The sequence below is a fragment of the Littorina saxatilis genome, linkage group LG5, assembly GCF_037325665.1.
Source record: "Littorina saxatilis isolate snail1 linkage group LG5, US_GU_Lsax_2.0, whole genome shotgun sequence".
Taxonomy (NCBI): domain Eukaryota; kingdom Metazoa; phylum Mollusca; class Gastropoda; order Littorinimorpha; family Littorinidae; genus Littorina; species Littorina saxatilis.
This window is the reverse complement of record NC_090249.1, coordinates 54,692,746-54,753,693: the sequence shown is the minus strand read 5'-3', so window position 1 is coordinate 54,753,693 and position 60,948 is coordinate 54,692,746. Positions and strand designations below refer to the sequence as shown.

The following is a 60,948-nucleotide window of genomic DNA, read 5'->3' as shown; positions in this document are numbered from 1 at the left end:
TTCATAATGAGAGACTAAAATGATTAGGGAGATAAATTTCAATAAAAAGTTTATTCACACACACACACACACACACACACACACACACACACACACACACACACACACACACACACAGACAGTTACAATAGCAAACAAAGGAACAAAAAATCAATAAACTCATAGACACACATAATAACACTCAACAAAAAGAGAGTTATCACAAATAGCTGTGCTCCGTTCTTTCTTTATTTGGTGTTTAACGTCGTTTTCAACCACGAAGGTTATATCGCGACGGGGAAAGGGGGGGAGAGGGGATAGAGCCACTTGTCAATTGTTTCTTGTTCACAAAAGCACTAATCCAAAATTTGCTCCAGGGGCTTGCAACGTAGTACAATATATTACCTTACTGGGAGAATGTAAGTTTCCAGTACAAAGGACTTAACATTTCTTACATACTGCTTGACTAAAATCTGTACAAAAATTGACTATATTCTATACAAGAAACACTTAACAAGGGTAAAAGGAGAATCCGTTAGTCGCCTCTTACGACATGCTGGGGAGCATCGGGTAAATTCTTCCCCCTAACCCGCGGGGGGGGGGGGGGGGGGGGGGGTGTGCTCCGTTCTCTCATAGAACAAGGCAGAGCCTTTCTAGTAGTCACAGTTACATATTTAGTCAACCTCAAAAGACCATGTCAAGGTGATACAAGTTACAAATAATTTGTGAATAAAAGTCAAGGATAGCAGGGTTTAAACGTATGCACTGAACGTGACCAACACGCACAGACAAAGAAAACGAAGCAGAAAAACAACAACAAAAAGAGGCAAACAAAGACCTAACAACCAAGCACTGAAAAAAAAAGGAAAATAATTAAATGATAATACCAGATGACCCATGATGAGTTTTTCTCTCGAAAGATCATACCGAACAGTTTGGTATTTTTCTTCTCAAGGAAACTAGGTAAGGGTCAGTGATCACAAGAAATGGATAGCTCAAATAATAATAATAATATTGCCACTGGATTTCAGTAATGTGCTCAATAAACAAAAATGGCACATTTTCTTACCTAAACACTTACACTCACTGTTGTGTATGCCCTATTCCTAATGAACATTTTCTTTCCTGGTGGTTATTCTCTACGCATAGATTTTATCAGAAACTTCACAAAAAAACAGAGAAGAAAACTAAGCTAAACTCAACATCAACTACTAACCAGTTAGAACACTGGAACTTGCAGTATATGTATTGAGTTTACAAAAAACAAAACAAAAAAAAAGACAGAGGGAGTGTGTTTCATTTTGCTCGGGATACCTTCAAAGCTTGGTATGTTGGGAACTAAATTTGACTACAAAATAGAATATTTTCTCCTCTTTCCTTTAATTTTGATTAAAACACAATGTACTCAACTGTTGCCACTGCGTAGTGACTTATCTGGCTCTACAAAAAAAAACAGGGCCAAATTCAACGGTTGAGAAAAACATAATTGCAAGAGGTCCTATATAGAGCATCTTTGGTTCATTCAAGTCTGTACAGATGTTATCTCACTTTACAGAAAAATAAAATAATAAAGCAGCACTATGTATCCACTCAGTGGACATATATGTATAAACTGCAAAACTTCTTTGTGTGAAGCTCACAATATATCAAGGGGAGTGTAAATATGCAAATTACAACAAAAATAATGCCGCAAGACTAGACTTTAGTAAGCCTTGTTCTGTGTTTCAATTAAACACTTGTGAAGTCAACGTTGAAAGTGAATGAAGACAAATGAATTACACTTATGATGAATAAGCTGAAAAACTAAACTGACAACATAACCCACCCCAAGCAAAACCTGCCACCTTTCAAATCACAGAACAGCTCTCTCAGCGTCAATGAAACACATCATCCTCCAAAATACATTTAACATCCAACTTATTTTAACACAAAGTCCAACCATTCTTTTTTCAGAATTTTGCTCACACATATCTACATATTTATATGGCAATGTCAAACGAGATGTACAATTCCAATGCAGATGATGATGATGAAGATGGTGATGACGACGACGACAAGATGATGATGTGAACGAAGTTCAACACAATGTAATACTGATGATAATGAACTGAGGCAAAGGGACCAATGCCACCTTTGAATAATGTCCATTGGAAACGTAACTGGCCAAAATCAAGCAATCGTTAGTATTGCGCAGGATTCGATTTCATGAGCTTAGAATGGGGGCAGGAAGCTGTGATGATTCCATACTGACACCATTTGCCGCGCAATTGGGGTTCTGCTTGGAGCTGATGGAGTCTTTCAGCTGGTTGGTCACCTTTTCGCGATCCACCTGGAGGGAAACAAACACTGACTTGAGCAAGGTCATCTCACAAGCCACAATTTCTTTTTAAATCTCAAACAAACAGTCAGTTACAAGTTCTCTACTATCTCCCATCCTCATGCTGTGAAATCAATTGCATTCCATTTCTCCCCTCAGGATCTTTATGTCATTCTTTGTCCATTACACACGATTGTTTTCTTTACTATTCATCCTCATCAACCTTTCATTCTTCTTTCCTCTTCTACCTTCTCTTTCTACTCTCTTCTACCTTCTCTTTCTACTCTTCTACCTTCTCTTTCTACTCTCTTCTACCTTCTCTTTCTACTCTCTTCTACCTTCTCTTTCTACTCTCTTCTACCTTCTCTTTCTACTCTCTTCTACCTTCTCTTTCTACTATCTTCTACCTTCTCTTTCTACTCTCTTCTACCTTCTCTTTCTACTCTCTTCTACCTTCTCTCTTCTCTTTCTACTCTCTTCTACCTTCTCTCTTCTCTTTCTACTCTCTTCTACCTTCTCTCTTCTCTTTCTACTCTCTTCTACCTTCTCTCTTCTCTTTCTACTCTCTTCTACCTTCTCTTTCTACTCTCTTCTACCTTCTTTCTTCTCTTTCTACTCTCTTCTACCTTCTCTCTTCTCTTTCTACTCTCTTCTACCTTCTCTCTTCTCTTTCTACTCTCTTCTACCTTCTCTCTTCTCTTTCTACTCTCTTCTACCTTCTCTTTCTACTCTCTTCTACCTTCTCTCTTCTCTTTCTACTCTCTTCTACCTTCTCTCTTCTCTTTCTACTCTCTTCTACCTTCTCTCTTCTCTTTCTACTCTCTTCTACCTTCTCTTTCTACTCTCTTCTACCTTCTCTCTTCTCTTTCTACTCTCTTCTACCTTCTCTTTCTACTCTTCTCTCTCTACTCTCTTCTACCTTCTCTTTCTACTCTCTTCTACCTTCTCTTTCTACTCTCTTCTACCTTCTCTTTCTACCCTCTTCTACCTTCTCTTTCTACTCTCTTCTACCTTCTCTTTCTACTCTTCTACCTTCTCTTTCTACTCTCTTCTACCTTCTCTTTCTACTCTCTTCTACCTTCTCTTTCTACTCTCTTCTACCTTCTCTTTCTACTCTCTTCTACCTTCTCTTTCTACTCTCTTCTACCTTCTCTTTCTACTCTTCTACCTTCTCTCTTCTCTTTCTACTCTCTTCTACCTTCTCTCTCTACTCTCTTCTACCTTCTCTTTCTACTCTCTTCTACCTTCTCTCTTCTCTTTCTACTCTCTTCTACCTTCTCTCTTCTCTTTCTACTCTCTTCTACCTTCTCTTTCTACTCTCTTCTACCTTCTCTCTTCTCTTTCTACTCTCTTCTACCTTCTCTTTCTACCCTCTTCTACCTTCTCTTTCTACTCTCTTCTACCTTCTCTTTCTACTCTCTTCTACCTTCTCTCTCTACTCTCTTCTACCTTCTCTTTCTACTCTCTTCTACCTTCTCTTTCTACTCTCTTCTACCTTCTCTTTCTACTCTCTTCTACCTTCTCTTTCTACCCTCTTCTACCTTCTCTTTCTACTCTCTTCTACCTTCTCTTTCTACTCTTCTACCTTCTCTCTTCTCTTTCTACTCTCTTCTACCTTCTCTCTCTACTCTCTTCTACCTTCTCTTTCTACTCTCTTCTACATTCTCTTTCTACTCTCTTCTACCTTCTCTTTCTACTCTCTTCTACCTTCTCTTTCTACTCTCTTCTACCTTCTCTTTCTACTCTCTTCTACCTTCTCTTTCTACTCTCTTCTACCTTCTCTCTTCTCTTTCTACCCTCTTCTACCTTCTCTTTCTACTCTCTTCTACCTTCTCTTTCTACTCTTCTACCTTCTCTTTCTACTCTCTTCTACCTTCTCTCTCTACTCTCTTCTACCTTCTCTTTCTACTCTCTTCTACCTTCTCTTTCTACTCTCTTCTACCTTCTCTTTCTACTCTTCTACCTTCTCTTTCTACTCTCTTCTACCTTCTCTTTCTACTCTCTTCTACCTTCTCTTTCTACTCTCTTCTACCTTCTCTCTTCTCTTTCTACTCTCTTCTACCTTCTCTCTTCTCTTTCTACTCTCTTCTACCTTCTCTCTTCTCTTTCTACTCTCTTCTACCTTCTCTCTTCTCTTTCTACTCTCTTCTACCTTCTCTTTCTACTCTCTTCTACCTTCTCTCTTCTCTTTCTACTCTCTTCTACCTTCTCTCTTCTCTTTCTACTCTCTTCTACCTTCTCTCTTCTCTTTCTACTCTCTTCTACCTTCTCTTTCTACTCTCTTCTACCTTCTCTCTTCTCTTTCTACTCTCTTCTACCTTCTCTCTTCTCTTTCTACTCTCTTCTACCTTCTCTCTTCTCTTTCTACTCTCTTCTACCTTCTCTTTCTACTCTCTTCTACCTTCTCTCTTCTCTTTCTACTCTCTTCTACCTTCTCTTTCTACTCTTCTCTCTCTACTCTCTTCTACCTTCTCTTTCTACTCTCTTCTACCTTCTCTTTCTACTCTCTTCTACCTTCTCTTTCTACCCTCTTCTACCTTCTCTTTCTACTCTCTTCTACCTTCTCTTTCTACTCTTCTACCTTCTCTTTCTACTCTCTTCTACCTTCTCTTTCTACTCTCTTCTACCTTCTCTTTCTACTCTCTTCTACCTTCTCTTTCTACTCTTCTACCTTCTCTCTTCTCTTTCTACTCTCTTCTACCTTCTCTCTCTACTCTCTTCTACCTTCTCTTTCTACTCTCTTCTACCTTCTCTCTTCTCTTTCTACTCTCTTCTACCTTCTCTCTTCTCTTTCTACTCTCTTCTACCTTCTCTTTCTACTCTCTTCTACCTTCTCTCTTCTCTTTCTACTCTCTTCTACCTTCTCTTTCTACTCTTCTACCTTCTCTTTCTACTCTCTTCTACCTTCTCTTTCTACTCTCTTCTACCTTCTCTTTCTACTCTCTTCTACCTTCTCTTTCTACCCTCTTCTACCTTCTCTCTCTACTCTCTTCTACCTTCTCTTTCTACTCTCTTCTACCTTCTCTTTCTACTCTCTTCTACCTTCTCTTTCTACTCTCTTCTACCTTCTCTTTCTACTCTCTTCTACCTTCTCTTTCTACTCTCTTCTACCTTCTCTTTCTATCCTCTTCTACCTTCTCTTTCTACTCTCTTCTACCTTCTCTTTCTACTCTCTTCTACCTTCTCTTTCTACTCTCTTCTACCTTCTCTCTCTACTCTCTTCTACCTTCTCTTTCTACTCTCTTCTACCTTCTCTTTCTACTCTCTTCTACCTTCTCTTTCTACTCTCTTCTACCTTCTCTTTCTACTCTCTTCTACCTTCTCTTTTCTACCTTCTCTTTCTACTCTCTTCTACCTTCTCTTTCTACTCTCTTCTACCTTCTCTTTCTACTCTCTTCTACCTTCTCTTTCTACTCTCTTCTACCTTCTCTTTCTACTATCTTCTACCTTCTCTTTCTACTCTCTCCTACCTTCTCTCTCTACTCTCTTCTACCTTCTCTTTCTACTCTCTTCTACCTTCTCTTTCTACCCTCTTCTAAATTCTCTCTATACTCTCTTCTACCTTCTCTTTCTACTCTCTTCTACCTTCTCTTTCTACCCTCTTCTACCTTCTCTTTCTACTCTCTTCTACCTTCTCTTTCTACTCTCTTCTACCTTCTCTTTCTACCCTCTTCTACCTTATCTTTCTACTCTCTTCTACCTTCTCTTTCTACTCTCTTCTACCTTCTCTTTCTACCCTCTTCTACCTTCTCTTTCTACTCTTCTACCTTCTCTCTCTACTCTCTTCTACCTTCTCTTTCTACTCTCTTCTACCTTCTCTTTCTACTCTCTTCTACCTTCTCTTTCTACTCTCTTCTACCTTCTCTTTCTACCCTCTTCTACCTTCTCTTTCTACTCTCTTCTACCTTCTCTTTCTACTCTTCTACCTTCTCTTTCTACTCTCTTCTACCTTCTCTTTCTACTCTTCTCTCTTCTACCTTCTCTTTCTACCCTCTTCTACCTTCTCTTTCTACTCTCTTCTACCTTCTCTTTCTACCTTCTCTTTCTACTCTCTTCTACCTTCTCTTTCTACTCTTCTACCTTCTCTTTCTACTCTCTTCTACCTTCTCTCTCTACTCTCTTCTACCTTCTCTTTCTACTCTCTTCTACCTTCTCTTTCTACTCTCTTCTACCTTCTCTTTCTACCCTCTTCTACCTTCTCTTTCTACCCTCTTCTACCTTCTCTTTCTACTCTTCTACCTTCTCTTTCTACTCTCTTCTACCTTCTCTCTCTACTCTCTTCTACCTTCTCTTTCTACTCTCTTCTACCTTCTCTTTCTACTCTCTTCTACCTTCTCTTTCTACTCTCTTCTACCTTCTCTTTCTACTCTCTTCTACCTTCTCTTTCTACTCTCTTCTACCTTCTCTTTCTACCCTCTTCTACCTTCTCTTTCTACCCTCTTCTACCTTCTCTTTCTACTCTCTTCTACCTTCTCTTTCTACTCTCTTCTACCTCATTACCATTTTGAAAACTTCAATGATTACCAAAAGATTTACATTTTACATTCTCTCTAGCCCTGTAACATCACTATGCCACTTCTCTCTAGCCCTGTAACATCACTATGCCACTACTCCGTGGCCCTGTAACATCACTATGCCACCACTCTCTAGTCCTGTAACATCACTATGCCACTACTCTCTAGCCCTGTAACATCAGTACGCCACTGACCTCATTGATAAAGCCCAGTTGGATGAGCTCCTCTGCCAGAAAGGACGGGGTCAGTTCTTCAGTCAGCTCGGCCTGCAGCTGTCTATTCATCTTGTCATCCATTCGACACTGCACCACGATGAACGGGTTCTTGCCGTCTTCGGCTGCAGGCTGAATGTAGCTGGTCACGTTCAGGAGCATTCTGGTTTCTTGGTCGTAGGGCTCGGGCGTGTCTGATTTCACCGACTCGGCCAGTTCCGGTGTGATTGCGCGGGGTCGCGTCGGAGGTGTCATCATTGCGAAGGCTGTCAGGGGGTAGATGCCATTCCTGAGGATAATAATTATCATTATTATAAAGCATTAATTAGCATCATTGCTTACGATTTCTCTCTCTGATACAATGATTCTCTATGACACTGTTGAAATCCCACAGAAAAGCGGCTTCTCAGTCCCAGATCAAGGGATAATCTCCCCTAAAATTACCACTGGCACTGACCTCTAGTTATGTGTATTTTTAATAATGCTCTTTAACCAGTTACTACAGCATGTACACTTAGTTAATGCATGGGTGGGAGCCCAAAATGTTGCCAGGACTGAACATTTTGGAAGGCTGGGGTCCAGGGGCCGCAAAGGCTTCGGCGGGGTTCAGGGGCAGCGCCCTTGCTCGGGGGTCTAAGGGGGCAGCGCCCCCCAGCCGAAAATGAATTTTAGCATTTTAGGGAGGGTTTTGGTGGCCTCTCCCGACTTGTCAATTTTAGAACAAACAAGCTTTTTGGAGATGCATAATATATACATCTTGTAAACTTGAAGGTTTTTGTAACTGACCAGCTGAAAATTAATTTTAGCATTTCATGAGGGGGCTATTTGAGCTTCTGCTGGCTTTAAAACTGATAACAGCAAACAAACAACAACAAATGGGGGAGGGAAGGGGGCAGGGGGGGGGGGGGGGAGAATGCACAAAATCAAAAACCTCTATACTTGAAGATGTTTGGTTGTATCACTCTTTCTAGGAGGTCTACAAAAACAAGTGGTAAACACATTTCAAGAAGGTCTTTTAGAAGCTCATATAAGCTTAAACAAAATCTTAAAATTGGAGATGCACAAAAGTAAAAAATCTTGTAAACTTGAAGGTTTTTGTAACTAACCAGCTGAAAGTGAATTTTTAGCAATTCAAGAGTTGCTACTTAAGCCTCTCCTGGCTTTAAAACTGATAACAGCACACACTTTTTTTTTGGGGGGGGGCAGTGGGGGGGGGGGGGGGGGGGGGGGGAATTAATGCACAAAATCAAAAACCTCTATACTTGAAGGTGTTTGGTTGCATCACTCTTGCTAGGGGGTCTAAACAAACAAGTGGTAAACACATTTCAAAAAGGGCTTTAGAAGCGGCTTAAACAAAAATTGGAGATGCACATAATTAAAAAATCTTGTAAACTTGAAGGTATTTGATTTCATCACCTACTTTTGTCTTTGTTTAAAACAAATGTTTACTGCATTAAAGGAAAATCGCCATGCAAACAAAGCAAACACAGAAAATAACAGTCACCTCCCTTGTACTACACATCTTTACTTGTAGCTTATGATTTTATCACCGCAGGTGGTATATTCTCAAATAATTGTTGAACCATAGCTTGAACCAAATGAGAAACAAGTTTCAAGTCAGTTTGTTTCAATTAAACACCTTCAAAAGGGCTAACCGCTCAGGTTATAAAAGAAGGTTTAGACAAAAACAGAAACCACCAGAGTTATATCCCTTGCTAATGCTATACACAGTCTTCTGATGCTGCTTTTCAATTCATCATTTCAGGAGTTATATTCTAAAATTATTGTTGAATCATAGCTTGAATTAACAAGAAGGGCAAAGCCCATACGACTCACATGCTTACATAGCAATGACATCATACACTAAGAACTGCTTTACACATTTTTCCTACCAAAATACATGTGACCTTGACCCAAGGTCAAGGTCATCCAAGGTCATGCAACACAAAGCTGTTAATTCAAGACATAGGAAGTACAATGGTGCTTATTGGCTCTTTCTACCATGAGATATGGTCACTTTTAGTGGTTCACTACCTTATTTTGGTCACATTTCATAAGGGTCAAAGTGACCTTGACCTTGATCATATGTGACCAAATGTGTCTCATGATGAAAGCATAACATGTGCCCCACATAAATTTTAAGTTTGAAACAGTTATCTTCCATAGTTCAGGGTCAAGGTCACTTCAAAATATGTATACAATCCAACTTTGAAGAGCTCCTGTGACCTTGACCTTGAAGCAAGGTAAACCAAACTGGTATCAAAAGATGGGGCTTACTTTGCCCTATATATCATATATAGGTGAGGTATTGAATCTCAAAAACTTCAGAGAAAATGGGAAAAATGTGAAAAATAGCTGTTTTTTAGGCAACATTTATGGCCCCTGCGACCTTGACCTTGAAGCAAGGTCAAGATGCTATGTATGTTTTTGGGGGCCTTGTCATCATACACCATCTTGCCAAATTTGGTACTGATAGACTGAATAGCGTCCAAGAAATATCCAACGTTAAAGTTTTCCGGACGGACGTCCGGACGGGCGGACGGACGGACGGACGTCCGGACGGACGGACGGACGACTCGGGTGAGTACATAGACTCACTTTTGCTTCGCATGTGAGTCAAAAAAGAAATATGTTTAAATTAAGTGTGTTTCACTTGCAAACTTTCTAAAGGACTCAAGGTGTTATCAGTCATCTGCACTTATAGCATAGCAGAATAACCGAGGTCTTTTACGTGCCACTGTGTTAACACGGGGGAGGAAGATGGATACCGTCTCTGGGTCTGCACATAAGGTTGACCTGTGTCCATCCTGGCCCGGATTCGAACCAGCGACCTTTCGATCACAAGTCCAGTGCTCTACCACCTGAGCTACTCGTGCTCCTCTAAGGTAGGTAAAAAAAAAAAAAAAAAAAAAAAAAAAAATCCACAATTCTTCCTGGGACGGAAATCCGTCAGGGACGGAAGAAATCCCATCCCTGTTAATGTGATATTTTCATTGGACTTTAAAGGAGGCTTACTTGACATCTTCCAAGAACTTCTCAACTTCAAGGGCAGGCACCTGAGAGCATCTGAAATGTACAAACACACAAATATTGTCAGCACAGTCCCGAATTAACCTTGTAGACGTCACGTACTGAAGGAAGAGCGAACGTTTGAGATTCACTCAGAAGGACCCGGAACTCACACAGTGCTAATTCATGTTATTGCCAACATTTCCACAAAAACAAATGTTAAAAAAAGGATAATAATTCCTTGTATCTCTCCTCGAGGAAAAGAAATAGAACATCTGAACGTCTCTTTATGAGGCAAACACTCTTTTTACAATGATCATGAAAAACCCTGCTGGGAAAATCATCCCCCTGCTGATTCTCCTAAGTTTTCTTGGCTACACACAAAATTAACATACATAAGAAAAAACCACATGAAAGCTCTTGTAAATTATGACTTTCCTGGGCAGAAAAAGAACAATAACATTGACATGTACATCCAGTTCAATCACTGTAAAAGTACAATGTCCAAATACTCACTTCCACTCGATTGGTTGTCCCCCTTTGGACTGAATGATCGCCATCACTTTGCTTGGGTCCCACTTGCTCAGGTAGTTCTCGTCTGTCAGATTCTCTTGTTGGTCTAACACCAAGAAAAGGGCTTCAACAATCACTATAGTTGGCTTAAAGGCATAGAAAGCTGATGACTATTCACGCTAATTGCTTTACCCACAGCTGGAGACATGCTAAATTAAGTTCCCTGCAAGATATTGTGGTCTAGGACCCCTTAAATGTTGAGATATTTGAATTTTTATTTTGATCTAGATCGTCCTATTTATAGATTTGCCAACAGAGGTAACGTTGACGCAAGGGAAATAACTCCGCGTCTTTGTTGACATCCTCACTTTTTCAGAGGCTAGAACAAGCTGTAATGCATGTATATGGTCCGCGCATTGCGACATATCGTCATTATATGGCCTTATGATGCATTTGACATCGATTGTGGGCAAACTACACATCGTAAACACGGGAGCGAGTTAGTAAGCCTTTAAACAATTTGTTTTCAAAATACATGACATGAAACAAGGCAGCTAGGACAAGAACTCAAGTAAAAGCTTATTTTACCTGACCAAGACAATACAACGTTACACAAATCTTCATGATGGTGGACATGACAATAATAAACCAGAAGAAGAAACTGTGGGGGTGGGGGGATGGGGAACTAAATAAAAACAGAGGAATCTACAGAGAAAAAAAGGGGGAAGACCATACAGCTAGGCAACCAAATGTTCACCGTAGTTCAAGCAAAAGGGAGTGGCATTTATGATAGGAAACTACCTGGAAGATTACTTGGTATAATTCTGCGGCTGTTACAATTCTGCCCTTCTGAGTCTGATTTCAAAGAAAAATTCCAAGATAACATTTACTGCTAAATGCAGGCTAGGAAGCATGGGTAAATGTCTGAAGCCCCAACTAGCTCCATGATAAGGATCCTTATTTAGTATTCAATAGAATGTTGTGGTTAATATTTGCAATGGGTTGTCAACACAACCATGCTTTCATCACAGACAAAGATGTGCATCACACCACACTGCATATCAAGAGCAAATACTTGAAACCTCACTTCTCAATGCACAAGACTTGATAGCTGACAGAAACAACTGATTATGGATACAGTGGAACCCCCCTTTTAAGACCCCCCAATTTAAGACTCCCTCCCTTTTAGGACCTTGTTTTCTGACTTTGTGTTCATGACCTCTGTAACAACCAAGTAGACTTACAGGTGTTGCTTTTGATGAACCTATGAGCTGCGAGAAGTTTGAGAGAGTGGACTTCAAACAGCACCGGATTGAACAGTAATTCTCTGGCCGTGGGCCTTTTGTTGGGGTCTTTCTGGATGCACAACCGCAGGAAATCCTGAAAAAAATATAATATGATAATTAATAGCCGAAAGAACCATACCCTAAAATGCAACTGCTGGGTTGTAAGGCAGAAAAAGACCAAAACACTTTATGAAATGTTAACACGGAAGGTGATGTACATTTCATATGAATACAGCACAGTAATGCTGCCATTTGGCAGACAACGCCTGACTTTGAGAACACTGGAAACATTAAACGCAAAATTGAAAGAAACACCAAAATCACATTTTACACATCTTAATCATTAAGATACTGAGTTACATGAAAAACCTCACCAGGTTAGACAAATGTATTCTGCGCAGAACAATCAAAAACGTATTCTGTGCAGAACAATCAAAAACGTATTCTGTGCAGAACAATCAAAAACGTATTCTGTGCAGAACAATCAAAAACGTATTCTGGGCAGAACAATCAAAAACGTATTCTGTGCAGAACAATCAAAAATGTATTCTGTGCAGAACGATCAAAAATACTTTTCCTGAATTCTCATATCAAAATGCTTAATGTTTGCCTGTTTCTGAAGTATAGGAAACAAGGCTTTGTTGTTGTGGAGGGTTTGCTGTGAACAAATTACTATAGCACTCACCCTTTGAAGAGGATTTTCCAGAACGTTGAGTGTGTCTTGAATATCTTCGTCTGTCACAACCTTCCCATCACCGTTACCCTGGATACCCAGCGCTGCCATCTGGTACAAAATGAAACGAGCAATGTCACAATGTATGTAAAACAGAGTGTCATCTCAACTACTATCCCGTAAGATTCTGCTTTTGAAGTCACCATTATATGGGCGCAATGGCCTAGTGGACAAGACGCCGGCCTCCTTAGCGGAAGGTTTGTGGGTTCAAATCCCGGCCACGCCTGGTGGGATAAGGCCAGGGTGGAGATTTTTCCAATCTCCCAGGTCAACTTATGTGCAGACCTGTTAATGCCTTATTCAGGCATGGGAATTGAAAAAAGTAAAAAAGGCTGAAAATGTGTAAGTAATATCAAAGTCGACGGCGCAAAGCGCCTAACCTTACTAGGGGGTTCCGGGGGCATGCCCCCCCCCCCCCCCCCCCGAAAAAAATGTTCTCCAAAGAACCCAAAATGTGCAATTTGGTGTCATCTGAGCTCCAAGTTTGCCATTAAATTCCGTTTTGAGAACCATTTTTGCCTCCCCCATTCATTTTTTCGGCGGACACTTTTGCTTTTTCGGCGGAACAAAAAAAAATTTGGCAGGAATTTGCCTTTCGGCGGACTATTCCCATGCCTGCTTATTTCCCTTTGTGTGTGCATGCAAGCACAAGACCAAGTGGGAGCCGTGGGACAAGAAAATCTTGGACTTCTTGTATCTAGAAAGAAATTAATATGTAAGCGCCTAGGGCTATATCTAGATTAGGCGCATACAAATGATCACAATAATAATCTTCAGATGTTCTTGTTCAGTCAAACTGTTCCTCAGGCAAGTTTTCTAGAGGTATAAGTTGTTTCCACCAAGATGGATAGAAAGAAAAAATGAACTACAGGCAAATCCAGCTAACTCACAAACGGTTAAGTCAAAAATTCGCTTAGCACACAAAGAAATTCTGGTCCGGAATTATCCCTCTTTATCTATGTGTACAAAGTACCCTGAGCTCGAAATGGGATTTCTCTTACGTAAGTCGAAAGACGGATAGCACACAACAGAAAGTCAGTCCCAAAGACAAAGTTTACTCTATATTTACTACAGCAACTCGAAACTTGGTGTCTCACACTAGCGCATTGTGTAACCTTATTCCCTTCTTCTCTACACGGACGCCACAGTCGGCACGCAATAAAGTATGAACTGAAGTTAGGAGGGGGCGAGGAGTAAGGAGGGGGCGAGGAGTAAGGAGAATTATCCAACTCCAAGAAAACATTCTGAAAAAAGGTGGGGAAGTGGTGACAAGGCAGTGAACGCACTCACCATGCACTGACATCATACGAAAGCAGCCACACAAACACAGCACAGAGGCAGGTGTGCAGATGCTTTGTGAGAATAAGCGTTGAAAACCAGTTTGAATAAAAAAACAGCAGATAGAGCCGCATGTCATAATCATTCTTCTTGTCTGGCTTTATTGACTGCATGCCGATCTTGTGGCAGTGACTTTTCATTCTTCAGTCGGACTGTACACAAACCGCTCTCACTCTCCCTCACTGACTACCCTAAGCCCTGACAACTGATCCTTGGAAATTGTTTGGAAGAGTACACCTCTCTATTTCTCTCCAATGCTCTTCCTGCTGACTTCAGTGACACCGGACACCCCACTGAGTTTAGCCAGCTACCCCCCCCCCCCCTCTCTCTCTCTCTCTCTCTCCCCCCAGCCATGTACTGTTTGGTGCTGTGGCCAGAGAGGTGTCACCGGCTAATTGAGGCCAGCTGCACTGTTCTGTGTCTAACTTTTGACAAAGCAACATAACTGAAGGGTTCACAGATTAGGTAACCGACTCACTGGTCAAGGCTGCAGGGAAACAAGAGTATCTTGTCAATGAAAGAGGTTACACACAGATACGCGATGCTGAGAACGGAGGCCGATTTTTCACTCTCTTTCTCGGAGGGCCTTCATCATTGCAGGGACTGCTGTAAAGAAATGCTTGCTCAGAAACTAACTCTTTTTGCATTGAAACATGCACCAGAACTGGTGGACACCATCGACAATGTCAAACATGAAATCGAAGCAGTTTGCTTGAGGAAACGGTCGTCAGCAACTCAAACTTCTCTGTTTTCTTTTTTTAAGAAAATCTGAGGTGACTTTCTTTGTGGCCCCGCCCCCTCCCTCTGTAAGGACCCCCCTCCATAAGGACCGATTTTTGTCAACATTTTCAAGGTCGCTAGAGAGGGGTTCCACTGTACTATGACCAAGTCGAAATTTCGGATAGGACACAATAACAATTCGGTCCCTTCAATTTCGTCTTATCCGGATTTGCCTGTATATGAAATATATGCAAACTTTCAATCTAAAATTGCCTTATGACCTGCAAAAGGCATTCATCTGCAGTAAGCATTACCACTAAGGTTATACAGACTTCTATAGAATGTACAAAGGTATAAAGAGTATATACTGTACCTCAAGTGCACACATTCCAAAGGCGTAGATGTCAACTTTGATAGTGACAGGATTAGAGCCTGAAACAGAAAAATTCTTTGCAAACATCGTTTTAATACTCCTAATAATAGGGAGAAGAAAACAAAATACAAAGACACTACTGTACTGAACTTCTACTCTAGCATGAACCTCTGCCCTAACAAGTGACACATTTAAAATCATATCTTAAATACAGACTTGGGAACCCTTGTTTTGCACTAAGAGTATTCTCAGACAAACTGGGTGTATTTTCAGAAAAATGAGCATACTTCACACAGCATTTGAACATCGATGATTCAAAAATGCTTTGCATGCGTCAGTCACACTGTTAATTAAGTTTACCAATACATTTAAAAACAAATGCTTCTTTCAATGTTTACTGACAAAAACTGTAATCAATTAGCTTCGGGATGCGCTTTTGAAGAAAAGTAGTCTAGGAAATGTTCTCGTCGTATTTTTTTCAACTGACCATGCTGAACGTATTCTAGACAATTAAGCGTACAAAAAAAAACAAAAAACGTATGGGTTCCCAGGTCTGTAAATACCTTGCAAAACACAAAACAAACAGTGCCAGACATACACCAGAAGACCTGGTTTCCCTCATACTACAAACTGAACCCAAAATATTCTTGAAACAAAGAACAATTGTAAAACTAATGCTAGCTCGCCATCATACACAATAATTTAAGAAGACTATCACACTATTTCTCACTACTTTAAAAAGCAAAGATCATGACCACATTATCGCATAACTCTCTGATACAGTACACACACTATCTAAGATTTTTTTTATTAACCTCAAGCTACATCCTAAACCTTAACCAGCAAAGTATCCACAGGCCAACATTGCCAGCTCCAATAGTCAAATATGCTGTTATGTTAAACAGTAATATACTTTGAGAACCCCTTACAGTTACACATCTTTCCCTCTTACCTCCATATTCAGGTGCGATGCAGTGCATGTTCTTGATGTTTTCCCGGCAGGTTTTCACGTGTAAATGGATGGCATCAGGGGCAACTGAAAACGTAGGAAAAAAGACAACTGTGTCAAAATGAGTCCTGGATATCACTCTTCACAACTGGAACCATTTTTGTGTCTGGTTCCAGAACAAAAACAATGAAATAAGCAAAGTGCTTCCTTTTAAGTATACTGCAGACAAACCAAATTGAGAAGCACAAACAGGCAATTTTGCCATCAGCTTGAATGTTAATTTTACCAAATGTTATTTTACCGAATGTTAATTTTACTGACGTAACCATGCTTCTTAACAGTTACCAGCTTTTCAGTGCACAGTTTAAAAGCCTGTTATTGTTGAGAAGTTGAACATTCTACTGCTAGGGTTTGAATTTGGATGATGTTGAATACTTGCAAGAGTCCACACTGACAACAGACACTTAATTGTAAAAGTGCCCACCATTTATTTGATTGACAACAGACACTTCATTGTAAAGGTGCCCACCATTTATTTGATTGACAAAAGAGTAGGTTTAGATTCACACCTGTGTCAAAATGTCTCCCATCAACAATCCAGATTACTGGAAAAAGGTTTCATCATTAGGCAACGTGTTTACCATAACACACAAAATATGCCACCGATTTCTGGCAAACAAATGAATGAATAAATAATTTGATAGATGGGTTTACTGATAGGGGAAGCAAGACGTGCATCTGAAACAAACTACAATAACATTAACACAATTATACCAGTCGACTTATAATGAAAGTTAATGAAACACTGGTCAAGCAGACCATGAACATAGAACAATAACTGCATGTCCAAGTCAGACATATTGATTCTGAACAGTTCTGACAACATTGTGATTCAAGTAAAAAAAAAAAAAATCACCATCAAGTGACACAGTCAATTCCTGTTCTAAATAAATCTTTATTTTTCCATTCAAACTATATCAACACTTCCATCAAAAAGTCTTTAATCCATACCTTAACTGGTAGGATTTACAGAAACTTGAAAAAGCTTTCGATCAACTAATCAACTTTCTCTTGCTAAATGAACCCCAAAGTCTCGTGATCATGCAAAATTACTCTTCCAAAATGCAAAATATGTGCCAAAAATTGAAGAGGAAGATGTAATACTGATATGCTTCTTGGTAAATCGTGGGAATGGAAGCTGCAGCCCAAAACAATGCAATATTCTGTCAGCAGTTAACTGATTTGGACTCAAAAGTCTTCTGAATGCAGGAAATGCAGACCACAATAGGCTACTGCTTTCATGTACTTGATTTGATTTGACAAAGAATTTGTTTTATTAGCAAGAGCTGGCAAGGGATGCAACTGGCTAGGCCGAGATTGAAGAAGGGAGGTAATAAAAGAGGGAAGCGATGGCTGGGGCTTTGAATGAACGAGGAGTGAATGTAAAAATTGTTGCAAACGAGCTAGCCTCATAGCCCCAAACCCTTTGACGCGATATTTGCTGGCAAAATGAAACTGGCAAGGGTACCAGCAAGGGGAACGTATTAACACATAACACTGGCGTAAGCAGAATACAGATCACAAAACATGATCATACGAATTCCAAGCTGTAAAATCTCTAACAATATATACAGAAAGCTTTGTTTAAAGGCCCACAGCAAGATTACATGATGATTCATAATTTTGGTCTTGAAATTCATGACTAGCTGCAGGGAACTTTTTTTTATTAAAAAAGGATTGATGCTTAGGTAACCGTTGGTGGTCATACACATCAAATAACTCTGAACAGATATCTACCCCGCCACCAGTTGTAAAATTACACAATGCAAACTTTTCCACATGTATGAAAAAAAGGCAAAGTACACACAGTGTTGACTAACAATGGTACTGAGATATATACTGCAGTGATTCAAGAGTAGCTGCACTTTCACAATCATCCACCTAAAACCCCACAAATCAAGACAACATCAGTACATCTTATCTCACAAAGCGTGAAGCTTTTTCACGAACAGCTCACCATCGCAGAAATGACAAAGAGGTGCCACAACAAAGGCTGACTAAACAGTATGATCTATGGAAGCTTAACAAGTCGCGCAAGGGGAAATTACTACATTTAGTCAAGCTGTGGAACTCACAGAATGAAACTGAACGCACTGCATTTTTTCACAATGACCGTAGTCCGCCGCTCATGCAAAAGGCAGTGAAATTGACGGGCCTGTTTAGTGCGGTAGTGGTTGCGCTGTGCTGCATAGCACGCTTTTCTGTACCTCTCTTCGTTTTAACTTTCTGAGCGTGTTTTTAATCCAAACATCATAATTCATATCTATATGTTTTTGGAATCAGGAACTGACAAGGATTAAGATGAAATTGTTTTTAAATCGATTTCGGAAATTTAATTTTAATCATAATTTTTATTTATATTTTTAATTTTCAGAGCTTGTTTTTAATCCGAATATAACATATTTATATGTTTTGGAATCAGAAAATAATGAAGAATAAGATTAACGTAATTGTGGATCGTTTTATAAAAAAATAATTTTAATTACAATTTTCAGATATTTAATGACCAAATTCATTAATTAATTTTTAAGCCTCCAAGCTGAAATGCAATAACAAAGTCCGGCCTTCGTCGAAGATTGCTTGGCCAAAATTTCAATCAATTTAATTGAAAAATGAGGGTGTGACAGTGCCGCCTCAACTTTTACAAAAAGCAGGATATGACGTCATCAACGACATTTATCCAAAAAATGTAACAAAAAGTCACTTTGTTTTTGTTTTTAACCAGTGCAGATGTTTTTACACTGACATCAATCAAGAGAACAAATACATTGTACCAAAAGCAGAACTTTGCTACTGGACCGGTGTACGGAAGTGACAAAATTGAAGAGACACCCAAAAAAAAATATGTGAACAGACAGACAGGCGCAAGAATAAACCCCAAAAGGGAACACACACAAACACAACCTTACACCTTCTATGATTACGTTTACGACTGTTGGTTTTTGTCATGAATTATTATTATGAGGCGCGAACCTGTCAAGAATAGAATGGGCAACCGAGACTACTCGCGCATTACACGACGTAGCCAAGTGACGTATTCATGTGACGTATCCAAGTGTACTGACGTAAACTAAAATCGTTTCACGAGAGGGTCGTTTTCCGCAAGTCCACGGAACGAAGAACGCTTGGAAGAAAAGCCGTTCCCCTTCTTTGAAGGTAAGTGACTGTGATTATTGCATCGACAATCGTTCCACGGGATCTGGGCGGAGATGAGTGTATCGTGTCAGTCATTTACATTGTGTTGTTGTCAAGTTGTGTACGTTTTGAATGTGCGCTGTTGCCAAATCCCCATTTTTCCGAAACGCAGTAATAGAATGAGAACGATAATAAAATATGAACAAACCAAGTCTTTTAGACAGGCTGTGTAGGTAACACATATGGCCCTTTGATCTGTTTCAGGAACCCACGGTCCAATTGATTCATTCATCTTCCTCTTCCTCATGTTGCCGAAATTGTGGAGAGAGATGTAACCAGACTACTACTGCTATTAACTTGATGATGGTGTCTTGAGAAGAAGAGTGATGACCCAAACCAGGAGCGCGGTCTTCAAGACCAGTCAAGTGCTGCACGTCATCTCGAGTACCTTTTCAATGACATCGAGCTAAGTCAAAACTTCATAAACATTATGTGTATTCCTTTTGTTTTGATGTCCTCCAAGGGAAAGTTCTGAAGAACGTTTGCGGCAGCGGAGTCACGTTAGATTACCATGACAGAATTGAAATCCAGCAGCAATAGACATTTGATCAGAGTGTGCTGTGATGCAAGTAACATGACCTAGCTTGAACAGTGTGTGATACATTTAGTACGATACTGATATTTAGCAAAAATATAGACTAACCTGATTAATGTGTGCTGCATTGCAAGAATCTTATTAACACTATCCATGTATTAAATTATGTAAACCAATGTTGACCTTTCTCCGCTACTTCGAGAGCATGGGAAAGAGTGAAGGAAAGTAAAGTCAAGGCAGTACCTGTTTCTTTAGCTAATACGAAAAGGCGGCGTGTTTTCCTTCCATAAACTTCCTTTGGAAGGCGCACGCAGAAAGAAACAGGCTGACGAAAACTGACTTGTGACATATGGGGGCTTCGTCCGGGATTTTGTAACTCGTAATTTCAATTTGGCTTCCCCAAACAAATTTTCTTCAAACAAATTCCCTATTCGTTTTTCGTTTGTGTGTTCGTCCGTTCATGTTCATCATCGTATAAATCAACTTTTGTATTTATTCATGTTTATAGTTAGTTCATCATTTAACGATAACAGAGTCTGACGTGTGTGCTTCAGCACACGGGAATAATCCAAATGAAGAGTGACGCAAGGCTTTGACGTCACTATAATAATTCACGTAAAGCACTAATGTTATAGTAGTTTAGTTCCCCCTATTTGGCTGTGCTAAACAAAAAGCTATAACAGAAGACAGTGGACTAACACCCTGTCAAGCCATCCTGTGTCCCTTAGTCGACAAAATTTATAATATTGTTGGTCGCCGTGGGAGGTTGGTGGGCGAATTGGGTTATATACGAGGGATAGCACTCATCTTCGTCCAGAAGGACCGTGGAAGTGAAGTTGATTCTGCAGACAGTCACACTTCACAACGCCAAGAGTAAGGGTTAGGAAATTTAGATTATTGTCTATACAGCAGTAGATAATTGAAGAATCTTATTTCGACTTACTGTGCGATAGAATCGAGTTGATATTGATATAGGCGAAAGGTCCACGTTGATGGAGCGCCGATGAGATATTAAAATGAAGTTCACTCGATAGAACGGTATATTGTTTGACATATACCAGAAGAACCATAAATTCTAGTGTTAGGTATCCGTGGTTATAAAAGGATATTAGAATGGTTCAGAGAAATCGTGTCATTGGGACACGTAACGTTTACTGAGGTAACGTTGAACGTTCATGAATTCAAGTAGCAAAGTGAGCTTCACTAAAGTAACACTTCATTCTATAGTGGGGGAGTTTTCTCTCTCTAGTAAATAGTGTGTGAAAAGCAGTTTAGTCAAATCGGTTTTTCAACCGAGCATCACGTATTTGCAGTTTGATTCAGTGAATATCTGTGTGTGAGTTAACGTAAAGGATATGCAAACATCCAAACACCCGAGTACTAGGGCGCATATAGCAAGAATGAACGCTGACCCGCAGAACCAGAATACGGCCGAGGCCGTAGTTTCAGATGTTGAAGGGGGTGACACATATGTCAACACCCAAGGAGAATCGAGCGATAATGATTCTCAGACGTTAGGCGCGCGGGTAACGACTTATGTATCCGCTGCGAGTAATGAACGTGCAGGTCCGATCCACCCTGTAAAATCCGGATTAGAGTGGACTCGCGAACTTTTGGCGATAGGACGAGAGTTAGGACTCGAAGGCAAAGACTTGCGTGAGTTTGTAGCTGAAGAACGCGCACGAGAGGAACGTGAACGTGAACGTGAAGTTCTCGAACGTGAACGTGAACGTGAAGTTCTCGAACGCGCACGTGAACGAGAAGCCGATCGCGCGTTTCAGCTAGAACAGTTGAGGATACAAACGGAAGCACGCCGAGACAACGCCAACAATAACGCGTCGAGGCGTCGTGGGGATGACGACTTTATCCCAAAAATCCCTTTTCTTGATGACAAAGACGACATCGAGAGTTGGTTTGCACAATTTGAACATTATGCAACCGACTGTCATCTCGACGACGAACGCAAAGCTACGAGAATGGTGTATTTCCTGAAAGGAAAGGCGAGAACCATTTATGCAAAACTCAGTTTCGAAGACGCGCGCAACTACAACACTTTGAAGAATGCGTTGTATGATGGATTTCAACTGACAGCAGATCAATATCGGAAGAAATTCCGTCAGCTGAAGCGAAACCCATCTGACACGTACAAAGAACATGTCACCAAACTTGAGCGCATCCTCGATAAATGGATCGAGTTAGCCAAGTGCGATGAACATGTGGCAGATCTGAAGGATCTAGTTCTCAGAGAACAATTAGAGAACACCTTCCCTGCCGAAGTGATGTTGCACGTACTTGATCGGAAACCTAAGTCTGCGAAAGAAATGGGCGAAATTGCCACGGAGTACGAACAATCACGTTCGAACATCAGGCCACGGCAATCTCACCAAAACCATTCTAGCGGCAGCGCGTTTTCGAACACGAAAAGTTCGAATGTCGTCAAAAGTGACGCGAAAGAGAAATCGTCACAGAAAGAACATAAATACGTGAGCGATGATGAAAAGCAAAGACTGAAAGCCACAGGCTGTTGTTTTTTTTGCAGAGGCAAAGGACACATGTCACGATTTTTGTCCCAATAAGGGAGAAGGCGCTCACGCAGTTCATGTTCGAAATGAATTTGATGAACAAGAAATCCCCGTACATCTTGACAAGCTGTGCAAGTCGTGCGAAAAGAAGGATTTCAAAGAGGAAGTGTTCATCAAGTTAGACGGCCGAATCGTAAAAGCATTACGCGATTCCGGGTGCTCAGGTATTATGGTCAGTGCCGACCTTATACCTGAAGAAAGGTACTTGGCAAAGAAAAAAGAAACTACTCTCGCAGAGAAGAAAACACGGAAATTGTGTCCCACGGCTGTGGCCCACATTGACTGTCCGTATTTTGATGCCAAAACCGAAGTGGTCATACTCGATGATCCCATTTATCCTGTCCTCATAGGTAAATGGTATGGTGTAGGCCAGAACAAGAAGAAGACCCCTTTGTTTCCAGTACGTGACCCGAGTTGGTATCAAGGTGAGACCAACGCGGCGGTCAGTACACGGAAGCAAGAGAAGAGAAAAAAAAAACGGAATGAGAAACCTGTGCCGGGAACTAGTCATGATGACAGAAATACACACAAGATGTATTCCCCGCAAGATCTCAAGAAGGCTCAGAATGATGATGAAACACTGGCAAAAGTACGCCAAATGGCTGTTTCAGGAGAATCATTCCACGATGTGAAATATGTATACAAGAAAGAAATCTTGTACAGGACAACCCTCGACAAAACCGGGAGTGAATCTAGTAAAGTCGTTGTTCCCAAAGAAATGAGAAGCAAAGTGCTTTCTTTTGGGCACGACCACCCGATGACAGGTCATCTCGGGCAGAAGAAAACCACTGATAGAATCAGGTGTGAGTTCTGGTGGCCAGGTTTGGTCGGAGACATAAAACGTTATTGTCTCTCGTGTGACACATGCCAAAGAACAGCGCCAAAAGGCAGAACCAAGAAAGCACCTCAAGACAGTCTGGGGTTCTCACCCTTTGAAATGCAGTATGGCAAGACCATCAGAGGTCCCATGCAGGATCTGCGTCGGGCATGGACTGATGAATCGGTCGAAGGTGAACAGAAGACGACAGCAGAATACGTTGTCGACCTCAGAAACAGAATTGACGAAAAAAAAAAAGAAGAAGCAGAAGAACACATCGCCGTAGTCATCGAGGAAGATGATACGATGAACGATGATATCTTCCGAATAGACACTCAGAAGATGATTCCTCTGCTGGAAACTACTCGTACAGAAGATGTCACAAGCGTGAACTTCTGTAAAGAATTGAGTAGAGAAAGAACAAAAGAGGCGAAAGCGATCTGTAGTACATTCTCCAAGAATATGACTGATGTACCGATTACTACCAACATGGAGAAGTGCAGAATCGAACTTTCAGAGAAGAAACCTGTGTTTGTTCAACCGAGACCCATACCTCATGCGATGGCGAAAACGGTTGTAGACGAGATCGACGAGATGTTGAAGCTCAGGGTCATTGAACCGGCAAACTCACCGTACAATGCTCAAATCGTTTTTGTAAAGAAGAAAGGAGGTAAGAAATACCGGGTTGTGACAACCATAGAGCAAATTAATTAAGTCGCGCTTCATATAGTGACTAAATTTGGGAAATTCATTCTCAAGAAAGGGGCTGTCATGAATTATTATTATGAGGCGCGAACCTGTCAAGAATAGAATGGGCAACCGAGACTACTCGCGCATTACACGACGTAGCCAAGTGACGTATTCATGTGACGTATCCAAGTGTACTGACGTAAACTAAAATCGTTTCATGAGAGGGTCGTTTTCCGCAAGTCCACGGAACGAAGAACGCTTGGAAGAAAAGCCGTTCCCCTTCTTTGAAGGTAAGTGACTGTGATTATTGCATCGACAATCGTTCCACGGGATCTGGGCGGAGATGAGTGTATCGTGTCAGTCATTTACATTGTGTTGTTGTCAAGTTGTGTACGTTTTGAATGTGCGCTGTTGCCAAATCCCCATTTTTCCGAAACGCAGTAATGGGTCACTCTCCTGGAAACTGGTCAGTCGGGACAGCGTACAAAAACATTTAAATAAACAACAACATAATTACTTTCCTTTATTTTTATGTGTTTTGTTGTCTTCAGTGTTATTTGGAGCAACAGTGTGAACAAGAACTAAAGCGTTTGTAAATTCTGTGATTTGCTTTGCACTGCAGAAGTTCTGAAATCGCCACTTTTTTCCATTCGAAAGTGTGACATGCTATCTCTGCACATACACATGCCTCAAATTTACCCATTTGATAACACATTTTTCTACAATTGTTGCAAATTCCTGTGTATGAATTTGATTTCACCCGCCCGATGCGCCCAAACGATCTTTTGATAATAACTTGGTTGCATTTGACCATGTAGAAACAATCGTCTCGCACGTCACGCCTGGTGTCCTATTTTTAGCTTCAACGCCATGCCCAAACATAACTTGTGCATACTGTTTCAGGGGATGGATAATTCTACTCTGACATAGTAAAATATTCGATGTCGTTAATCGCGATTGAATGAGATTCAAGTTGAGTCTGTAAAGCAAGTTTAATGAGATGTTCTGATAGATCTGCAAGTGGTGTCCGAAAATTTGCGATACGTGTGAGCACATTGCAGAACTATTTTCTGGCAAACTTGCGATCTTTCAACCCATTCGCGCATGAATATAAGGGAGTCCCTGTGGGGGTTACACGGTGCAAACGTGTTTTCGTACAATCGAGCACGCGGTTAGACGCAGGAAAACTTTGTTGTTGCGGTGTCCGCGCCAAAGTTGACGACAGACGTGCGAGACGGTACATGATACCACAACCTTTGAGGTAAGTTTGAGCTTTACGACGGCTCTATTTTTACTATTTTGCGTGTAGAACTTACACCACTAATATGATTTTGTCATGTTTACAAACTGAATTCGAAAAAAAATGCCTTTCTGTCAGAAAAACGCAACCAAGTGGCAAATTCATGGGTAGAGTAGATCTAGGTACAGTCCAACGTGAAAAGAAGTTTTCGTTTTTTATGATTGTTTTGCGCCTCTTGTTAGTTTATTTTCTATTTTTTTAAATGAAGATTAGATCATGTGGTTCAGGTTCATTTGTTTTGTTGAGAATCTCAAGAAATAACGTTTGAATCTCTCATCATAGCCAGAGCTGTCTCGTTCGTATAGCAGACGCCATTGCTGCTTTCCGCATGCGGTGTCAGCGATGCGTGCGGGGCAGAAATTATAACAGATACTGGCATTTTCATTTGCACTGGAGCAGATTTTACACAGCGTGTAGTCATTTTTACATTTAGTCAAGTTTTGACTAAATTTTTTAACATAGAGGGGGAATCGAGACGAGGGTTGTGGTGTATAGGTGTGTGTGTGTCTGTGCGTGTGTGTGTGTAGAGCGATTCAGAGTAAACCACTGGACCGATCTTTATGAAATTTTACATGAGAGTTCCTGGGCATGATATCCCCAGATGGTTTTTTTTCTTTTTTGGATAAATGTCTTTGATGATGTCATATCCGGCTTTTTGTAAAAGTTGAAGCGGCACTGTCACACCCTCATTTTTCAATCAAATTGATTGAAATTTTGGCAAAGCAATCTTCGACGAAGGCCGGACTTTGTGTTGCATTTCAGCTTGGAGGCTTAAAAATATGATTAATGACTTTGGTCATTAAAAATCTGAATTGTAATTAAAATTTTATTTTTTTATAAAACGATCCAAAACTACGTTCATTTTATTCTTCATCATTTTCTGATCCAAAAACATATAAATATGTTATATTCGGATTAAAAACAAGCTCTGAAAATTAAAAATATAAACATTATGATTAAAATTAAATTTCGGAAATCGATTTAAAAACAATTCCATCTTATTCCTTGTCGGTTCCTGATTCCAAAAACATATAGATATGATATGTTTGGATTAAAAACACGCTTAGAAAGTTCAAACAAAGAGAGGCACAGAAAAGTGTGCTATGCAGCACAGCGAAACCACTACCGCCCTAAACAGGCTCGTCAGTTTCACTGCGGTCATTGTTAAAAAATGCAGTGCGTTCAGTTTCATTCTGTGAGTTCCACAGCTTGACTAAATGTAGTAATTTCGCCTTACGCGACTTGTTGTTTCTTTGTGTTACGAGGATGTGTTCAGGACAGAACCACTCTGATTTCCAATGTGTGTATCTTGGGATCTTGACGGTTGTAACATGCACTGTTATGTACCTCAATGTGCGATGTAAAGCTGTGGTAGCAATTAAAATATCTGACTCCAACTGTTGCATACTTTTTTTTCAGATGCCAGGATGCTGCTAATGCTCCTATCCTTTCTGCCAGTCCAGTCAATGCTGATCCAGGAGCAGATCAGAGAGACCGGTACGTTTCTACTGTAAATAATTGTTTTAACATGTTTTTCATTAATCTTAATCTTATTATACTGGAATGACTTTGCTTGCATGCAGTCATTTTTTTTAATTTTCTGTATCCATACTAATTTGTGCAGACATTCCCAGCAAAGTCTTTCCATGGCATGGTAAGTGCAGGTTACATATGGAATCAATTACATTTATACATGTATTTCAAGTACCAAATTACCCCTAGTTGGTATGAATGGAGAGCTTCAGTTGTCTGCTTTTCTGAGGTAGACATTTCCAAGTTTATTGGTGTCACTTGCTCCTTGTATTTTTAATTCATGATGTAAACCTTTTCAGTTACTATTTTTAATTTTTCTATTTTAAGAAAGGTTCGTTTGTCTGTCCACAGATTGACACACTGGATGGGAATGGGGTGGTTGTCCGTTTACTTAGGAAACAAGGATCATCGTTTGTGTGGCCTGCTGTGGAGGAGATATTTTTTGTGAAGTTTGAGGAAGTAGTTGAGGTGCTGCCTGTCCCAACTCTTGACAGACGTGGCAGACACACATTTCAATAAAAAGTTGTTTCGTTTTGACTGAAATAAACCCATGGTTAACTGATATTGGTGTCTGTTTGTTTGCGGTGTCCATGGTTACACGCGAGACGTTCTGTGTCATTTGATGAATATCTGCATGTATTACCAAGATTTTTCAAAGTATGTCCATAGTCCTGTTTAAGTATTCATGGAGATTCTTTAAATCATACAATTTTGCAGATAGCAATTTCTGATCACTTGCTGGAAAGGTTTTCTGTGAATGAGGAAATTGTTGATCTGGCGTCCTCATAGTAATCCCCCCATTATGTAAGTGTATGGTATATTTTGAAACTTCTGGTACTTCTATGAAGCAATTTCTATTGTATCTCATTGGAAATTGCATGATAATCACTTGTATTTTTTATGATAAGAGTAAAAATGTGCCTCTAATGGTGTCCTGTGTTTCACGCGAGACGAGGCAACCTTCAACACATTATCTTAAATTACAACATTTCCAAAAGTTTATCTTGCTTTTCAAAACCTTGTGTTGGAAAGTTGAGATGTTAAACAAACCAAACACACCAAAATATTTCAATTTTGACTAACTTTATTTTTGGGCACTCAAGTCACACATCTGACCAGTTTTCAGGAGAGTGACCCTAATAGAATGAGAACGATAATAAAATATGAACAAACCAAGTCTTTTAGACAGGCTGTGTAGGTAACACATATGGCCCTTTGATCTGTTTCAGGAACCCACGGTCCAATTGATTCATTCATCTTCCTCTTCCTCATGTTGCCGAAATTGTGGAGAGAGATGTAACCAGACTACTACTGCTATTAACTTGATGATGGTGTCTTGAGAAGAAGAGTGATGACCCAAACCAGGAGCGCGGTCTTCAAGACCAGTCAAGTGCTGCACGTCATCTCGAGTACCTTTTCAATGACATCGAGCTAAGTCAAAACTTCATAAACATTATGTGTATTCCTTTTGTTTTGATGTCCTCCAAGGGAAAGTTCTGAAGAACGTTTGCGGCAGCGGAGTCACGTTAGATTACCATGACAGAATTGAAATCCAGCAGCAATAGACATTTGATCAGAGTGTGCTGTGATGCAAGTAACATGACCTAGCTTGAACAGTGTGTGATACATTTAGTACGATACTGATATTTAGCAAAAATATAGACTAACCTGATTAATGTGTGCTGCATTGCAAGAATCTTATTAACACTATCCATGTATTAAATTATGTAAACCAATGTTGACCTTTCTCCGCTACTTCGAGAGCATGGGAAAGAGTGAAGGAAAGTAAAGTCAAGGCAGTACCTGTTTCTTTAGCTAATACGAAAAGGCGGCGTGTTTTCCTTCCATAAACTTCCTTTGGAAGGCGCACGCAGAAAGAAACAGGCTGACGAAAACTGACTTGTGACAGTTTTATTATTTCTTGAAATGACAAACAGCACTCCGGACAGCACTAAGCAAGTGCCTGCAGTGAATGTTACTCTGCATCAGTGCCTGTCTACAATGACAAACAGCACTGGATTCAATGCTTATTTCATTACTGGACACAGTTCATTAGTCTTGTCAACAAACAAACAAACAAATAACATAGAGAACCATGAAACAACATCATAATCCTTCCTGCACCAGTAGTAACACTAAGGCTGGCCAACAGTCAAATACTTTATAAAAAACGCTGGCGCTGGACCCGAGTACTCTTCAGACTGGCTCGCTCCCCCAGTATGAAAGTTTTTGTCTTGTGCACGTGGATTTAAAAAAAAAAAAAAATATTTATTTTACACAATTAAAAAAATTATTAGAGTAAAATAAAACATTAAAACGTTCATAATAAACAAAAGTAAACAAGAATTACAAAAAATTTAAAAAAATAAAAAAATAGACCGCCCATGCCGAGAATCGAACTTGGATCACTTTGGCATTATTTATTTATTTTACACAATTAAAAAAATTATTAGAGTAAAATAAAACATTAAAACGTTCATAATAAACAATAGTAAACAAGAATTAAAAAAAAATAAAAAATAGACCGCCCATGCCGGGAATCGAACCCGGATCCCTTTGGCCACCAAGCCACCACCTTGAATCACTGACACAGTGTCCCTGTCACTCTCTCTCGTGCTCTGTCTCTCTTTCAGTCTCACCGAGACCAAACCTGCACTGTAGTTTCTTTGCCGAGACCAAATTAATCCCAACCCGCTGGCTGGCTTGCAAATCGTCTTGCATGCGATACGCATGCTTTTCATGACGCACGCGTTCGGCTGTTCTATCAGCTCAATGGCTGGCTGTCGCTCCGATTGAATTCGTCCAACCGTCAAGAACTTTTGTGTTTTTTGGGGCATTTAGGTCCCAGGTAACATTATGAAGTTTTAATATGATCAATCGGACCTATTATCAAGTTAGTGTATCAACTTTTGAACGAACTGAGCCCAGTAGTTTCCCAGCAATAAGCTGTTAAGTCGAGACAGACAGACACACACACAGACACACAATTAAAATCTGCTGGACCCTCCTACTGCGTACTCGGGGATAATAATAAAGTGTATTTATGTAAGAATACAGTATCTACATGCAAACTGAGTAGGCAAAAAATGCTCTGGTCTGCTTCCATGCCACAGATCAAGAAAAAAAAAGGAAGAAAAGAATAGAGCATAAATGGATACAGAAAACTATTCCAATGTTTACACAGCCTGCAATGGATGATACTGATCAGCTGCCATTCCACGTTGAAGGTCACCACTCACCTAGACATATGGAAGGAGCTGCAATGTCCACTGGCAGTGTTAAGTACAAGGAAGGATATTTAAAGCAAAAAAACCCCACTCGGTACAAACAAGTGTTGCAAAACCTGTTATCAGTGTCCACATTTATAAGGGTGTTACAAGAGATAGGAAATACGTCCATTCCTCTCCAGGCCTTTATTGAGCCAAGAAAGTGGATATAAATATGGTAGTGGTACTATCATATGAAGAAAGCATTGGGAACAGCAAAACATGTCCTTAAGTAGTTGCAGTCCTGAGTTTCAAACCAGGAAAACAAACATTTCTATTTGGTATGACATTCGAGGTAATGCTTTACATCATCAAAAATTCAGCGCATACGCAAAAACATCTAAGGGTCATGGTGTATACAAGACGGTCATGGAGAGAAGTGTTGTAAGAGTTTCACAAGAGTACTCAAACGAACCTTATTCTTTCTTGAAAAAGTAGAAGTGATCAAGGTAAAAGAAGGGAGATAGCAAACCATATTTACAGTCGCAAGTTCCAATGCTCACAGTGCTTTGCTTGTGCATACTCACTTCAGCGGTAACAGATCATCAAACCTTCTTGACTTAGTGTGTCTCTATAATAATATAAAACTACAAAACAGCAAGCACTGGTGGAAAACCCATACATCTGAACCGAAAAATACATTTGGCTGCAGAGAATGTTATAACCGTGGTGTGCTACTGTGGGTGACAATACCACTTTATTCAGTTAAACTGAAAAGGAGCGGGGATACACCAACATTCAAGCCTGGTATTGATTGGACGAAATCACAAGCAGATCATCATACAAGCCTTCAACCACAATTACGTTCAGTCGACGCGCAGTGATACATATTCCCCTTGAACTTTCCTGCAAACAGACGGGGGGCATCCCGGACTAAAAATAGAATATGGGATTGTGCGAAAGCTGTTCAAGGGCACTAACGCACAATATTCGATTTTCAGTACTCGACTCAAAATGTTTGAAATGAATTCAAATGTCTGAATAAAATACAAGATTAAAGAGTTTAGAAAAGAAAAAAAAATTGAAACATTGAGAAAAAAGTTGTTAAATAATCTCGCCATTTACGGGATTCGAACCCGACACTGCCAGGTCAGTGGGCTACTCCCGCCGCTAGCGTTCTACCAATGAGCCAACCCAGAACACAATTCTCTGGGGTGAAAATAGAAAGTCGACCTACAAACATACACGAGAGTTCTCGAGCATGTGTCCACTTGTCGGTTTCTGAGTTTCTTTTTCTCACCATAATTAAACCACAAATACTGCATGATTTACACCCAAAACCAACTCGCTTTAATTTTCAGCCAGGAGACTGAACCAATCAACAGTACAGTAGAACCTCTATCTTAAGACCTCCCAACATCTGAAAAAACATGTTAGTCTTAAGTGTTAAACAGGTGAAGTGAGCAATGCTAGGAAGAGGAAATGTCAGAAAATCAAGTCTCAGATGAAGAAGTCATAAAATGGAGTGTCTTGAAACAAAGGTTTTATTGCACAGTCACACCCGCCCTGGCGACCACCCCTCCATCATAACTACCTGTCTATTTTCAACACACCAAAGAATCTTCAACAAGCATTCTCTCTCTCTATCTAATTCACCTTTGCATAGCAACCACCTGTCTCTAACAACCCCTTCAGGTTGGTCCTTATAGACAGGTTGGACTGTATCACCAAGCAAGCAGTGAAGTAGCACTTCAAATTCAACCTGGTAAAACAACTCTACAGTGCGAAGGAAGGACTACTGTTGATGTGGCACTCACATGGGTAACGTACAGAAACGAGAGGGCTTGACTGAGTACAAGGAGTGAACGTAACGCACCTGATCCAATCTTGATGAGACCGTTGTGCTGGATGAAGATGGTGTCGCAGGCCAGGTTGCCGTGGATGATGGGGGGATCACAGGAATGGAGGTAGCTGTGACCGGAGAAAATGTTGCTTTTGTAATTATTTGTATATATATCTCTCCCCCCCCCCCCCCCCCAAAAAAAAAGTCCTATTAATATTTATTATTACGAATGTTGCTTTTATGTTAGCAGACACACATAAAATTTCTGTCATGACAGGACCAGGAAAAGTGTTTACAGTGGAACCCCCCTTTTAGACCCCCCCCCCCCCCCCCCCGGCAGGGATGTAGCTCAGTTGGTAGCGCGCTGTATTTGTATCCAGTTGGCCGCTGTCAGCGTGAGTTTGTCCCCACGTTCGGCGAGAGATTTATTTCTCAGAGTCAACTTTGTGTGCAGACTCTCCTGGTGTCCGAACACCCCCGTGTGTATACGCAAGCACAAGACCAAGTGCGCACGAAAAAGATCCTGTAATCCATGTCAGAGTTCGGTGGGTTATAGAAACACGAAAATACCCAGCATGCTTCCTCCGAAAACGGCGTATGGCTGCCCAAATGGCAGGGTATAAAACGGTCATACACGTAAAATTCCACTCGTGCAAAAAAACACGAGTGTACGTGGGAGTTTCAGCCCACGAACGTAGAAGAAGAAGAAGACCCCCCCCCCCCCCCCCCCTCCTTTCAAAGACCCTGTTTTCTCAGATTTGTTTGTTCATAACATCTGTAAATTTACCCCCATTTTAAGACTCCCTCCTTTTAAAGACCATGTTTTCTCAGATTTTTAGAGGTCTTCAAAAGAGTGAAGGGGGGGGGGGGGGGGGGGGGGGGGGGGGGGGGGTGTGTGTGTGTGTTTTCAATATTCCAAAAATGTTCAATATATTTTGCCGGTTACAAAACACACCTGGGAAGACACAGTGACAACCCCCCCCCCCCCCCCCCCCCTCCAAAGTTTGAGAAAATCATGCAGGTCTTAAAAAGAAGGGAGTCTTAAAATGGAGGCAAATTTACAGAGGTAATGAACAGAACATCTGAAAAAGCAAGGAGAAACTCTTAAATAAGCAGGTCTTACAAAGAGAAAGGGGTGGGGGGGGGCACTGTTATATTCGGATTAAAAACAAGCTCTGAAAATTAAAAATATAAAAATTATGTTTAAAATTAAATTTCCGAAATCGATTTAAAAACAATTTCATCTTATTCCTTGTCCGTTCCTGATTCCAAAAACATATAGACATGATATGTTTGGATTAAAAACACAATTAGAGAGTTAAAAAGAATAGAGATATAGAAAAGCGGGCTATCCTCCTCAGCGCAACCGCTACCGCGCTTTTCTGTATTGTTAATTTCACTGCCTTTGCCACGAGCGGTGGACAGACGATGCTACGAGTGTACGGTCTTGCTGAAAAAATGCTTTGCATTCAGTTTCATTCTGTGAGTTCGACTGAGCTTGACTAAATGTTGCATTTTCGCCTTACGCGACTTTTTACATTTAGTCAAGTTTTGACTAAATGTTTTAACATAGAGGGGGGAATCGAGACGAGGGTCGTGGTGTATGTGTGTCTGTCTGTGTGTGTGTGTAGAGCGATTCAGACTAAACTACTGGACCGATCTTTATGAAATTTGACATGAGAGTTCCTGGGTATGATACCCTCAGACGTTTTTTTCATTTTTTTGATAAATGTCTTTGATGACGTCATATCCGGCTTTTCGTGAAAGTTGAGGCGGCACTGTCACGCTCTCATTTTTCAACCAAATTGGTTGAAATTTTGGTCAAGTAATCTCCGACGAAGCCCGGACTTCGGTATTGCATTTCAGCTTGGTGGCTTAAAAATTAATTAATGACTTTGGTCATTAAAAATCTGAAAATTGTAACAAAATTATTTTTTTTATAAAACGATCCAAATTTATGTTCATCTTATTCTCCATCATTTTCTGATTCCAAAAACATATAAATATGTTATATTTGGATTAAAAACAAGCTCTGAAAATTAAAAATATAAAAATTATGATCAAAATTAAATTTTCAAAATCAATTTAAAAACACTTTCATCTTATTCCTTGTCGTTCCTGATTCCAAAAACATATAGATATGATATGTTTGGATTAAAAATACGTTCAGAGAGTTAAAAAGAATAGAGATATAGAAAAGCTCAACCGCTACCGCGCTTTTCTGTATTGTTAATTTCACTGCCTTTGCCACGAGCGGTGGACAGACGATGCTACGAGTGTACTGTCTTGCTGAAAAAATGCTTTGCGTTCAGTTTCATTGTGTGAGTTCGACTGAGCTTGACTAAATGTTGTATTTTCGCCTTACGCGACTTGTTTCTTCTTACCTCAGTGCGGAAAGGATCTGGGTGCACCATCTTTTCCAGGCCTGAAACACACAGAAAAGAAACCTGTCATAGTGACAGCATATCCCTGCAAATTGCAGAAAAAAGAAGTTTCAGTAACATTACTGCATTATACTGTGAACGTCCATTTTTCAAGATAAAAGCTAAACTCAATTATACAGCAAACCAGTATCCTTGAAACCAGCTTCACAAGCTCTTTTCTGTAATCAACTTGTAATCAAAAAGGTTTTTTCTCTCTCTCTCAAAAATTCCGCTCAATCGCAGGATAGAACTTCAACCGTGATACCATGGTCTGATAACATATCTATTCAAAATACACAGCTACAAATGTAAAACTAACAATGTTTACTCATAAAGGTCTGTGAAACAACAGAAGTATTAAAACATTCACAACTTCATTAATTAGATTTTGATTACAAGAAGAATTTAAAAAATTAAAAAAAGTCTGAATTTTGGAACGTTGGCAGTCTCTTGTTTTTGGATTTATTTTAACAGAAGTATTAATTTTGGCCATTTCTGCAACTTGGGCATTGTTGACTGAAGCCTCTGATTGGAGTCACACAAGGTCACACGAGGTCAAAGTTGGACCAAAATGTAAACAAACTTAACGTTGCACACCGACTCCCACTTCAAGTTAACAATTTTTTCTAAAAGTTCAAGGAAATATCCGAGACAGCATAATGTAAAACAGATGAAAAGTAATGGAATACAGTCTTGGGATGCACATAGCAATAATTTTAATCTCAGTCACTGCTTTTGCAGAAATGGCCACAAATAAGAATGTGTGTGTGTGTGTGTGTGTGTGTGTGTGTGTGTGTGTGTGTGTGTGTGTGTGTGTGTGTGTGTGTGTGTGTGTGTGTGTGTGTGAAGAAATACAGAAAAACTGAGACAATTATTATGAAGACAATAAACACACCAGTGTTAGAAAGGACATAACAGCAGAATAAATCACAGCCCACAATCAATTGAAAGAAGCACTATTTACCACTGGAATTCATGTACATGTACAGTGGTTTTGTTTCACAAGATAGTTTTGGTTTCATGATGCTCATAAAACACCATCAAAGATGGCTATTCTTTTGATCTGTACAAAATGATGTTGTAACTGTAAGCATCCCTAAAATGTAGACTCAAATGTTGGGAGTGCTTGTACAAATCATAAAGGTACCTATCACGCGCAATCTTCTGTTAACTCATTGTCTCCCAGGTACGGAAATATCCGTACCCACTCATATGGCTTTTAATCTGACCAGGAACGGATATATCCGCTCAGACTGTTAGCTTCAGTCGCTTCTTGTAACGTCGATCTAACGTCCGCATTCCAGCGTGTTGATACAGTTTCTACACAGTTACTACAATTCTGAGTGACCTGCTGCAGCACAGCTTGTCTCGGCTAAAAAAAAGCTTGGTCAACATAGGTGGGGTAGAAAGTGTTAAAAAAAAAATGCCTTATAGAAAACAAGAACTTTAAGGCTGAGGTTTTGGACTAACCCTAACCCTAATGTCTGTTTCTCATGACAAGGCCCCCAAAATTAGGGTCAGTAAGTCAGTCACTTTTTTTGTTTCCGTTTTAAGTATTGAAGTTTGCTTTTTTTTCTTCTTCTCAGGCACATGTGGCTCTTTGTTGGTCAAAACTCATTTGAGTTAAAAGTCAGTAAAATCCATATTTTTAATTTTTAACTTTTTTAAGGGTCCCAAAGAAGGGAAAAAGAAGGGTCAATCGGGGAATCAGAAACATTGAATTATTGTTATTGGCCTTGTTGGAAGTCAGGTGGGAAGAGGGTCAATCGGGGAATCAGAAACATTGAATTATTGTTATTGGCCTTGTTGGAAGTCAGGTGGGAAGAGGGTCAATCGGGGAATCAGAAACATTGAATTATTGTTATTGGCCTTGTTGGAAGTCAGGTGGGGATAGAGGTGTAGTAAATGAACACCAGCAACGCCAAACAATATATGGGTTATTCTTCAGAGCTCCAGGTACCCTTTTGTGACATGCATTTTTAGTCCTTTTAAATGACTATTATGTATACGAAATGGCAACTAAATGTCTTTTCTTTACTTTTGTCATTAATTAAACATATATTGTCTAAGCCGCCATTTTGGAAAGTTTTCTGGCGATTTGCACCATTAAAAAGTTCAAGGGACATTCGCTGTACTGTAATTTAGAAACACGTGCAACGATTTGCTCATAACTGCTCCGAAACTATGCCAAATAATTAAATGAAATTTAAACAGCGAGCGGTTTGCCGTGTCCAGGTCTCCTGTCAGAAGTCTGGACTTCCGGTAGTCATTATTATTTATTTAGTTAAGTTTTCATAGATACCCGTTTGTCAAAGCAGATCAAGACCGTTGGATTGAGGAAGTCAAATGTACAGCATAGCTTACACATGCAAATTCCGTGCTATACAGGGCTAAAACGTTTTGAATAACAGACACAACAAAATGCACGTTGGAGAATATTACGGTCTGCTATGACTATCAAACACAGCATTCAGATTTGAAAAATAGAACGCTCAAACACTAATTCAAAGACCGTCTCCGTGTGTGTTGTCATCTATTCAACCCCCAAAACAAACTATAGATTGTCATCATTTTCACGAGTTTTCATTCACAAACACCTGGGAAATAAATCTCATGTTCCCCATGCAATAAATCGAGGTGGTGAATGGGTTTGAGCTTTCAGGTGAAACGTGGATTGTCAAAGTAAAAGCCAATCAGGCTGGTTATTTGATGTGTGGAACCATCGCGGTTTTGGATTTGTGTTTCCGAGGACAACGATTGTAAGCATTCACTCTCAAAGACCCAATCAATGTTGATAATTACCGCGGCGACTCATGGTCAATTTGCAACTTATCTGTAATTGCAAAATCCACAACGAAAAGTCAAAAACACTTAAAAGAAAAGAAATATGCTCAACACTTACTGAACTCGCACGTATGATCGCAGCTCTGTACATTTTCAGACTGGAAGAAAAGCGTCAACAAGCTACGTTTGACGTCACATACAAGTTTGACGTGTTATCTCGTGCTACTGTGACGATGCTTTGTGGCATGGAGTTGGATTCTAAAAATTCGTCTCCCTGTGGGTTATTGTGCATTTTGTTGCACAACCAAAATGATGACAAAAACGATGTTTGGTGGCTTGTTGTCAGACCAGCATTTTGTTGTTGGTCCTCGGGGAGCATATCGCCTTTTGTCTCATATTTATCAACTGCGCCCTTTGGCCTTGGTAGATAACGATGAAACAAAAGACGATATGGTCCCCTTGGACCAACAAAAAATCTGGTTTGTCAACAAGACACCCAACAACTTATAATGTTACAGACATGCAACAAACACAAAGCATACATTTTTGTCTTACTTTTTTTTTTAAATGTTAGTGGTGAAATCCATGTCACACCATGCAGGCCAAGGATGTATTTGGAACCTCCAGTTATTAATGAAATAAATTTGTATGGTTCAAATGTATCAGTAAAATAAACAAATATCACCTTGGTAACATGGTTTCCACTGGTACACAGGTCTGGAGAATAACCTTTATACCAAAAGTTAACCAACTAACCACCCTCTCTCCTAACTAAAGATGAGTTCTGATGGATGTCTGAGGCAGACACAGAATCTGGTTAGTTCACAAACATCTTGGTTACAGACTGGATTGTATTTTCCACAACAAGCTACATCATTTATCCATATGATCATTAGTTTTAAGTTATTAGTTAATATCTAATATTTGTTATAGACCGGGTTCCATCCAATGTGTTTGTCAAAATGATACCTGAATTTTCTGGCATCGATGATTCTTCCCTGCATCGATACTGTTCTGTCTGGTGAGCTGCTATTCATTCAAAACAGCCCACCAAAAATAAGCAACACAGAAAGAAACAAGAAATGCATGAAAAACAACTGTATAGAAAGCAAGTGGGTAAGTCGACAGGCAAGAAATAAAGAACACTAGCAATAGTACACAACAATGGTCACTAAGGTCAAGAAACTGATGGATGACAGATATTACCATGACAATGTTAACTCTGAGGAAAACAGGCAAAAGGAAGCAGAGAATCAACGACCATTTCAGAAAGACAATGCTTTACCTTCAGTTGGAATGTTTTGTTGTTCTTTTTTGTGAGTTTAAGGAATTGTTTCAGAGAGCCTGATGACATGTACTCTGTGATGAAAATTACCTGCAAAAAACAACAATTTAAAACTGAAACAATGGAGAACATGTACAGGAATACTAACAGCTATCAACATCAGCATGCACTGCACCATAGTTTCTATAATACATCACTTCATTTGTATGAAATATCCTGGTATTTGATATTAGATGCAACATTGGGATAAACCTATAAAGTTCTATTGTTCCTTCATTGCTGATGGTGTTTAATGACAATGGTGTAGTGGAACATCACCCCCCCCCCCCCCCATCCTTTCTAAGACCCCCCCCCCCCCCCATCCTTTCTAAGACCCCCCCCCCCCCCCCATTGAAGACTCCCGCACATTTAAGACATTGTTGGTTTTCTTCTCTTCATATCCTCTGTAAATGTGAGTGACAGAGCTATTTCTCAAATATGATATTGACACAGAGGGGCAGGCGTCATTTGACTTACTCTGGGTTTCTCTCCTTTGGTGTCTGTCCAGTACTGGTGAAAGTTGATGATGTTGGGATGCTCCAGCTGAATCAAGTTGTCAAACACCTGTCGGATCTTGTCCTGTCAACAAACAAAACACACTCAACTTTCGTATTGCAACATATATCTATGAATACACGCATGCAGGAAAAATCCAGAAAAAAGGGCAGCACTGTACTGTATGGCAGCTCCATTTCACCGGAGAGAAAGCCAGCACCTCGCATTTCCATGAGGGGAATCTCACAGGACTATACAGTATACAATCTTTATCTTATTTCAACAAAACGGCGGAAGATTCTCTTGCCTGATAGTTTCAACCAGAAACTTTGATGGTAATTGGAAAATTAAATGGTCTCCAATCTTTATTTATTATTTATTAAGGAGATTTCTATAGCGCATAACTAAAAGCACTATGCGCTTTAACCTGTTCATGGATGCAGTTATGACCTCAACCTACTAATAAGTTCTTACTCTTAGAAGTTAGACTTGTTTTTTTTCTCCTCTCCTTGTTAAAAATGCAAAAGGGGACGGGGTGGGGACAGGGGGGGGGGGTAGGGGAATACCTGTGTTCCTGTGTTATTGGAGAGTACAATGACAAATCACCTGTTGCTTCCACCACTTCAGATCTATTATATGAACAACCTTTGTTCATCGTTTTTGTTAATTATATGAACAACCTTTGTTCATCGTTTCTGTTAATTAGGCAAAAAAAAAAATTGTCTGTTTAGGGTAACATGACCAAAAAAAGTAGGGTCGGTAGGTAGGTAGGTTTTTTTTTTTTTTTTTTTTTTTTTTGTGTGTGTGTGTAAATGCTATGTTGGCTGAACATTCACTTCTTATATTTGATGAATACATGTTTCAAAACTAACGTATAAATAAAACAGAGAGAAAGGGAGAGAAAGAAACGCCAAATGTCTCTTTTTAGCATTTTTACCTCTTTTTTTTTCTTTTTTTTTTTTGAAATCAAAAAAAAGTTTTTGGGTCGGCGCCAAATCGATAGGGTCGGTCGGGTTACCCTAAACAGACAATTTTTTTTTTTGGCCTTATACAGCACTCCAAGAATGACCCCATCTACAATAACCTCCTTGTTTCACTGAACGAACAGGTAATTATGCAATGAGATAAACCAACACAAATATAAAAAAAACAATTAAAAAACCCACTACCTGTCAATTACGCGCAGAGCAAAAAATTACATTTCCTTTTTCAGTTCTACCTTAGTTTGTGGGGGGAAAACAACCGCACAGAAATAAAACATGCACACAAGTATAAAAAAAAAAGAAGAAGGAGAAGAAGACGAAAGTTGTTAAGTGATGCCTTAAAGAACTCAGGCCTTTTCTCATTTGGTCTACGAGTCAAAAACTGAATCCCTGCTAAATCCATCATAGGTAAGCACTACTATCCAAAACATCAAAGAAGTCAATACTAAGTACATAACGGCCTAAAACCGTAGAAAGGTTTTCCATTACACTTTGACAAAACTGAAAGAAACTATGGATCTACACAAGATACATACGGCTCGATCCCATGTAAAACTGTGTGCATGTCTAGGTTAAGATGCAACAACACTACCCAATAAGAATACCATAACCAAAGCTACATAATCATCTCAACAAGAAAACTCAAAAGAAATTCGAAACTACACCCCAAACAGTGCAGGGAGAAACATGAGAAAAAGACAACTCCAACAAACTCAGAACACCAACAAGAAAGAACTGAATGCCAACTTCAGCTGGTTCAAGAACAATTCCAACTATATGAACCGCGCAATCAAATGAAGCAGTTAGTTAACAGTAACTCTAACAATCAGCTAACCCACAACTGTAAAATGCCAACTGCATCCAGCACTGTGAAGCGCAAGAAATCAGAAAACGCGAGAAGAAAAATCCAGTCCCAAACAAGACGGGACAACGACTAAGTCAAGAAGCTACTGTCTCAACTATCAAGGACTTACAAAAGTCATTGGTGCGCCTCGAAGATTAACGGTGTAGACATCGCATTCACAGCAGGGATGGTTTTTCTTGCCGAGAGCACTGTTCACCGCCTCTCTAAAATGATGACTAACCCAGTCTATTACCATCAAGATGGTTGACCAGACTGCACTGACCGGGTCATTCTGCCAATCCTGCCACAGCAAAGAAGGGGTCAAGGGACGAAGAACTTAACATGACCCCTCAAATATTCACTGCGTTTGGAATCCAACACAGACGACTGTACCCAAATAAGAGAAGTCTGAAGATCATGAACCTTTCGTTACCAAGCGCAGATTCCTGAACCAAAGACGAAATACAATGTAAGAAACCGAACAGATCTGTGAGAGATCTTTTAGAATAAAAGAGAATATTAATAATAATATTATATAGCCAGTAAATCAAACCTATATCGACCCAAACAGAGACTAAACATCAAAAGCCCCTCTCTGTCTCATTCTCAAGAAACCGTCAGCAGAACAGGCAAAGAGCATTTTCAAGGTGGGTGTATACTGTATCAGTGTATGTAACATGTTTGCTATTCTTAACATAAAAGTACAGGGGTTAGTAATTTAATTCATTAAATGATGTTTTGTTGTCGTAGGATTTTGATTGTACAGCGCTTTGAGCAGGGTTAAACCCTGGATATATGAGCGATAGAAATATTATGCATTATTATCATTATATAAGGTTTTATTTCACTTTCAGGATACTATAATTAATAAGATGTCTGACTTTCACATAGCCAAAAAAAAATGAAAGAAGTCTAAGGTCCAAGAAAAAATGCATTGATTATGTTGGGTTTTTTCCAAGATAAAATCAATCAAGTTTAGTATCAAGATTTAAGCATTCTGTGATTTCTGTACAGAGTTCATCTTTACTAGAATCTTGTCTAAATCTAATAGTCTGCTTTAAACTTCAGGAAGTAATCAAACCGTCTTTCTTTCTTTATTTGGTGTTTAACGTCGTTTTCAACCACGAAGGCTATATCGCGACGGGGAAAGGGGAGAGATGGGATAGAGCCACTTGTCAATTGTTTCTTGTTCACAATCACAAAAGCACTAATCAAAAAATTGCTCCAGGGGCTTGCAACATAGTACAATGTATTACCTTACTGGGAATCAAACCGTGGAAATGTGTGAAGTTTCAAAGATATTCCTTCAAAAATGTCTGAGATAACGATAATTTCCAATTATTTTATACCCAAACTCAACCCTGCTAGGATCTTGAAAATTGATGAGGGTCAAGGAAATGTGAGGTATGTCTGGAAGTGGCAGTCATCAAATCCTAGAAGCAGGAAAAGTATAAAATCTCTTGCAACAAAATCATTTGAGAAAATGACAGTTTTCCAAATTTTTACACAAAACTCAACCCTACGATGACCTTAAAAATTCACAAGGGTCAACCAGACTCTTGGCATGTCCGGAGATATTAAACCTTAGAACTGATAGAAGTATAAACATGTTCAAAGCTCTAGCTTCCATAAAACATTTACAACTGAACGTTAATTCATTTTCGTCTAGATGCATGGCCCGCTGGATAGCCTTTCGGTCACACTCCTCATTTCTAAGACTCATCTGATGGCTCAGGTGAGTCAAAACTTTAAAGTATACATTCTAATGAACAATTCCCACAGATAATTAACCCAATACTTACTGTGAGTTCATATATATACACTTTGAAAACAAAATGATTGCACTGTATCAATGAAGGCTAAGAGGACATTTTATTTAAATAATCAATCGCCACAGACTTGAAAGACTGCTCATGCATACCCCATCCCTCCCCCCTCCCCCTCAAGCTTGTTGGGGGTAGGCCTGTTTCAGTTTTGATCACCAGATACCTTTTTGTCAAACCAGTTCTCCATGAAACACCGCTAAATTTACAGAATTATTCCTTTCACCCATGCACTCTATGTTCAACAATTAATGCATGTTACTTACCTGTTGAGCTCTGAAATTTTTCTTCTCTGAAAATTGCACCTCATTCCAGACGACCTCCACACCCTCTTCTGTATCCATTGCCAGAAATGCATTGTCAATGCCGGGGACATCACGCTGTTCTACCTGGTGACAAACAGTTATAACATACATATATATGTATATATCTATCTTCTATATCTATATATATACGGCTTGTGTCTGTCTGTCTGTCTGTCTGTCTGTCACTTCGCGATGCACGGCCAAAGTTCTCGATGGATCTGCTTCAAATTTGGTGGGCATATTCAGGTAGACCCCGGACACAATCTGGTCAATGAAAATTTTCTACACGTGCTCTAAGCGCGGAGCGGTGAACCGATTTGGGTTTTTCTGTAGATCCATTCCCAGTAACTCTTCCTTATCTTCTCCAGTGTTTTGCGCGTTTATCTCCCTTCCTTCGTGTGGCGTCAATCCCGTACGGTATTTGCAAGAATCTCGCGATTCATCCGGCGAAGCGGGTATTCCTCTAGTATAATATATGTATAGGTTACAACACGAGTGGTTTTTTTATATGGCTTGTATTTCAGTCAAGACCCAGCGGATGAATATCATCGGGAGACACGAGCCTCATGGTGAGGAAATGTATACAGATTGCACCCTGATGAAATAAGTCAGTTGCAGTTGGAACAGAGTAACTGCCTGTGAAGATTTGGCTGGCAAACTAACCTTTTTTTCAATGTTTGTACCATACCAAGTAGTGAAGTACAGATCACCTTTGTACCCAGCCCCCCCTTCCCCCACCCGATTCTTGTAAAACGTCTCCCCTTTTAAGTTTAACATAAAGAGTAAAGGGTGAGTTTCTGTTCAAAGTGGTCAGAGGGCTGGTCCCCGCAGTACCCCCTGAGAAATGTCTCCAGCAACAAAAATCAAAAAGACAAGTGAAACAACGAGTGAACAAAGACTTTACATCATCAGCCACAGTCAGAAATATCACACGAAACAACAGCCAGTGCTTTACTGTGGAGTGTACTAAAACACCAGTGTACAGGTACTCTTTTTTTACAAGAACAGTTATTGACTGGAACAACCTTGATGACAACACGATCCAGTGATCAACGGTCAACGAATTCAGAGGAAAACTGCCAACCGCTGATTAAAACACCAAGTGCTCTCCCCAATTTTTCCGCCAACGAATATTCCCAAGTTTGGGACCTGTTGGCGTAAGGCCTAAAAAAAAAATAGGTGTGGTTACGGTAACCCGACCTACCCTATTTTTAGGGGCCGATCCTATAACTTTTTATTACATTTGTGACTTTTTGTCAAAAAAAAAAAAAAAAAAAAAAAAACGAGTGCAAAAAACGCAATGAAAGCGAAAGCGCCCGTGTCGCACACTTATTTCCCTGTCAAGTAGGTTTAATTTGTACACATTAGAAAAAAAAGTTAAAAAAAAAAAAAGTGATTGCCTACCTACCTACCCTATTTTTTTTTGGCTATGTTACCGTAACCACACCTATTTTTTTGGGGGGCCTAAGGCCACAAAAAAAATATAGGTGTGGTTACGGTAACATAGCCAAAAAAAATAGGGTAGGTAGGTAGGCAATCACTTTTTTTTTTTTTACTTTTTTTTCTAATGTGTACAAATTAAACCTACCGGTACTTGACAGGGAAATAAGTGTGCGACACGGGCGCTTTCGCTTTCATTGCGTTTTTTGCACTCGTTTTCTTTTTTTTCTTTTTTTTGACAAATGTAATAAAAAGTTATAGGATCGGCCCCTAAAAATAGGGTAGGTCGGGTTACCGTAACCACACCTATTTTTTTTTTAGGCCTAATATATCAAGATCAAGATCAAGACTCCAATTTCATAAATCTTCTTCTCATAACATCTGTACATTAACTTCCATATCAATAATATCTCTATTTTAACATTAATGGCCAGATATGCTTCAAATGTATACATCACTACATGTGTGTGTATGTGTGAGAAACATGTGAAAGAGTGTTTCTGTTCAGAGGGACAGGGAGGTGAGTGTGTGTTTGTGTCTGACAAGGACATGTGACATATCATGTATCATTGTATGCCAGTTTCTGGGCAGTGACCAAATGGTGACCCTTTCCATAAAGACCATCTGTCCACAAAGACCACTTTTGCTTAGTCCCGTGGGTGGTGTTCATAGACAGGTACCCACACTGATTCGGTGACTGATGCAGACTGTTGACTACAAAGCAAGTTATCCCATTGAGAGTCAATAAAACATGTTACTTTGATAAACGGGAACAAACAGACTTTAACACTTTCAACATAAAATCATCGTGAAGTAAACTCTATTCCTGTGGTTCTTCAACAAGCTGTGAACAAAACATGCATTGTAAGCCCTACCTCTTCTCTTCTTTTCTGCCAGCGTCCACAAGGACTCTCTTCGAGAACTTCACTTTCGTCATCAGATTCATCAGCACTTTCGGGTTGTTCATTTGGAGCAGCATGAGTGTTGGCCGGTTTTTCGGCCTCAGCCTCTGCCATTTTAACCGTAAATTAGAAATAATCGAGGACAAGAACGCAGTCAAGTTCGGTCAAAGAAGACAGCACGACACACAACTGTCGGGTTCGACCGACTTTGTTTAGAATCACGACCCGTGACGGAAACAAAAGCGGCCAACTGAAGCAATACCTGTGCCAGTTCAGGAGGCTTGTCAGATACTGTACTTATTTGGGACAGCGCTCATTGTAATGGCGTGATGCTGCGATAGATCAAACTATTCGCCAAAACTGTTATGCCCAGTTATAAAATACCTTGCCAATAGTTATTTCTGATAAACGAAAGGCGTCTTGTCACGATGAAATTTATTTGATAAATACTTAGAGTCAAACCGGGATACTGGTTGGGGTACCTGAAGTGGGATTACTGCGACTCTTGTGGGCGGATGAGATGGGATTGACATCTGTCAAATATTGGACAAAAATAAGTCGAACTAAAATGGGATTTGTGCAACAATAAAAAATTGTTTTACGATTCATAACACTTTTTAATCAATGCGATCGGAGTAGCCCGTTACGTCATGTCTATATGTTTTCAGACAGGCTTTTCAAGCAAATACAATTTTTCACAGTGCGTCATGAATGTCACGTGACAGAAGTACAACCCGCGAAAGGGAAAACACACGTGCGGCAATGTTTACCTCGTTATGATGACATGTACAACATAAGGTCATAAGCTATTCAAAATTTTATCATGGGTGCCTATCTTTCATCTCCTGTGACAGACAAAATTTCAAGTGATGGTTCCTGTACAGCATTTACCTACGGTGCTTCTTCGATGCAAGGATGGCGGATAAGTCAAGAGGTGCAGCGGCCATTTTTCTTCATACTCAGACGCATTTTCTTGTTCTTGTTTCGCTGCATACTTGTTCTTCGTTAAAGCCAGGACTGGTGACTCGATTAGTCTTGTTCCTGTGTTTAAAATGAAACGTATAAACAGTGTCACGAAGTGTCTGTCTTTTTGGTTAGTTCGAACTCCAGTCGATAGAGCATGGCCTCACTATTAGTATTACTGATGTTTTTGGTCCTCCGACACGAAATCGGAAATGTCTGCCATGAATATAGTGACAGTCAGGTCAACTTGTTGAAGTCTGTGATGAAACAGATCTTAGATAGGCGTTGTGCGGTTGTTAAACTTTAAGTAGATAGTGAAACAAAAGTGGAAAGACAAGGCATAAGACTTATCATTGAATGACAACAGAGATAATCATCACAATGAAACTAAGAGTAAGAACTAAGATGATGAAAGATCCATGTTTGGTAGTCTATATTTAAGAAAGTGCTAACATTTTGATGCAATACACCTGGAACAACCCTCAGTGTGGAAATATGTACACAAATTAAACAGTAATTGTGTTGATCTAGCTGGCCTTGGGGCTTTTCTGGGAGCACAACTTAGTGAACACTTTAGGCCTAAAAAAAAAATAGGTGTGGTTACGGTAACCCGACCTACCCTATTTTTAGGGGCCGACCCTATAACTTTTTATTACATAATATTTGTCAAAAAAAAAAAAAAAAAAAAAAACGAGTGCAGAAAACGCAATGAAAGCAAAATTGCCCGAGTCGCACACTTATTTCCCTGTCAAGTAGGTTTAATTTGTACACATTAGAAAAAAAAGTAAAAAAAAAAAAAGTGATTGCCTACCTTCCTACCCTATTTTTTTTGGCTATGTTACCGTAACCACACCTATTTTTTTGGGGGGGCCTTACTGGCATCCATTGCCCAAGCCACAAACAACTACTGAACTAGTATTAGTAAAACTAAAAGTAGGGGCCGAAAAAAAAATCTGAGGGTTGAAAAAGACATTGACATTATAATGTCAATAGAATCTGAATATGGTTGAAAATAACTCTGTTGGGTTTTTATGGGGTGCCGTGTGAATACTCTTGCTTTTTAGTGTGTCAAACTTTCCCACATGTCATTATAGTTAATACTAATACTATAGGCTAATCACGCTATAGGGTACCGGCACGGTTGGCCTAGTGGTAAGGCGTCCGCCCCGTGATCGGGAGGTTGTGGGTTCGAATCCCGGCCGGGTCATACCTAAGACTTTAAAATTGGCAATCTAGTGGCTGCTCCGCCTGGCGTCTGGCATTATGGGGTTAGTGCTAGGACTGGTTGGTCCGGTGTCAGAATAATGTGACTGGGTGAGACATGAAGCCTGTGCTGCGACTTCTGTCTTGTGTGTGGCGCACGTTATATGTCAAAGCAGCACCGCCCTGATATGGCCCTTCGTGGTCGGCTGAGCGTTAAGCAAACAAACAAACAAACGCTATAGGGTCTATGTCGACGAAAAGTGGTGGATTTCCTGTGGGCGTTTTTGGTGTATACAGGGAATATACACGGGTGGATTTCCTGTGGGAACGTACACTACCGCTCAATCTCGCGCCAAGCGCATAACATTAACAGGCCGTAATTTGATTTGAATTACCTTAGCGTTACTTCCCCTTCCAAAATGGCGGCTCGACAGGAGAATCTTTTGGCAATCATGAATTTGTGTGCAGCATTCAGCCAGGCCTCCTAATCCGAAGGTCGTGAGTTCAAATCCCGGCCGCAGCCGCCTGGTGGGTAAGGGTGGAGATTTTTCTTATCTCCCAGGTCAACTTATGTGCAGACCTGCTAGTGCCTTATTCCGCTTCGTGTGTACACGCAAGCACAAGACCAAGTGCACACGGAAAAGATCCTCTAATCCATGTCAGAGTTTGATGGGTTATTGAAACACGAAAATACCCAGCATGCTTCCCCCGAAATCGGCGTATGCTGCCTGAATGGTGGGGTAAAATCGGTCATATACGTACAAATCCACTTGTGCAAAAACATGAGTGAACGTGGGAGTTTCAGTCAATGAAAGAAGAAAAAGAAGCCAAGCAAACATGCTGCGGCGAGAAAGACAGATAATCCTAATGGATTTACGGATAATCCTAACGGATTTAGTTAAAAGAAACATCTCCCCCAACCCATATTCTGTTTTCATTGCTAGTAGTGGTACTCTCCTCGATCGAATCACTTTCACTCTTGTAAGCTTGACGTAACTCCATGGCGTCTAACGGAAGTGAAAAGACTATGGAACGCTCTGCAGTTTGTCGTTATTGCGAGTAATTTATTTTAGCAGCGTTTTTTTTCATTTAGTTATTGATTTTAACTTTTTTGGGATAAAAATTGCAAAACGGAATCGAATTTCTAAGAAATACCACACATAAAACTAGACGCATCACGTTCTACCGATGTCGCTAAGCATCACGTGACTTTCAGCGAGATCCGCGAAACGCAACAGGTAATGCACCCGGGTGTATTCTCTGACTGTCTGTATACAGGAAAAACGACTACAGGAAATCCACCTACAGGCAATTCACCCACTTTTGGTCGACATAGACCCCTTCTGCGCCAGTCACTAGCGAGGGGTGTGTCTGAAAGTGAAACACGTGGACAAGGAGTATGTGTTAATAAGTTTGCCTCACTAAGAGTATTCACTCTTTCATAACCCAGCCAAACCTGACAGAGTTTTTTCCTTCTCTTTAGGATGCTCACAACTGCATTCCAGAGCTAGATTCCAAGACATCGATGTTTGCTGTTTATGATGGTCATGGTGGTAAGTAAATTACTTCCTGGGGACTGTAGATCTGTGTTACTATAAGTGAACAGAACATTGAATGGGGTTGTAGGATTAAGAGGTTTTCATGGTTTTGTTTTTGGTAGTTTACAAAGTTTCCTTTGTTTTGGTGTCCAGTGTTACTGTTAGATTAACTTAAAGTAAAAGTCGTGCTATGGTCACATAATATACCAGTAGTATTACTAGTGAGCATCCAGGTATTTTTGTGAATTTTTGTATGATGATGTTTTATTAATTTGTAATTGGATTTTGGAATGCTTACAAGTTACTGTGACAGATAATTCAATTTCTAGGTGGGAACCCTTTGAACTTAAATGTGTATGCATGTTCATAATAAAATCATGTGCATGCTTCAGTTTAAGTTTAACTGAAGTAATTTCATGTAATGATGTATTGACTATTGTGGTAATGGTCTAAGTAAAGCAACTGCTGTCAGTAAAGTACAAAGTAATGATGACTGACCTCCCTTGGAAATACTTGCTGTAACGTGCACACTACGTTGTAAGCATGGCTAAATGAATACTGTTTCCCTGGCCAAATCTTGTGTTTATCTCAAGTAAGAAAAGACATTTTACTCATTTTTAGCCCAAATCACGAGTTTTACAAATATTGCTCCTGTTTTAACTTTGTAGGTTCTGAAGTTGCGCAGTACTGTGCCAAGTATCTCCCTGAGTGCATCAAGAATACTGACCAGTACAAGGAAGGAGAATTAGGACCTGCACTGACCGACGCCTTCCTCAAGTTTGACGCCACGCTAGTCCAAGATGATGTCATCAAGGAGCTGAAAGTTTTAGCAGGTGTTGACGAGAATGATGAAGAAGATGATGGTACTGTACTAATTGTAGTGCTTACATTTTTCGCACATGCCATAGGATTTTTAACATAATGCTTCTAACGGTGTTGGTTTTAAAGCTTCAGCTATTTACAGAGTAAGCCCGCAAAGAAGATCTGTGAAACCTCAGCTTTTAAATTTGTCTTATTTGAAAATCTCTGCATATTATATTAATAAGTGATTAAAACCTGGATGAGAAATATGCTCAGTTTACCTCTTCGCAGAGCATGTATTGTAAATGTAATTGTGCTTTCAGAAATTTTATACAACCAGATTTTTTTGCAAGAATGAGGATTTTCCTCAGGTGTGGTGGTTGTGCTGCTGATTATTCTGTTTGATTGCTTCTTGTACCGGTTCCTTATGTGTTAATCTGTTAATTGGATACATCGCAAACGAACCTGCGTGACAGTGTAGGCTAATCATGAACAGTGGAGCCCTTTTACAACCTTCAAAAATCAGGTCTTAAAATGGAGGTAAATTTAAAGTGGTTATGAACAGAACATCTGAGAAAGGAGTTAGTCTTAAATTGGGGCGTTCGACTGTAGTGGCGAGTGCTGTTTCTCTACAAGTTTTCACCGACTCTTCCACCACCAATAAAAACATGTACCTGACAATGACAAGAGTTACTCTGGACTTTGTCAATTAACAAGCAGGGAAGCTCAATTACAACATTTTGCGTTGTTGCAGACGACGACCCCGTAGGTAGAGGGGAAGCTGACGATCTCAGGGCGGAAGCCGATCTACCTCTGGACGAACTCCTGGCGAAGTACCAGACCCCTCCAGGTGGCGCTGCTGCCAGGAATCTCCGCAAGAAGGAGAACTTGCAGAGCCCTGTGGTTGGTGCTAAGTCCAGCAAAACTGATCCTGACGCTGGCCCCAGTTCTTCAACAGACGGTGCCGGAAGTTCTGGCGGCTCCGCTTCAAACGCTTCTCCAAGCACTGGGCTAACCAATGGTGTAGCAGACAATGAAAACAATCTCAACAAAGAAAAAGAACTTAGAGACAGCACCCCCTCTCAACCAGTCGACGGTGCTGGTGATTCTAACTGTTCAAACTCTGCAGACAAGATTTCTAGCAGTAGCAGTGGCGTGCATTCTGCGGCTGGTGACAGTAGTTCGGGGGAGGCGGGGAAGGCTTCATCAAGTTCTGCCGACAGCACCAGCAGCTCAGGGGACGCTGGAAGGTGTGGTTCATCATCAGCAGGGGGTAGTAGTGATGTATCGTCAGCTGTCAGTTCATCGGCACAGTCGCCGTCAAAGTCGTCGGACCCAGGCTCCGATGGAGTGTCCTCTTCAACTTCAGGTGTAAGTGTACTTTTGCGGTTGTTTTCGTTCTTTTTGTGCGTGTGTGTTGAGTGTCCTCATCCACTCCAGGGGTAAGTGTACTTTTGCAGTTGTTTTTGCTCTTCTTCTGGTGCGTGTGTTGAGTGTCATCAACTTCAGGTCAAAGTGTACTTTCGCTTTTGTGTGTGTATACATGTGTGTGTGTGTTGATTTTTCGTTCTCTTGAAAATTGGGAAAACACAGTCTGACTTTACTGTACTTAATAATCATTTATGCTTTTTAAAATCTTGCAAATACAGTTTGATCAGCATCCCTGCAAGTGATTTTGATGCAGGCGTTTTGCTCCACAGGTAGAGGAGGGGAGTAGTTCAGGTGCAGACAGTAAAGTAGGAGGTGGCAGCACTCGCAGCAGCAGCAAAGGGGCAAAGAATGGCGCCAAGAAAACAGAGGAGGATATGGATGATGATAGTGATGATGATGATGAAGACGATGAGGACGAGTGGCAGGATTTGAGGTGAGTGGATTGTGTCATTTTGTATGGTCTCCATGGCGGGATGCACTGAGGCAGCCCTGAAAGTCCAACAAATAGTGAGCTCGCCTTTGGCTAATGATTCTGAAAATTTACTAGCCAGAGAGAAAACTTTACTAGCCAAACCAACCATTTGTTTCAGCAACTTTACTCGCATTTGTCGCGTAGATGAACATTTCTACTCGCCAGTAACATGTTTTTACTCGCCATGGCAAGTAAAATACTCGCTACTTTCAAGCCTGTGTGGTATTTTATGTAAAGATTAAACACAAATTTGATGCAGATTTCAATCAGGTCTTTTTTTCTTCTAAGGGACTTGTTCTTTTTTTTCCAACACATACATTTGGAAGAACATGTGCTGATTTGAAATTTCTTTTAGCACAGAGCAGTCAAGTTCTTGCAGTTTTCTTAAGAGATAAACATTGTGTTTGATTGTTAGTGTCAGTCATTCTAAAGTGTCATGTGTGTTATTTTTTTAAAACGAAGTATGAGGGCGGGGATGTAGCTCAGTCGGTAGCGCGCTGGATTTGTATCCAGTTGGCCGCTGTCAGCGTGAGTTCGTCCCCACGTTCGGCGAGAGATTTATTTCTCAGAGTCAACTTTGTGTGCAGACTCTCCTCGGTGTCCGAACACCCCCGTGTGTACACGCAAGCACAAGATCAAGTGCGCACGAAAAAGATCCTGTAATCCATGTCAGAGTTCGGTGGGTTATAAAAACACGAAAATACCCAGCATGCTTCCTCCGAAAACGGCGTATGGCTGCCTAAAATGGCGGGGTAAAAAACAGTCATACACGTAAAATTCCACTCGTGCAAAAAAACACGAGTGTACGTGGGAGTTTCAGCCCACGAACGCAGAAGAAGAAAGAAGAAACGAAGTATGCAGTCTAAAATGACCATTTGTTATTTCAGTGGCGAGGAGGAGGAAGATGATGAGGAGGAAGGAATGGATGACACTGATGAACCTGTTATGGACATGTCCAACGAAGAGGTATGGGATTTTGTGGAGGAAATAAACATCTATATCTTGACGATTATGGTGTATGTACTGAGGTGTAGTATTAATGGTAAAATTGATCTTGAGAATTGTCAAAACTGATTTGTAAATGACAGCAAATATCCATTACTTCAATAATGAAAGATTTAAGAAGTTTTGTTGAAATTTGTACCAAAAGGTTTTGAGTGATCAATTTTTAGCCACCTTAGACCGCCTTTGTTGTGGTTATGGCTGTTGTGGTTGATGTTCTGTATCCCTTTTTTAAAAGAACTTACTTTAAAACAACAAAAAACATTGAGAGAAAAAAAGGCCAGAAGGACCAGATCTGCCAACAACACAGCAATATCAATTCCCATCTGAAAATCATTAATTCCTGATACGAAAAGTTATATCCTGAAACGTTCCTATATCGACAGAGGGGAAATGTTACAAAAACTTTTAACAGATTAGGGCCATGATTTTAGATTAAATAAAATCAGTTGTTTCCCTTTCACAGCCAGGATCAGACAGTGGGTGCACGGCCTGCGTAGCATTGATGCATGGCGACCATCTTGTGGTTGGCAACGCAGGTGATTCGCGTTGTGTCCTGTGTCGTGGAGGTGTAGCCGTTGACCTCTCAATCGACCACAAGCCCGAAGATGAAATAGAGCGGAACAGGATCGAAAAAGCAGGGGGCAAGGTCACCGCTGACGGCAGAGTGAATGGAGGTCTCAACCTGTCGCGTGCCATAGGTAAGTGATGGGAAGTATTACTATTATTGAGGAGAATGTTATTCCAGCAGAAATCCAAAAACAAATAGACTGCCAACATTCCAACATTCACAATCAAAAAACAAGAAAGTTATTCTTATTATGCTGTTATTCCAGCTGTTATTTATGTGTATATACAATGTAAATGCTATTCTGTCTTTCGAAATATTCTACTTTTTTGTGTGTAATTTAGCATGAAACTCAGCATCCAGTGTCATGTTATTTCGTAGAAATAAGGGTTCACAACTTTGCAGGGACAGTCAGAGGATGCTATGGGAGAGTTTACTGCAGTTATTTCCTTTTGTTGCTTAGACATGGACTGATGTGCACAAGAAAGTTACCAATTGAGTGGGAACTAGCCCTGAAGTCGAATTGGTTGCAACTGAGTTTTGTTTTTTATTTCAACCAATCCGACCTCGTGACTGTTAATAACTTTCTTATGCACATCAGCCGAATCGTATTTTTGTAAAAAAACAACCTTAGGGGGAGAGCACTCACCCACATGGTCTGTCGTCATGGTTGCTTCATAGAAATATTTTAGCCTCCAGTGAGATGCAGAAGTATCTAGACAAATGTGAATTATTATTTTGTTGTCTCTGTGAAAAACTGTCATTAATTGTAACACCACCCATTTAATTAATTCTCGTGGAAATTTAACCACGGTGTCTACGGAAGGGGATGCACGTTTTTGCTTCTTTGGAAAGCATGGGTCTACGGAAGGGTATGCATATTTTTCCTTCTTTGAGAAGCATGGGTCCGCACGGCCCCACGATGTCTTCCGTGTGTAGTCGATAACCCGGTCGAGCAAGGGTTAAGGACAAGAGACATCGGCTAGTTACTACAGGTGTTGCTGTGAAAGACGGTCGAACACATTATTAACTGGTGTCGCCATTCATTGTGAAATTGCAATTTTGGTACAGAGGTTGAAGAAGAATGTGGGCTCTGTGTTTGCAGGTGACCATTTTTACAAGAGGAAGGAGGGTCTGCCAGCAGAACAACAGATGATCACCTCACTGCCAGACATCCAGTCAGTGGCTGTGGTTCCTGAAGATCAGTTCTTAGTGCTCGCCTGCGATGGCATTTGGTAAGTGTACATGGTTGTGCTTGGGGGTTGAGAATGTTTTTATCATTCCTATGGAAGTTGTGATGCGGCACAAGGCGTGTGTGTGTGTGTCTCTCTCTCTCCTCGCTTTCTTTCTCTCTCACTTTCTCTCTCTCTCTCTTTCTCTTTCTCTCTCTCTCTCCTCACTTTCTCTCTCTCTCACTTTCTCTCTCCTCACTTTCTCTCTCTCTCTCTCTCTCTCTCTCTCTCTCTCTCTCTCTCTCTCTCTCTCTCTCATTCTCTGATTTCCTTTTTAGGAGGACTTCTTCTGGTTTTAAGGGAAGATCATTTTACGACTGGGAGTGAAAGTTATAGATGGTACAAATACTGCCAGACATGTCAAATTAACTTCACTTTCAGGGCTAACCAAGCTGTGTTTTGCTCTGTTGGAGACATGCACTTGGGCCGGTGTTTCTCTGGCGTAGAACAGTGTGGCAATGCTCCTGTAGCCTCTATCTCTGATGCCGCCCTGCGTAGGGAGCCACCAATTACAAGCCTAGCTTAAGTGTTCATTATTTTTTCTTGTTTTTCACTTATTCAGGGGATTTTTGTTGTTGTCTTCAGGAATTCCATGTCCAGCCAGGAGTGTGTTGATTTTGTTGCTGAGCGACTCAAAGACCCAGTGAAGAAAAACAAACCCTCTCTCATCTGTGAAGAAGTGAGTAGCCTGTGGCTGTGTGTGTGTGTGCGTGTGTGTGTGTGTGCGTGTGTGTGTGTGTGTGCATGCATTATGAGAATGATTCTGATTATTAGAGATGTATATATCATGATGCTGTTTCGGTTGATAGCTTTTGCAAGCATACAACCACCATCACATTCATTAGCCGGTCACCGCAACACGGTGGCCTAGTGGTAAGGCGTCCGCCCAGTGAGCGGGAGGTCGTGGGTTCGAACCCCGACCGGGTCATACCTAAGACTTTAAAATTGGCAATCTAGTGGCTGCTCCGCCTGGCGTCTGGCATTATGGGGTTAGTGCTAGGACTGGTTGGTCCTGTGTCAGAATAATGTGACTGGGTGAGACATGAAGCCTGTGCTGCGACTTCTGTCTTGTGTGTGGCTCACGTTAAATGTCAAAGCAGCACCGCCCTGATATGGCCCTTCGTGGTTGGCTGGGCGTTAAGCAAAAAAAAAAAAAAAAAAAAAAGCCGGTCATTTTTCTCATTTTAGAGAAAACAAATCATGACTGTTTGATGGAAGCAAATAAACAAGGGCGACTGCAAGTGAGAGCGAACATCAAAAAGGCCTGTTCCGTGTTTGTTGGAATCAAGCTGAAAATAAAAAGAATTTAGGCCTGTTATGTTGATTGCAACACATTTTTACATTAGAATGGTTTATTTTTGTTCGAATCTTGAATAATAATGTTATTCAATATTGTCATCCAAGAGTATGGTGTTCAGTGACATTGAAGAGAAGATAAATTCATAGCTGGATAATTTGTTGATTTCTAAATAAGTTGTCTCCCTTACACTGTGACACTTGTGTAGAAGCAGTTTGCAGATCGTTTAGCTACCGGTTGAGAAAAAAATCTGAAATAAGTTTCAGTTGCAGGATAATCTCAGTTTCAGTGTGTTTTACATCTCTTTGTTTGCATCGTTGTTATTGTTGTTGGCAAGTATTTTACCATGTATGACATACACCTCAACGTGTTCACTTTGTCATCTGAAATACGTGATTCTCATCTTGTGCTTGCAGCTGTTTAACCATTGCCTGGCAGCCAACACGTACGGTGATGGAACAGGCTGTGACAACATGACGTGTGTTATCATCGTCTTGCATCAGGCGGGACAGTCGCCGCTTGACGGAAGCAGTCTGGCTCCCATCAAACGCTGTGTTGGAGACGTGGAAGCTCCAGAAGAAAACTCAGAAAAACGCCCACGAGTAGAAGAGGAGGGGGCTGGCAGCACTAGTGGATGAACGAAATGCGGGAGAAAGGAGATAACATTGTGGATTTTAAGCAACATATACATGTACTCTGAAAATAATACGTGGATAGAGTTGCAAATACAATGTAGAAATTGTGAATGAATGTTCTGTGTGTGTGCCTGCTGTATGCAACTGTTTTTGAAGTTACAACAATGACCAAAAGGCTGGTCATTTATTATTTTAAAGACTTGGACGATAAAGAAAATGGTAGTTTTGGTACATCTTAAAAATTCTTTTTATTGGAAGTAATTTAAACCTGTTACGTGGTCATGTGTTTACACGGCCATGTGTTTAGGAAAGAAGATCGATGACCATATGTGACCCTCCACCACGAAATGAGTCGCATGTCACCTCGCGCGGTTCTGCGCTAGGCTTAATATAAGTCCGGGGAGTGTCTGGTAACAGTGTGAGGGTCACCTTAGTCACAGGCTTATAACTCAAACAGTTTTTGCTCTTTTTTAAAACGGTTTACACCCCTGGATAGAGCATAACAATATCTTTAGGAAAATGTACAAATATGAAAATCATGCAAAGGTGACATGCGACTCATCCCGTGGTGGAGGGTCACATATGTTCTTTTTTGTTGAAAAAAATTCCCGTGACTGTTTCTTGTGGTTGAGAGATACACTTAAATACGTTTTTAGTTCCCCCCCTCCCCCGTAGTTCAGCATTCAACTTAAAGCTAGATTCCATTCCGGCAACAAGACTGATGTGTGAGAGACTGACACAGTTGTTTGAAAGCAAACTTGCGCAGTATTTGTAACAATCCCTTTCAGTTGTTGTCTCAGTCCATGGATTTTATACATTTTCTTTTACCGATAGTATTCAGGGATTTAGTTGGAATGCAAAGCAAACATTTGTAGCAAGTTGTGGTAGACAACAAGAAACTTATGTGTTCATGTCGAGTCAGAATTGTGACTTTTCTAGTCTCCCCCGCACCCTTGAATATTTTTCAGTATTTCTTAGAAGAAACTTAAAGAATATAGTATTTAGTAGAATAGGGGGGAACATTTTGGTTTCTCCCCAATTGTGAAATAGTGAGTTGATGCAATACAGTGGAACCCCACTTGTAAGACCCCAACATATCTGAGAAAATCAGCTCTTCAAATGGGCATAAATTCACAGAGGTTATGAACAGAAAATCTGAGAAAATAGCTAGAGTATTGAGAGGGAGTCTTCGTGGGGGGGGGGGGGGGGGAGGGGGGGGGGGGGGGGCTCAGAAGGGGAGATTCACTGTATTGAATTCCCGCAGTGGGGCACTGCGGTTATGAAATTAAAGGCCCCTCCTGTTTTTGGAACCGCAGGAGCTTTCTAGTTTGCTGTTAGGTAGATTTTTGGTTCCTCTTTCCTGTCATGCTCTCTTTTTCTTCATGAATTCTTTTCTTTTTTCTGCCTTCTTGCTCATTCACCTGTATTTTTTCCAAAAATCTCTTCTCTTGCCGCTTGTCTCGCGATTCATGGATAGTTTAATCTGTTAGTGTTCTGATGTAAGTCCAGCAGTAGATAGGTTAAGCCTATTTTAACATACTGGAAACTGGTAATCTTCCAGTAGGTATTAATTTAGTTTTACTAAAGCCTGCTGGGACACAAGTAATGGGTTAGTGCATTTGTAAACAGGAATCGCTTGACAAGTGGCCCCCTTCATCCCCCCCCTTCCTTGTCCTGATATGGCTCTGCGTAGTCGGCTGGACGTTAAGCAACAAATAAACAAACAAACAAACTGTATTGAATTTTTTGTACGCAGGTTGGAACACTGTGCTCTGTGTCTTATCAAGTTATGTTGAATTTAATCTATTAAGACGTTTAGTTTCATTTGGCTTGACTGGTAATGTATGTTGTGAAAGTTGTTTGTTAACCAGTTTTGCAGCGTATTTTTAGCAAGATACACTAAATGATGCAAACATTGACAGGGTTGTGTGGCATGCTTGATGTTGAATGCTTAAAAGATAACGAAACACATTCTTTTCTTTTGTCTAATTTTTCATTAAAAGGGAAACTTTGTGCTCAGTCATTGTCTGTTTCTTTCAGTAAACTCTCTTCATTGCATGTTTTCGTGTTTCACACTTGTCTTGTCAAAGATGTAACCGCACCGTGTACAGATTTAAAAAAAAGAAGAAAAAGCTGCTTGTTAGTGCAGAAAGAAAATAATCTCAAAGCATTATCCAGGTTTCCCAATTGCTTCGTTTCCGGCCGATTTATGTGAAGCACGTGATGCGCACAAAAAATATTGGCGGTCTAGAAGTGTCGTCTGCGCAATGATCGCGGCGACTTTCTTGACCGCCAAGGACGACCACACACGTTGAGACGTCATTCGTTAGACCTCAATAGTCGTGCAGAAAGAGTATGACATAAATCTTTGCTAATGCGAATGGTATTTGTTTAGTTCATGTGTGCACAATAAATTCATGACAATCTGCTTTAAAAGAAGGTAGGCCATATATACACACACACACACGCACAGTTTGCACATGCCTATACATTTTTATTCACACAACATGCATGCAGACACAGAATCAGAAATTGTCATAACTATTTGAAATGGCAATGATTTATTCAGCAACTGATCACATGATCAATATTTATGTTGAACCATAAAACACATTGTCATCATTTTCACGAGTTTTCATTCACAAACACCTGGGAAATAAATCTCATGTTCCCCATGCAATAACTGAATGGGTTTGAGCTTTCAGGTGAAACGTGGATTGTCAAAGTAAAAGCCAATCAGGCTAGTTGTTTGATGTGTGGAACCATCGCGGCTTTGGATTTGTGTTTCCGAGGACAACGATTGTAAGCATTCACTCTCAAAGACCCAATCAATGTTGATAATTACCGTGGCGACTCATGGTCAATTTGCAACTTATCTCTGTAATCGCAAAATCCACAACGAAAAGTCATAAACACTTAAAACAAAAGAAATATGCTCAACACTTACTGAACTCTCAGGTATGATCGCAGCTCTGTACATTTTTAGACTGGAAGAAAAGCGTCAACAAGCTACGTTTGATGTCACATACACGTTTGACGTGTTATCTCGTGCTACTGTGACGATATGCTTTGTGGCCCGGAGTTGGATTCTAAAAATTCGTCTCCCTGTGGGTTATTGTGCATTTTGTTGCACAACCAAAATGATGACAAAAACGATGTTTGGTGGCTTGTTGTCAGACCAGCATTTTTTTGTTGGTCCTTGGAGAGCATATCGCCTTTTGTCTCATATTTATCAACCGCGGCCTTCGGCCTTGGTCGATAAAGATGAAACAAAAGACGATATGGTCCCCTTGGACCAACAAAAAAGCTGGTCTGTCAACAACCCATCAAACATCTTATAATGTCTTCATTTAAAAATTCAAAATGATTCGACAGTTCAGTGTCGTCAACAATATTAATATATATTATATATATATATCGTTTTCTAAAACATTTACAACTTTTCTTCTTGATGGAGTTAAAAGAAGTTTCTCATTTAAATATCATGCAAAGTGGCTCTATCCCATCTCCCCCCCTTGCCCCGTCGCGATATAACCTTCGTGGTTGAAAACGACGTTAAACACCAAATAAAGAAAGAAATATCATGCATGTTGAACACTCAGTAATTCGAATGATTACATATGCATGACGTGATATCAGGGACAGGTAATGTATTCATTGTATATTTAAACAGTTAGTCCAGAATATGTCATACAGGCACTGGGATTAGTACATTTCCCAAACGAGTACTTAACTTTTTTTTACTTGTTTACTTTTCATGATCTTGTAAAGCAACTGATCAGGAAGCATTTTTGTAGCTTCCTGTGCAGTCAAAAAACCCGCACCAACACACAAAAATAAGTTTATTTTACATACACACACACACCCAAAAAAACTGACAGCGGAGTACTTGACAGTTGAAGCTCAGCTCAAACTAAAGCTTTCAGAGCCACACTTGACACTTGTTTCAAGAATTACCAGTAAAACACTGGTAGTATCCGGTAAACATGAACACTGGTGCAGCAGCACCCGATCCACATAAGAACGTAAATTGCAAACGAAGCAGTGATTTCATAAACGTTGTGACCACCTACTAATCGTGGCAGTACATGGAAGATTTCAAGTGCAAACTAAGACTTGAGTTGCAGGTTACTGGTTTCAGCCATAAAGTGCTTACTGCTACCCCCACCCCCCTTTTCCATGCAAAGTAAATAAAAGTTAGTTTCAACCCATCTGTCATAACACAGCACCCGTTTGAAAATTCAGACTAAGCAAAGCGATCGATTTTCAGAATCAACGTTATTGGACAAATTAACTATATAAGCAGATTTGAGAGAAATCAGGCTTCGTAAGATCCTCATCAGGGTTTACTCATCTGGCATCTTTATTAGCAGCCGAACAAGAAATAACACACAATATATTAATATATATTAAATACAGTGATACCTGCGATGGAAGGACACCCTTGGGACCACCCAATAGGGTCCCTACATTGCAGGAGGCCTGTCACGACAGGTATACATGTATTTTGATTAAGGGGCAACAGAATGTTAAAACTTTGCTCTCATTGGAGGTGCCCTCTCACCGGAGGGGTCTTGCATCGCAGGTTCCGCAGTATAATATAACAGCTAAGTGATCATCTTCTGAAGTACCTCGAACATAACAATCAAACTAAGAAATGGCACAAAGCACACTGATAAACATATAAACATATATTTCTTCAACATGATCGTGTGCATCTAAAAGAAAACATCACAAAATTGACAAATCTTCTTGAAAATTGTCTTTTTATGTAATCAT

General features: G+C 40.3%; 2 protein-coding genes and 2 long non-coding RNA genes across 5 annotated transcripts; 3 read left to right on the top strand and 1 right to left on the bottom strand.

Moving 5' to 3' along the window:
• Nucleotides 1–210: 210 nt before the first annotated feature.
• LOC138967450 (nuclear receptor-binding protein-like) lies at nt 211–45,382 on the bottom strand. The gene is made up of 14 exons (XM_070340000.1): nt 45,001–45,382; nt 42,647–42,769; nt 38,713–38,814; nt 38,197–38,286; nt 34,089–34,129; nt 31,738–31,832; nt 15,947–16,030; nt 14,995–15,053; nt 12,516–12,614; nt 11,789–11,924; nt 10,548–10,650; nt 10,038–10,088; nt 7,005–7,311; nt 211–2,308 (listed from the first exon to the last, which is right to left on the bottom strand). The coding sequence occupies exons 1-14, from the start codon at nt 45,139–45,141 to the stop codon at nt 2,183–2,185; spliced, it is 1,557 nt and encodes a 518-aa protein (XP_070196101.1). The 5' UTR covers nt 45,142–45,382; the 3' UTR covers nt 211–2,182.
• On the top strand, nt 18,987–19,909 carry LOC138967452 (uncharacterized). The gene is made up of 2 exons (XR_011455962.1): nt 18,987–19,159; nt 19,403–19,909. It is a non-coding gene; the product is annotated as an uncharacterized lncRNA (long non-coding RNA).
• Nucleotides 24,265–28,391, top strand: LOC138967451 (uncharacterized). The gene is made up of 3 exons (XR_011455961.1): nt 24,265–25,083; nt 26,542–26,619; nt 27,007–28,391. It is a non-coding gene; the product is annotated as an uncharacterized lncRNA (long non-coding RNA).
• Nucleotides 45,383–45,725: 343 nt separating the features above from the next.
• LOC138967449 (protein phosphatase 1G-like) lies at nt 45,726–56,864 on the top strand. 2 transcript variants are annotated; one of them, XM_070339999.1, is made up of 10 exons: nt 45,726–45,961; nt 48,677–48,746; nt 49,400–49,564; nt 50,287–50,903; nt 51,233–51,396; nt 52,323–52,401; nt 52,904–53,138; nt 54,111–54,240; nt 54,823–54,916; nt 55,951–56,864. In XM_070339999.1, the coding sequence occupies exons 1-10, from the start codon at nt 45,851–45,853 to the stop codon at nt 56,170–56,172; spliced, it is 1,887 nt and encodes a 628-aa protein (XP_070196100.1). In that variant the 5' UTR covers nt 45,726–45,850; the 3' UTR covers nt 56,173–56,864. The 2 variants fall into 2 exon arrangements, with proteins under 2 accessions (XP_070196100.1, XP_070196099.1); XM_070339998.1 differs by having other exon boundaries at nt 49,400–49,594.
• The last annotated feature ends 4,084 nt before the right edge of the window (nt 56,865–60,948 follow it).

Bases quoted from the DNA above. Each gene is read 5' to 3' on its own strand.
- LOC138967450 (XM_070340000.1), bottom strand. From the start codon at position 45,141: ATGGCAGAGGCTGAGGCCGAAAAACCGGCCAACACTCATGCTGCTCCA. The intron at 16,031-31,737 runs GTGCGTTACGTT...CTACGTTTTCAG, and splicing joins TCTCATCAAGATTGGATCAG to TTGCCCCTGATGCCATCCAT. The intron at 11,925-12,515 runs GTGAGTGCTATA...TATTTTTTTCAG, and splicing joins TGGAAAATCCTCTTCAAAGG to GATTTCCTGCGGTTGTGCAT.
- LOC138967449 (XM_070339998.1), top strand. From the start codon at position 45,851: ATGGGTGCCTATCTTTCATCTCCTGTGACAGACAAAATTTCAAGTGAT. The intron at 48,747-49,399 runs GTAAGTAAATTA...TTAACTTTGTAG, and splicing joins TGTTTATGATGGTCATGGTG to GTTCTGAAGTTGCGCAGTAC. The intron at 50,904-51,232 runs GTAAGTGTACTT...TTTGCTCCACAG, and splicing joins TGTCCTCTTCAACTTCAGGT to GTAGAGGAGGGGAGTAGTTC.